Source organism: Mytilus edulis, chromosome 11 (assembly GCF_963676685.1).
Source record: "Mytilus edulis chromosome 11, xbMytEdul2.2, whole genome shotgun sequence".
In the NCBI taxonomy this organism is placed as follows: Eukaryota; Metazoa; Mollusca; class Bivalvia; order Mytilida; family Mytilidae; genus Mytilus; species Mytilus edulis.
This window is the reverse complement of record NC_092354.1, coordinates 45,744,213-45,816,301: the sequence shown is the minus strand read 5'-3', so window position 1 is coordinate 45,816,301 and position 72,089 is coordinate 45,744,213. Positions and strand designations below refer to the sequence as shown.

At 31.9% G+C, this 72,089-nt stretch overlaps 1 protein-coding gene and 1 long non-coding RNA gene across 2 annotated transcripts; one reads left to right on the top strand and one right to left on the bottom strand.

The window, feature by feature from the left end:
• Window positions 1-16,152: 16,152 nt before the first annotated feature.
• On the bottom strand, window positions 16,153-18,516 carry LOC139494860 (uncharacterized). The gene is made up of 3 exons (XR_011657184.1): window positions 18,197-18,516; window positions 17,121-17,297; window positions 16,153-16,502 (listed from the first exon to the last, which is right to left on the bottom strand). It is a non-coding gene; the product is annotated as an uncharacterized lncRNA (long non-coding RNA).
• A 12,505-nt stretch (window positions 18,517-31,021) lies between these two features.
• On the top strand, window positions 31,022-53,883 carry LOC139494310 (uncharacterized protein PF3D7_1120000-like). The gene is made up of 2 exons (XM_071282477.1): window positions 31,022-31,348; window positions 52,615-53,883. The coding sequence occupies exons 1-2, from the start codon at window positions 31,022-31,024 to the stop codon at window positions 53,881-53,883; spliced, it is 1,596 nt and encodes a 531-aa protein (XP_071138578.1).
• Window positions 53,884-72,089: the final 18,206 nt, after the last annotated feature.

Sequence of the window (72,089 nt, the reverse complement as noted above, 5' to 3'; positions counted from 1 at the left end):
ATTTTTCATTTCTAAGTAGCAACATTCCAGCAGCACCTGCATACGGGGTATATATCTCCCAATTGATACGATATTCCCGTGCTTGCATTTCCTATCATGATTTTATTGATAGAGAGTTGCTGCTCACAAGGAAACTATTAAACCAAGAGTTCCAAATAGTGTAGTTGAAATCATCCCTTCGTAAATTTTACGGACGTCATCACGATTTGGTTGACCGTTATGGAATAACCGTTTCAAAAATGATATCGGATATGTTCCTTACATCGAAACTACAATCCCCTTCCCTTTCATGAATGTGACCTACCGAATTAGACTATTCACCGGATTTGTAATCACATAAGCTACACGACGGATGCCACATGTGGAACAGGATCTGCTTACCCTTCCGGATCACCTGAGATCACCCCTAGTTTTTTTTGGGTTTCGTGTTGTTTATTCTTTAGTTTTCTATGTTCTGTCATGTGTGCTGTTTTTGTTTGTTTTTTAAATGTTTAGCCATGGTGTTGTCAGTTTGTTTTAGATTTATGAGTTTGACTGTCTCTTTGGTATCTTTCGTCCCTCTTGCTATTATCATGTCAAAGTTACGACTATCTAATAATCAAGTTACGATTGTCATATCAAATAAATTCTTGGAGTTTTCTAATCAGGTTGTTGTTCAATGGCTATTATTTCGGTAACACGACCACAAATGATACTAAGAACACACAAAAACAAGACAATACCGACAAATCAACCTAGAGGCAGAGTATTTATTGTAATCAACGCGTTAAAACAGCGAAATTAAAAGAAGACGATTTCACTTGTTTTTGGCTCCGTCATGTTGGGATCGTCGTAACTGCAGTTACGATGATCAGTTTAACACCAGTGTGAAATGCTACAATTTATCATATGAGTGATGTTTTTGACATAAGCAAACATAAAATGGCACATTACATGAAGAAAGGCGAGTTCAATAAACAGTTGAATCACTCTTCGCGGCATATTTTATGCAATAGACTAGTGTAATGTCAATTTTCGTTAACATTTTTTTCCGATTCACCATTCATGTAAAGTGATTATTAGAGATTTCCGAATGAATATGACGCCAATAACTAGACAAATCTATGCTGAATTTTTGTGAAAATATTTCTAATGTGTGGTCAGTTTTATGTATTGATATTATTATATAAACCTTCCGTAACTTGTCTGAGTTGTACTGCATAAGTTTAAGATTTTTTTCCTCAGTGAATTTAACTGTCAAAGACCTCTTAGACACATGCTTTATTTCTCTAATTAGATATTTCAGAGGTTGTAAAGTGCAAATCGATATTTACATCGTTGTGTCAATGATGTTCCATTGATTTGTGGTTCATATTGTTTTTACGTATTTTCATTGGGTAAAACAAGATGTTTACAATTTTTAGTATATATGCATTTTTTAATTGGTCTCTGCATAACATGTTTTCTGCAATCTTTGAACTTTTGTTATTTAGTGAATTACCGTATTTTCCTGTTTTCTTTTCAGTAAATAGCATTCAACGTATTCAGCGTAACGTAATCGTATTGAGGAACGTAATATGGAACGTATAATGACGCATTGAACTTTATTAGATTATATTGTGATGCTTCACTGTGCTCACTTGATTTGATAAAGATTAATAAACTTTCAATATAGTACGAATTTGCAATTATTTCCACACGTGTCTAGCCAACACAACTACTATACAGGTATAACTTATATGTCGTGTTTATGATGTATGGTATGCGTAATTAATTCCTAATTCTGAAATGTTATTCTGTTGAGTTAACACTTTTGTTTTTAATGTTAAGTGTCATTGTTGGATTGTGTGTGATCATGTGTAGACTAAATAACATTGCTATGTTTGTCGTATTTCAAGAGAGATAATTCAACTTCTTAGTTTATTTAGAAATATATGGCGTGAAGAATGGTAATCACATCTCTTCCTTAACTGCTTTACCGACATTGATGGATATGTACACATATAAAAACACGATAATATGAATGAATGGAAATCTACCTGGTCCAAAATTTTTGAAGGATAAACGTGAACGCTGCAGATGTTAAAAAACTTTGTCACCTAGAAAATACTGATTAATTGCTATTCCGAGTAGAAGATTTCTTATAATAAAAACCATATATTGATAGGCCAGCATTTGTTACAATTGCACAGTAAAACGACCTATTGTAAGGTAAGAAACAACCTAAAGTCGAGTCAAACAACATCACCAGGAGGCACTGACAATGAATTTTCCAAAAGTAATAAATGGGATGCGCTAATTAGAAAGGCAAGAAAATTTCAACATTTCCGGAATCGATTAAAATCTTCTACATTGATGAGGGGGGGAAGATGTATTGCACCTGCGTTTGCTGAGGAAGTGAAGAAAAATATAAAACGGAAATGTGGCGACGCCTGATAAAATGGGACCAGATGCGTTGAAACGTAATTTGACAACAACGTTACAAAGTAAGCACCTGCAGATTTTTTTTTTATGCTGACTAAAAATTATCGCAAATGCACTATTTATATGATGATAGATGCCTATTATTATAAAAGTTGGCACTTAATTTCGAAAACGAGAATTAAGCATTCAAGTATCTGCAAAGGCATTCAAAATTTTAAGCAGACCATGTTTAAGTTTAAAACTCCAAGTTCTAACATCGATTTTTAAATTTTGGGGTAAACAATGCGATTCTTGAAATAACGAAAATTCCAAATTACCTTTTCGTTTTTTTGTTTTTTTTTTGCCTTAAAACAATGGTTTTGATGGGAAAATTATTCTCTGCAAAACATAGACCAATAGGTCAATTATTTACCTCGTAACAGTGTTTCCAATTTCATTTTATATGGCAAAATCAGTGCCTTGTATCGTTTCCTTTGTTGATTAGTAAATATAATAAAGTCGGTAATATTTATTTGTAACCTAATTCCGTATTTAAGCCTTATCCCATAAGTTCCTTCCGTACCGAAATCGAAAGTGGAGTGAGTTTTCATAGTAATGGGTCAACCTAATTTTGCTTAATAATGCCATCGGCAATAATTGACAAACAGGACGAGGAGCTCAATAAATAGCTACAGATTGTCAATGAATAGTATTTTGTACCAATAGCAAAGCCACAAAGGGAAAATCTAGACGATAACGGATCTGTTAAATGTCTATTGATTCTGATTTATGAGAGTATATTGATTTTAATTATCATTTAATCCAATCCATTATTTAACACAAATGAGTGCTGTATCAGACAACCTGTTCTTGTAATCTGTTGCAAGCTCTATCTCAGTCAGAATAGTGTCGAATCCTTAACAGATTCGTAATTTTTAGAAATTTCACCATTCAAAAAGTCATTAAACACTTCATTGTGTATTATTGTTCGGATTGTTTCCTTTTTTCAATTTCTTCCGATTTCGAGTTGAATGTGCAATTGAACCATTTATTAAGTCTTTCCACCTTTCCGTGGAAAGACCTATTGATTTTGTTCTGATTATTATTATTAATATTGTTATTTTTTTTTCTTCCGCCTATTTTTTTCTTGCGTAATTTTGTAGTTTCAAAAGATGTCGCTTAGATATTTGGAATATGATATCGTATAGTTTATACGCTTTTAAACTGACAACCGTGTAACCAGGGGTCGAAATTACCGCTAGTCCGGTAGTCCGGGACTAGTAAAATTTGCGTCGGACCAGTAGAAATTTGTCGTTAAAAATCACTGATTGCATCGCAATCTCCGTTTGTTTACAAAACAATTTACCTGTGAAATCAATTACACGGTACTGGGGGGTATTACAATTGATCAAGTTAATTAATATCTCGGGTGAGCGTCCTTCACAACAATACAAAATGTGGAAATTCCTTTGTTACTGTCTAACTTATGTAAACGAAAGCATCAAAATAAAATTAAACATCTGTCATTTATATTAGTGTTTGTGAAATTAATGTCATTTTTGCAGGACCAGTAGAGTTTTCAGTCCACTGGTCCGGCTGGCTAGTACACAAAAAAGCTTAAATTCGACCCCTGCGTGTAACTAAATACTTTGCGTTGTAAGAGTTATCTCCCCAAACACTGTTTTTCTTGTGGCCACTACTCCTTCGCAACCGTTAAAGATTACGACAAATTGAGTTTACCAAATTGCTCGTTACATCTTAAGGATTTGGAGTTTAGTTTTGACCGAAGCTATCCGGAGACTCCATATGAGAGTTATTCCCCCTTATGTATTTGATATAAGTGATTTGCATTTCTAACTGGTAAACCATAAGTGATAGAGACCTAGGGTCTTTTGGTTTGAGATCCTCGGTCCAAAAAAATTAAAATAAGGTCAAGGTCAAGGTTATATTCTAAATTTTTATTTTGGCTTATTTTTACTAGTTTTCAAAACCTTATAACATATCAACGTCTTATTTTCACTAAATTTTTATTTGCGACATGCCGTTACTTATAAATTTTGGTTGACAGGGTGCGTAAACAATAAATAGGAGTTTTCGCCCATCTTATATTTAGAATTATGGATAAAGTGATATAATTCATTAACCATACATAATAAAGACCTAGGGTCTTTCGATTTGAGATCCTTGGTTTATGACCTTGAAATTGAGATCAAGGTCATAGGTAATTTGCACGTTCTAGATTTTGACCTTTGCTTTAAATTCATATTTATACATCATAAAGCCATAAGAAATGTCATTTAATACTGATTTTTAATATTTTGATAACAAAATAGATATTGACTGGTGGAAAGACCTTCAATTGTTCTCTGAACAATTGGTTTTTAATTTAGATTGTTTTGCTTACTATTCTGTGATTAGAACTCCATTTAATAATGTTAAACATCGCATTATAGTCATTGATCAGCTAGCTTTAAACTTCAGGTCTAATTCCACCCATGTTGTTTCTGTACATATTGTGATTATTGAGGTAACGGTTAGTGTTTCAATATCATAGAACTAAAGAATTTAAGCTACATACATTTCAATAAATCATAACAGATAGAGTATTAGGAAACACAACTAGCATTAAGTTAAGCAGGAATCAATCCATCCAGAGATTTTTTAGACATCAATAAAATCAAACATTTATGAAATTAGGCGTCATCGAGATCAGGTATATTCACACCTGTTTAGATAACTAGGCTTATACCCTGAACGCTGGTCGTTTTATATACAAACCACTGATCAGTCGCTCTCGAATCTAAACAGTTGGAAGTGGTAATTAAATATAAAGTTGAAGAGCATTGAAAAAACTTTGTATCAAACATGACTAAAGAAATCTAATTCTGAGTTTAGAAAAACTCGATTGCTATTAATCTTTTAATATTCATACATATTTAATCGATACAATAAGTGCAGACTCCTCGGCTGGTGATCATCCGGGAGTACAATATCCAAAGAAGACATAAAAACATACGCCTTCTATCTGTTAGCTAAACCAATATTTCGCATACATATATCTTCCTGCGTCGTAAATTACAACTCTCGTCCTGCAATATACTTGAACTTGTGTATGCAAATTTTTCCACAATCTAGCTCTGAATCTTCTGGATAACCCGAGTCTGCATTATTGAGCTGTGTTTTAACATTGAGGACGTTCTTATCGAAAGTTGTATTTGTTACCCATGTTTTATCTTTGAGGGCAATCCACATATGTACACGACCTGAATAATTATAAATTTATATTTTTAAAATTGAAAACCAATTTCTTGAATTTTTTTTTATTGTTCATTGGATGTTGATACTGCTATGTTTGGACTCGAATTTATGTAAAGAGCTACATAATATATCAGCAAATAATTGTTCATAATGTCTAAACTCATCTCATTGTAAAGAACAGAATAACGTTGCGTAAACGCATTTTTTTTATTTGACGTCCACTTCTTTTTTTAAACCATTTGGCATAAATGCTGATCAATATACCATATGCTATAATTAATTTCTGCTTCAGCGTGTTGTGCCAAAGAGACAACAACTCCACCATAGAGCAGACAACAACAGAAGGTCACCAACAGGTCTTCAATGCAACGAGAAATTCCCGCACCCGGAGGCGTTCTTCAGCTGTCCCCTAAACAAATATATACTAGTTCAGTGATAATGAACGCCATACTAAACTCAAAATTGTACACAAGAAACTAAAAGTTAAAATAATACAAGACTAACAAAGGCCAGAGGTTCCTGACTTGGGACAGGCGCACAAATGCGGCGGGGTTAAACATGATTGTGAGATCTCAACCCTCCCCCTATACCTCTTGACAATGCAGAAAAGTAAACGCATAACAATACGCACATTAAAATTCAGAACAAGAGAAGTCCGAGTCTGATGTCAGAAGATGTAACCAAAGAAAATAAACAAAATGACAATAATACATAAATAACATCAGACTTCTTGCAGTCAACTGACATGCCAGCTCCAGACTTCAATTAAACTGATTGAAAAATTATGTCTTCATCATATGAATACCAAGCACAATAAACCCCGTACCATTATACCATGTATGAGAAGAACATAACCCGTGTCATGCCAAGAACTGGTTTATTAATAATAAATGTGTTTAGTTCCAATGCAAAGACCCTATAGGTGAATCAATATTAACGCCAAAATATGCAATCTTTAATGATCGGACAACAGTATCGTAACTATATCCCTTCTTAATAAGTCTATTTACAGGTTTTGTTAGCTTCTGAGGTGAATACTGACATTTTTGGGCTTTATAAAGAATATTTCCATGAAATATTGCATGTGAAATACCTGAACGTATAGGAAGTCTGCATGTTGAGCTATAGTTCCGAATTATGTCCTTATACCGATGATTAAATTTAGTAAATGTTTTGACTAGTTTGTGATATCGAAAACCCCGGTGTTATAATTTTTCAGTAATACATACATTTCTCTAGTTAAAATCTAAAACATTGTTACATACACGAGCAAATCGTACAAGTTGAGATACATAAACACCGTAAGATGGTGACAAGGGACCGTCACCATCTAAAAATGGATAATTAACGATAGGAAATGAGAAATCATCTCTTTTATCATAAATTTTAGTTTTAGTATTAAGCTTTCCGTTAATGATATATATATATATCAAGATCGAGGAAAGGGCAGTGGTCATTAGCTTTATTTAAAGTAAATTAAACAGGATAAATTTCTTTAGTATACATACTGAAGTCGTCATTATTGAGAGCCAAAATATCATCCAAATATCTAAAAGTATTATCAAATTTGTGTATCAGATGTTTCGACGGGTCTTTTCTAATAGTTGTCATAAATTGTAACTCATAGCAATACAAAACAGGTCCGCAATAAGTGGTGCACAGTTAGTCCCCATTGGAATTCCGATAAGCATGTTACTTGTACTATCACGTATACATTGAGTATATTCACATTGGTTCGCATTTCACAGTTTTTGAGTTAGAATTTCGTTAAAAGCAAGACTAAGCCTTGCACTAAGGACGTTGCACATTTAGATGTAGGTTTACACAATATTAGATCAAAACGAAATATAAATGAAGTAATTAGTAAAATTTAATCGCATTACTGATTTAAAGTAACTGTTAAAAACACATGTATACTAATTATGTTTCTTTAAGATCCTGCCTCGAGCTTAAATTAATTTTATGTTTTTAGGATTAACAATATCAATCAATATACAGGAGAATTGATCTGACAAATTAATTACCACGACGACATTTGTTTTAAAAATAAAGCTTAACTTGTTATTGATTTCAATACAGATTTATTTTAAATCTATCAAAAATGAAAAAAAAGTCAGGTTAACCGGTTAGCGTTTTGGTATTCGGTATTTGTTCGTTCGACCGGTTAGCCGGTTAACGGGTTAACCGTTGACAATACTAAAAATAATGTATGTGAAATCATACTTCCTCAAAAAATTTTGATAATTGTGGGAAGAGAAAGAAGTGATGAAATTTAAAAATATTTATTTCCTCGTCTTAACAGTGTTTAAGTCCAAGCAAACAACAAATCACAAATTTTTTTTACAAGTTTGAATCTTTCTGTACTGGTTTACACTTTTTTTTCTACATTTTTCTTATAAAGTTGAGTTAGTTGTTAATATTATTTAAAGATCCTTTCATGTCATATTTAGAATCGATTATAAATTGATAATGGGTGTGTTTGGATATACGCCCGAGGCGGCCTATAGTTACTCATAGATACTTATGGTTTGATATACTGTGTATAAAATATCAAACCATAGGTACCTATGGGTAACCATAGGCCGCCTCACGTGTATATCCAAACACACCCAAAGAATGAAAAAACATAGGTACAAGGCTTAGAATTGTGTCCGACAGGACCAAACGCCTTGTCAGTGATGCTCGTTTCAAAAAACTTTTAAAGGTATAAAGGGTACGATGTTGGAGAGCATGTTATAACCAGCCAAGTAGACAACACTATTGTGTTGACATTAATGATCATTAGTATAGTCATAATCATAAATTAAATGTTAACAAAACTTGGACTTTTTGAAATACTAAGGCTTTTCTATGCCAGGAATAGATAATTTAAACTGTAGTTGGCAAAAAATCAGGAATTTGTGGTCTTCAATGTTCTTCAACTTCATTCTGCGTCAAAACACCATTGATGTTTCAATAATATCAAAGATGTTAAATCAGCTTCAATATTAGAAGAAAAGGAATTTTATTTAGAAATTTGTTTTATGAGAGCTAAAGTCATGCAAATTTGCTCGAATGTTACAATTCTGCATATTGATGATGCTTAAATGAGCATATTGAGCAACTGTTGTATATATAACTGGCTTGACACAGTCATTCAAAGTACTGCACAAGATGTGCACACGATCACTTCTTTAACAATCCTGACACATTGCAAAATTAAATTTTTGCAACTCCTATTACATGTAACCATAAAAAAACGATTTATATTAAGCGAGAACTCATATGACATTTATCCTGGTATCTATAATGAGTTTATTTATATGCTAAAACTACATGTATAAAAGATCGAATTATATTGAGCGTTAAGTTTTGTTTTCACAAAAAGTGTTCTTAAATTGTCATGGGGTGGAAGTGCTGTCTTGAATATTACATTTTATTTATTAATGATGAGTTTCATAACTTTAAAATCCCTTGCGATTGTTATTATCTAATCTAAATTACGTAATTTTGTTATTAGTGATACAATTATGTTGTTAATCAATTGAGGTCCAGATTGGGAATTATTTTTTGTCTTTTATAAATGATTTCAATAATCCAGGATGACATTAACGAAGAACAATCATGCGTTATTTTCAAAACATTCACGTAAAAATGCTTGATGAAAATTACCATATTCTCATTAAAGATTTTTCCTTTGGAATCAGGTATGAAAAAAAAACCAACTTCCAAACTTATATTTATATTCCTGTTGTTAAATTGTGTATGACTCACCATATATTGCAAGGGGGTACAATGTTCTCGTAATGGGGATCTCATTGTACATGATTGATTGTTCTGTATTAGGTTAATGGTTTTCGTCAATATAATAAGCTGGCAGTTGTGGTAAACATGGTACTAAGATATGGTTAGATATTGTTTTTTAAGATAACGGCTTGACCTAAATTTCGTGGTTTACTGTCATTGATGTCAAATAAAAGCGATCACGATATAGAATGCAATATTGACATATATATTTTTAAAATTATGCAATATATGCATTGATTTGAACATTTTGTTCTTATCCTAAAAAGAGCATCATGTTCTGTTATATAAAAAAAATAACGTCAGTGTCCTCTGTTGTTGATAGAACAGGGAGTGACCATACAATTATCCAACTTTAAAATAAGAAGATGTGGTATGATTGTTAATGAAACAACTCTCCACAAGAGACCATATGAAATAGAAATTAACATTAGGTCACCGTATGACCTTTCACAGGGCAAAGATCAAACCGCAAAGTCAGCCGTAAAAGGCCCCGAAATGACAAACATAAAAGAATTAAAACGAGAAAACTAACGGCATAATTTACGAAGAAAATGTTTATAAGTAGGACGGTCAGGATATGTTCTTACTTGCTTATATAAAATTTGATAGTGCCTTGGAAAAAATGGTCAATTAACTGGATTTTCGTTAAGTTATATTATTATACTTAGGTTGAGTGGTATAATGAAAATGGTTACTATTGCAAGACAGTCCTTACCAACGGGAGATTTCGTTTTGGGATGCACAGATATGCAGCAATGTTATACCAGACTGGATGCTATTCCATGTATCGGATAATGCAATTCTGCACATTAAAACACTCGCATCAACCCTTAAGGTGTTCATATGTACTATTTTGCTTTGTGAACGTTCTGTCACTGTTAAATCACACTTTATCGGAAGCGTCTTAGAAGTTCAAATACTACCTTGCCCATACTGAAACTGGTAATTCAAACTGCCCACGTAGCAGTAGAGTTCAGACTAAATGAATTTAATATTTTCCTGTCGAAGGTCGATGAATATTTGTGGGCTTCTTCAAATAAAAGTTGAAATGTACGGATTTGCCAAAAGTGCTGACAGCGTTTAACACAATCCAACTATTCAATTCATTAACAGTACCAACCCTGTCCTTTGTCGGTCGACCCTTTTGTTACAGAACTCCAAGAGTTAATTTTGTAATCTTACAATAAACAACATATTTGCCACGTAACGTTTAAACACATCAATTGATCCATCATAAATTGTTTAGATACTATCCCTTTAACAGATTTTTTTTCTAAATGTGCCAAGAGTTTAGTGGAGACGTAAGAACTGATTGTCAAATGCCAAACGTTTTATTTTCTAATTTATAAAGGATACTCACCATCTTTGTAAGGAACAGAAATTGCCAGTTACATTGAACCATCGACATCACGTTTTACTATATTGTCTATAGTCATGCATGTTTCATCTATTTCATTCCATAAAAATGCTTTGCAATGTGAAGAATAAAATGATGAGCATTCGATTGCACATTGTATATGAGATTGTTCACCGACTCCCTTATTCACGAAATTCTGAAGACAATATATGTTTATCTTTGAAAAATGCTGTTCTATGAAGTTTAGACTTCGTTGTATTGTGAAAACGTAAACAGCTAGATAACTAAAAATCAGCATACGTATAAATTTCATTTTCATATTTCCGTTCAGATAATTTGGTTTCGCATTCTCGGTTTTCAAGACAACACAGCGTGAAATTAAGAACTTTAAAAGCCAAAGTATGCATATGCATTTGTTATAATCATTTCAAAGAACTATCCATATTATATTTAGAATTGATTCAAACGTGATCAGCTTTTCAAATTCCAATACAAACAATAAATGTGCATTCAAAAATATTTCAGTAAGTGTGAATTTATCATACATATAATGATTGCTCTGGATCCAAATCATTTATGGGTTACTTTTCGGTCTTTAAAGCTGATATGTTGACCTTCAATTGTTAACATCATAGTTTACACGATATTAAGTTTTAACATAGTGTGTCGTATATTATATTAAGAACGGAAACTATAACATTCGGTCTGTCATCTACTGTTTATTGTATCTTGTTATCGTATTTGAAAAATGTAAACTATTTTCATTTATATACAAGAATTGTAATCAGCAAGTAATCATATAAATGTAATCTTAAAGTAATCTAAAAGTAATCACTATTACATCTGTTCTTTGCAATGTAATCGATTACATTACGATTACATGTAATCAGAAATGGCATAATTACTGATTACATAGGATTACACTGCAAAATGAAATCGATTACAGCTGATTACGATAGCTGATTACGATTACCCCATGCCTGGCCGCCATTCATTTTAATTATTTTAACTATGGAGACAGAATTGTAGTATACCCTGAGAGGTTGTATTATTGAACTGTTTTAAGTGGGCTATAGATAACTGATACTCAACATCTCTCTCTGTTTATCAAGGGACGAATAAGTCAAGACATGGGTAAACAAATATTAAGAAAAAAAAAAAACAAAAGTTAAATAAACAAGCTTCTACAAGCAATATCAAGTGATTTGGATCTACAAATTTATAGAATTTGATGTAGAAGTAATACATTTAAATTATATATTGTTTGAATTATCATGTACGCTAAAATTATCAACTGATACGTCATGTTGTTCGGACATTGTAATTCCTCAATTCTAGATCGGTTTATCTAATTATGGAAAGTAAAATACTGATTTAATATTTCGATTAGGATAAAGAGTTTTCTGTTGTTATGTAATGCTGTTCCTAATTATGCAAAGCTGAAGGCTGTATCTGTTTATTGTTTTAGTTTCTGTTTTTCGTAAAACGCATGCCATGTGTTTCTGAAAAAAAATTAACAGGTACACTTGAGTTCAGATATTGATGACTGGAATATATATAAATTGAAAAAAAGTAGCTCGGTATTTAACGAACAGTTGCAATTATTACATGATAGTACATCGATATGTATAGTTACTCTGTATTGTCTTGATTCGACATGACCAACTGAGTATGTTTACTAATTGAACAAACTCGTGTCATTTCTCTAGTCCTCATTAGTCGCGTAATTAGAAGCGAAGCCTGATATACATATTTTGAAGTCATCCGTTTTAGTTCTTCAAACGTCTATAATTGAAGTAAATAGTAATCAAAAGTACCAGGATTATAATTTAGTACGCCAGACGCGCGTTTCGTCTACATAAGACTCCCCAGTGACGCTCATATCATACAAACTTGAATTGTATTTGTCTTTCATCGATTGTTGATGTTCCTAGCTCACTATTACGTATTATATGCCTGCTAACAACTTACACCAATCCAATTTAAATGCGTATGCTGTGCAATGCATGTCGACCAAGATGATCGATTCATAATTAGTTGATTTGCGTTCAGTGACAATTATATTGAAGCATACTTAGCGCATGCAATCATTTGCAATTAATTTACTAGATAGGTTCTAAAAGGAATTTCACAACTGGAATGACAAAAGAGAAAATTGAATACGGACTGGAAACCTTAAGTATGCTAGATAGAGATGTCTGCCCTGCAACATATCGTTAATTGACTTCGGTATATATGTTTAAAGGGTTCTTAAGTGTAGAGATAGTGTGGCACTGTCCCTATATGAGACATCAGATCAGGAAAATTATTCTGACCAGGAAGTGGCAGTGTTTTTTTACGTTTATCACTTCCTTACGTACACACCAAATTGGCAATTATAAAAGGATTTGCAACCGGTCAGATGAAAACAAATACCATATCTTTATACATAGATCAACCTTGCGGTTTTGACAGGGATGACAAACGAAAATTAAAATTGAAATCATGTAAGACAAAAACACTCACATAATTGTTGCAGAGAATTTCTTAGTTTAAAAAGGGCGAGACACTTAACAAACAAGGAATATCATTTCAACTACTAATTAAAACAAAAGTATTGTAATATTCAAAAGTTAAAATGAAGATGTCTGCAATTATAGGCAACCGTACGACCTCCAGCAATAAGAAAAACCCATATCATCAGGTTGGCCATAAAACATGTAAAAGGCCCAAAGTCAAGCGTATAAATTAAGGTGTGTTCTTGACAGTGTTGTTCAGTTGTTTACTTCTATATATGTTTATAGGAAGAAGCTTGTTTAAGGTGGAACATACACTACAGGGGGATAACTCTGTAAAATCAGCTAAATGTTTTTATTACGTTGTGTTGTTAAGGGAATATTAAAAGCTTCTCAATGATCAAAATCAGTGTTTGTCAAACTGCTATATAACCAGTGTAATTGTTCTGATAAAACGGTTGGTTAAATTTTTTTGAAATTTTTATATTTTTGTCAAAGGGTCAAAGTAAATACTTTGTCAAAATTTTATGCAAATTAAACGAGCCAAACTAATGTTGGGTACCACCTTAATAAGTATGAATTGAAAAGATGAGTTGTATAACTTGTATAATTAGTATTTCATTATTTGTATGATTCAATTAACATTACAGTATAGCATAAAATTCAAAAACAATTTCCAATAGAATGATTAAATAAAATAAAAGACATGTCAACAATTAAAAATTGTGAATACATTATTTTTAAACATGTAAGGGATATTGGAATATATATTTTTAACTGATAGCATATCTAATATTGATCCTTTGGTTACAAAAACACGGAATTGATCCGTACATTAATGTTGAATATAACGGATGTTAGATATTTACAATAAAAGAAAATTACAAATAAAACAGAATAGAGAATGTAACAGATTTTTTTTCTCTTTCAGGTGTATATTCTCGTTGTTATAACAGACACAAAAGAAAAAAAAGGAATAATAGATTATTTCAAAATTTTCTGGGTACATATTAACCCTGAACATTAGCAATATGGATTGGCATGCAAATTAATAGGATTTACAACAAACTTAATTTACTGGAGTGAAAACATAGTTCATGCGATCCATGTATAAACATGCAATCCGTTTACTATTGGTATTGAGTTTTATGATTTAGATCTTCGCGAACGAGGGACATCGACGCAAATAGTTGGTCTGTGTTTGATTTTATTTTCTGGAAAAATGGACAGAAACGATTTTATTATCCAGTGCTAGCAGGTGTAATATTTTGCGGTTCTTTATTTAAATTCGCGGTCAGATTATCTATTTTCACCTAAACCAGGCCAAAACAATCTTTTTCAGCTCATCAACAAATAAAAAAAAAAAAATTCTTTCACAAGTCCTCGTTAAATGAACATTTGGCCGCATAAGTAATTTTAATTTTGAGATACAAATATCCATTTTTATAGGTAACACATACAATTTATATATATATATAGTTAAAAATGAGATGAAAAAGAAACATTCTAATTATATGAAAAAAATAAAAGCAATAATTCAAGGATAGATCTAATATTGTAAAAAAAGAGGGCATGATTATCTAAAATGGTAAATTTTGTGCGAGCGGAGACAAAATCCATTTCTTTTTTTGAAAGATCATAAACAAAACTATAATGTTCAGATTAACTTGTATATTTTCAGAAACTTTTTGATTGATTGTTGTTTGTTCGAATTCCAGTTCCAAAAAAATGGTGCATGTCACAAGAAAGTTATACAAGAAGACCGAATATCTGATTTATGAATCGTCGTTTTATTGTGTAAACAGTTGATTACTATGGAAAAAAACTCAATTGATCAATCAAATAATCTATGCAAATAGTTATCAAAAGTACCAGGATTATAATTTTATACGCAAGACGCGCGTTTCGTCTACATAAGACTCATCAGTGACGCTCAGATCAAAATAGTTAAAAAGCCAAACAAATACAAAGTTGAAGAGCATTGAGGACCCAAAATTTCCAAAAGTTGTGCCAAATACGGCTAAGGTAATCTACTCCTGGGGTAAGAAAATCCTTAGTTTTTCGAAAAATTGAAAAATTTTGTAAACAGAAAATTTATAAAAATGACCATATAATTGATATTCATGTCAACACCGAAGTGCTGACTACTAGGCTGGTGATGCAATTTGCCTAAAAATGTGTACAATATGTATGAGGTGATTTCGATTATGAAATGATTTAAAATGCTAAGTAATTCCTGATAATGCAATTTTTATTTCCATATTTGAGGAGTATACTACCAAAAGATACATTGATTACGTCACGGTAAAATGATAAAATTATGTCGTTAAGCTGAAAGACAAAACATGTTCAGCCAATCAGAATACAAGTTACATCAACAATTTAATTACTAACGAATGTGACTGGATTTTTGACAATTCAACAAATGAATGTTTGTGCAGGAATTTATATATTAATTAAACAAATGTTGTGGTTTTTTCTCAACACTCGGATCTTTATCAGTCTTTTTTGTTGTTTTAATTTTAGTTCATTTAAAGGTTTTGGGGTTTAATTTTTGGCGTCTATGCTCACCTAACTAGTACACATTTTTGTCAAGGTGCCAGCTGAAGCTCTTCTCCGGTTGCGTGATTTTCTAGCTGTGTTAAATACTGATTTGTTACCTTCGGCTTTTTTGCAGGTTTTGGTTGGGTTGTTGTCTCTTATGTTATATGAAATGAAACTTGGACACTATTCCGTATTAAAAAAGTACATCTGAAGAAAAAAGTTTCTAATTATATATCCCTATTTTTTACTGATAATTTCAAACATTTGTGCCAAATATATACAAAGGTCGAAAAACACAGTAGTTTTAATATTCCAACGATTTATAAGCAATCAATGTAAAGAACAAGTACATGTCAATGGTATTTCAAGTCTAAACAAGAGTGCGTAGTACTAGGCTAGTGAAATAATTATCCGAAGTAAACCTTAAAACATTCATGATCATCTGTTATTCAGCTATACCAATATTTCGCACACATACATGTTCTTGAGTCGTTCATTGCAACTCTCGTCTTGCAATACTGTTGTACTTCTAATTGAAAATTTCCCACAGCCTGGCTCACTATCGTTAGAATAACGTCCATCGTAATCATTTAACTGTACTGAAACATTGAATACATTCTCGAAGGTTGCATTTGTAACCCATAATTTATCTTTAAGGCCAATCCACATATTTGTTTGACCTGAAAAATTATAACTTTATAGTGTTAAAACCTTTTTGTTTTCCTTAAAACAAAACATGTACTATGTTATATATATATGTTACGATTAGGAATTATTCGGTTGTATGCAGTGCCTAAATTTATAATGCGTTTTATTTGTAAAACATAGGAAGGATTTGTTTGCATTTAATTTAACTAATGATAAAAAGATCAATTACTTATTAGTCATTTTCTGATACTCGGACTGTTTGTCCAGTAAATAGGGGTTTCCCCTCAAAGCAAATAATCAAACGTTATATGAAAATCATTACAACAACAACTTATGTGGTGACTGAACACTAATAATTCTGCAATGTATGGATCTGCGATAATTTTAGAAAGTCACAAACTAGCTAACCATTACAAGTACTGTCAATGTTTTCCTATCTCATTTCAGGTACAGAAAAAAAGTCGGTGTTTAGATTTATTGAACATTTGATTCCTATAAACGTATATTTTTTTTTCTTTTTATATCAAAGTGCATTTTTCAAATATGTATGCTTAACGTCGTACTTTTTAATTAATAAATGTCCTCTGCTTTTCGGAACTTTATTTTGTTTTATTGAGTTAAATCTATTAGTATTGTGCAGGTGTACTTACAACTTGTAAATTGTATAACAAATTCCCATTTGGACAGAGTTGTTAAGCTTATTAAATCTCCGCCATTTGCTTGACAGTGGCTCCTAGCATCCTTCCATGTTTTCCCGTCGCCGTCCCAAAACATTTTCAGACACGTATTGGAGTGAAGATCGTAGAAATATCCTTTATTGGTGCAACCTGAATGTAAATAAAGAAGCCAACCAAGCATGTTAACCGTAATACTTGATTAATATTACGGATTTAAGGTCTAGTTCGGTTTTGTTGAAGTCAATAGATTTAAAAGCATAAAAAAATGTTTGAAACCCAATACATTAGCCAGTTATAATCAGGGATGCCACGCACTGTGGACAATGGGGAATTTTATTCGAGGTGGAACCAACCGGAAAACGGGAATGAAAATCGAAATACCTGCAATCTTACAGCAAGTTTAATAACCCTACTTGTACTCGTTGACTCGTCTATCGACAGTTAGTATCCATATGTTCAAGTAGGGCAAAAGATACCAAAGGGACAGTCAATTTCATTAATAGAAAATAAACTGACAACGCGATGGCTCAACATATACACAAATTAAGCTCATTTTGTGGGACGATTCAAAGGATCGACTTGTAGGAGATGAATCCTGGTTTTGATAACGCTTGCTGCAAATGATTTCTAAATGTTTATCTCTATCAAGCTCTATTTTAGATATTATGCAAGAACCGTTATCCATGAAACTACTGACAATCCTTGAAAAATCACTGAAAAAACCTGAATTCATGACAGAAAAAACAATAATATTGGGTATCCATCCATGACACAAAAATCGGTAAATGCACAACAAACAAATAAATCCCGCATAGCGAAAAGTAAAATCACAGAAATGCTGAAATTCTAAAAGGAAAGTCCCTAATCAAATGGAAAATCAAACGAAGGATAACAACTGTGATATTCCTGTTTTCTTATGTAGAAAATGGTTGATTTAACCTGGTTTTAAAGCTAGTTTAACCTCTTACTTGTATGACAGTCGATCAGAGGCACGCCAACATTCGATCAAATCTTATGTGTTTGTCGGAAAATTACAAAATAATACTCACCATCTTTGTAAGTATTGTAAATCTCCGATTCTAATGCATTATTATTTATAACTGTTTCTCCTGCAGTCATGCATGTTTTTCCTATTTCATTCCATAAATATGCTTTGCAATTTGTATTGAAAAGGAATACGCAGTTACTTGCACATTGTATATGAGATTGTGCTGCGATTCTTTTATTCACGAAATTTTGTCGACAATAAATGTTTATTTTTGAAAACCAGTGTACTATCGGATTTGCGTTTTGTTGTATTGTGTACACATACAAAAGAGTAAGAAATATCAAAACCAGCATTCGTTTAAACTTCATTTCTCCTCCTTTCTTTAAGATGGTTTGCTGTGCTTTCGTGTGAAGACAGCGTAATTTGGAAAAACCGTATCATGCATGAACTTATTGATATTCCCCTGACAACAAATTATCTATTACATTTAGAATTGATTAGTTGTGATGAAGCATGTTTTAAATCTTCCAAGTTTGAGTTATTCTGCAGTTATCAAATCCAGCTTTCCGTTTACATTTAGCCTCGCCAGGGAATCTTTATGTGTTGATTCACAGTTTTGGTTTTCTTGGGGATTAGGTAAACTATAAAAAATTGAAAAAGAAATATGATAAGTTTGTTTTGTCTTTGGTCTTTGAAAAAAAGGGTGGGAAGTTCCCCTGTCATTTTTATTTGACTACTATAAGGGCTTTACTTTGTAATTTGTTCGTGTTTTGCCATTGCGTAATCGGTTTACTATACATCCTCAATCGAAAGCCGATATTGTATCTATTACCACAAGTTGTTTTCTCCCTCCTGGATTGAGAATTAAATTCTTTAGTGCATGGGTAATTTTGAACTTAAACAGAAAGTTTATTAACTCTTTAAACTATGCATAGTTTTAAACTCCGTATGGTGAACCACAACTGTGTTAATCATTTCGATAGAGTCCCTAAAGTGGCGAAACATGTAAACCATAGCAAATAAAATTGCCGACCATTTGAAGTGTTGTTGTCAATTTGGAGTATTAGTCATAGTTTTGTTTCATTTGTAACTAAGTTGTGTAAGTGCGTATTAAATCAATTCGGTTCCGTTCCGAATACAATGTAAAATATTGATCGCTACATCGTTATATATATCAGCTTGTTTGTATTCTCTATTAACATAATTTCAATTATAATTTGAAAATTTAAACTTCGTTTATGTGTAAAAATATATTATATTTTCTATATAAAAAGAAGAGACAATTTCCGTTCAATTTAGTTTTCAAACGGTCAATACTAGGATATGGCACATCCTACTCAATATGTATTGATGGTGTAAATTGTAGCATTTCGCATGCATCTTTTAAATCTGAAAATGATCATTCAACGAAACAAAATTCTATTACATTAAATGAATAAAGACAACAGTAGTATACCGCTGTTAGAAATTCATAACTCGATTGAGAAAAAAAAAACAAATCCGAATTACACACTAAAACTGAGGGAAACCTATCAAATATAAGAGAACTACGACACAACAGAAACACAACATTAAAATGTTACACACACAGAAACGAACTTTAATATCACAATGGCCATTGTCCTGACTTGGTACAGGGCATTTTATGAAAAAAATGGTGGGTTGGACCTGGTATTTGGCATGCATTTTTACAATCAGACAAATTACATAAGAAGGATTTCAATAATTGGCCGATAATCTCAGGCTAACATATGATTGCGCGTTTCATCTACAAATTACTCATCAATGACGCTCAGATCAAAATAGTTATTAAGCCAAACACCTACTAAGCTGAAGAGCCTTGATGACATAATACTCCCAAAAAACTGTTCCAAATGCGGTTAAGGTTATCTATGCCTGAGATAAGGAAATTTGTAGTATTTCCACTAGCAGTGTCATCGACAAAGTGGTGTAATTGATTATCAAAGGCACCACGATTATATTTTGATACGCCAGACGCGCGTTTCGTCTACATGTAACTTATTAGTGACGCTTAGATCAAAATAGTTATTAAGCCAAACAAGTACAAAGTTGAAGAGCATTGATGAACTTATATTCAAAAAGGTTGAGTCATAAATAGCTATGGTAATCTATGACTTGGATACGAAAATCCTTAATATTTCGAAAAATTCATACTTTTGTAAATTGATATTTTTTTTCAAATACGGTTAATGATCATTCAATTGTATATGAATATTATTTTAACTAAATTAAAGTATATAGTATTAATGTAGTATAAAGGAAGATAACCTTAGTTAGAAATCAGATATAAATAACATGCGACTTACTTGTAATCAACTCATTCGTCTTTTCGGTGGTAATAATACGTTTCAAACAGGCTTTCCTGTTATTAGACATGTTCACCATAAGCCGATAACGGAACAGAAACGTTCATACTAGGGCATTTTTATCGATTAAAACAAGACCGGTTCGAACTAGATCGATGTAATGGCCAATGTGAACGCTGTGAACCAATCTTCAATTGGTCTAAACTAAAACATCAAAAGAGGTAGTTTAGATTGAATCGATCTAAAGTAGACCGATCTTTCTTTAAATGTGAAAGCAAAGATAGGTTAAAACTGGAACGATTGAACGAAAATAACGTATTCGCATGTATAGCGCCAAAACTATCTCAGAGGTTTGTTTAAACCATATTTCTTTTTTTGAAAACAAACTGAAAACATGCTGTTTTCGCCGTTACATAGATTTGCAAAATGTGTGTCTTCGTTTCTGTTGTTGATTTTTTCTCTTTTGAGGAACCGCAGTATTTCGTCTTGTTGTAACTTTGTTGCTACGGTTATTTTTTTTCAAAATTAAAGAAAACTGCAATAACAACGGTATCAAAATTTGTAATTCAAGAGAAACAATAACTTTACGTTCTTTCAAGTATGTGTATCGATCGGTGTTTTATACATGAATTTGATAAATCAGTTCTATTTATACACAATGTTCACAGTTTTACGGGTAAAAAGGTCAGATCGATTGCGTTTTTAATTGAAGTGTGAACGCAGTGGTTCAGATTAGACCGATAGCGATCCTTATGATTAAGGATAATGTGAACTCTAACTAGTTAAAAAGCTAGTGTGAACGGGGTCTGATACCGAAACCGAAACCCATACCGATACCGAAACCAAAAGTAGTAGCGAGGTAAATGATAAATGTTTATGATGTTAGTTTACTCAATGATTTTACTCAATAATATTGTTTAAGCTATTAATACACTAGATGGAGTATTACTTTAACTAATTCATTAATTTGAATCTATCAAAAAGATTAAATTACACAATAACTAAATAGACTAATGCAAGTATTATACAATTTAAGATGTTGATACTATTTATCTTTGGTATACATTTATCATAAAGCAGGTTTAGTCGTAGAGTTAGAGCTGCGCATAGTTCTACAATAGGTACAATATCGTTCCGACTATGTCTGTAAAGATAACCTTATAGAATGTTCTAAACAAACTCTTCTTGCACACATCTTTTCATTGACCAAATTGTGTTGATCGCCGATTATTGTATTTTGATAGCGTAGCAGCTTTACAGTATATGGTGTTGTAACATGATGTTCAAATGGATATATGGTATGGCTGAGTATCTACCAATCTGTAGTTTATCGTGTTATTTTTACGACATAGAAAACCAGATGTGATGTATCTTATTTTCCTTCCTGTGTCCATTATGATCTATGTATGAATACAGTTTATACGAAGATGTCAACTGCCTGGTTTTTGGTTTGGGCGATTTATTTTATTGAAGATGACGAGATGACGAAGAAAACAAAAGGAGATGGATGATGAAGATGCAGATGAATAAAAATGCAACCCAACACATCAAGACGGACCTTCAAACGTGCTACCAAAAAAGAAAAGAAAGGGAAATGGAGAGAAAAACTAAGTGTTGAACACACTGTTAAAAGTAGTTTAGCCAGGACAACATAAACATTTTGGGATCCTCCTCTTATAATACAGATTACATGTTACAGTTGTCAAACAATTATACTGAAATGAACATGTTTGTCTTTATAATTAATCGTTTTGGTTTCGTTTAAAAATTAAAGATTATCTTAATAAATATAGTCGGGACGATATTACACATATTCTAGAAATATGTACAGTTCTTTCCCTTCGACATAACTAGCTGCATGATTAATGCACATCATAAATGCGTTTGTAACATGCATTATTTGTATTTAAAACTCGTTGAATTTACCTTTGCGTTTTTAATATATTCGTGTAAATTGTTAAAATTGAAGTGATATTCCATCTAGTGTATTCAAATTTCAAAATTTATAATGGAGTAAAATAGTTGAATTAGTTAAACATTATAAATTTTACCATTTACCTCACTACTATTTTTGGTTCCGGTTTCGGTTTCGGTTTTAGTTTCGGTATCGACTTATGGTGAACATGTCTTATTGTGGCGATTAAAATTCTTAGTTTGCAAAAGAATTTGGCGAAAGATATATATATATATATGTATAACAAGTAATAGTTTTTCGAAAAAAAAAATATCAATCAACACATTTTACCTAACACGTTTATGAACCATTATATCGTAATGGTATGTGTCAAATAAGGTCCTTATCGTAATAATTCTTCAATTAGCCATTGTTGTAAATGCATAACATATTTGTCAAACACTTTCTTCTCTCGTCATGAAATATCATAACCCTGTTCATGTTTTCTTATGTTTTTCGTGTATAAAATGTACTTAACAATGGCGACTGTATAGAATGTGAAAAAAAAATCATGTGTGTGTTTACAAACTTAAGGAGATATGGATATTATAGATAAATGTTACCTGTTTACCTGTGTACCGATACCCAAAATTAGTGAAGAAGCAACATTTGATTGCTTAAGCATATCAATCCAATATTCGATGGGAGTTAGAGACGTTTACTAGCTTTGGATTGTCACAACCAATAAACGAACATTTATTATTAACATCACAGTAATATCTTCTAATCAGGTCGAAAGAATCATTAAGCCCGCACATTTTTCATTGTTCAATTCTTAATAACGTTTCCGCGGAGACAATAACAATTTGATTTTGTCCATCTTGTTTATGTCTCATTTTTCGAGTTTCTCGGACTTTACCTGATAACACAATACTCCGGATTCACCTTGAACTCGTTACAATTTTGATAGAAAATCAATAATCAGCTGATAACATTTTATAGCTAAAGGCAACGAAGAACTTATTAATACAGTTGTTGGTTGTATTGTTTGACAAATGATATGGTTAAATGTTGTCCATCACATCTCACATATAGAATTTATCCACCACTTTGAGACGCACGTGTTTGAAGCAAACTTTACGATGTCCCGGACAGGAAGATGTTTTTATTACTAAAATGTTTAAAAGCAAGAAAAACTTCTGAGTCTAAAACCTTTATCCTAAAACTTTGATATGAATAATTATTTTGAGATGGTACTTTAACAGTCTTTTTAACGAAGCATGTGTCACAAGCCTAGTTTTACGTCTAAATTGTTTTCATTTAGATGGTCGTAGATATGATTCATTTAACATTATAGTATAGCATAACATTCAAAAACAATTCCCAATAAAAAAATAATATGAAAAAAAGACATGTTACCAATTAAAAAGTGTGATTGCATCACCTTTAAACAGGTAAAGGATATTAGAATATATATTGTTATAACAAACACAAAAGAATAAAAGGAATAATAGATTATTTCAAAATTTTCTGCGTACATATTAACTGAAAACAATCGCAATATGGATTGGCATGTAAATTAATAGGATTTACAACGAACCTAATTTACTGGAGTTAAAACATATTTTATATGATCCATATATGTACATGCAATCTGTTTACTACTGGTAATGAGTCTTGAAATTTACATGTAGATCTTCGCGAAAGAGAGACATCGACGCAAATATTTGGTCTAGGTTTGATATTTTGTATGAAAAAAAAATGGACGGAAACAATTTCATCATCAAGTGCTAGCGGGCATAATATTTTGCGGTTCTTTATTTCAAATTCGCAGTCAGATTATCTATTTTCACCTAAAAAAGGTTAGACCAATATTTTTCCTCTCCTCAACAAATACAAAAAAAAAAACATTTTTTCAAGTCCTCGTAAAATAAACATTCGACCGCATAAGTAATTTTAATTTTGAGATACAAATCACCATTTTTATAGGTTACACATAAAACTTATATAGATATAGTTAGAAATGAGGTGTTAAAGAAACATTGGTGACCATCTGATGTTGTCTGTTATATGGTCTGGTTGTTGTCTTTTTGACACATTCTCCATTTCCATTCTTAATTCTATTATAATTGTATGAAAAAATAAAAGCAATAGTAATCAAGGATAGATGTAATATTGTAAAAAAGGGCATGATTATCTAAAATGGTAAATTTCGTGCTAGCGGAGACAAAATCATCCATTTCTTTTTTTTTGAAAGATCATATCAACAAAACTATATTGTTCAGATAAACTTGTATATTTTCAGAAACTTATAAATTAATTGTTGGTTGTTTGAATTCTAGTTCCAAATAATTGTTGCATGTCACAAGAAACTTATATAAGAAGACCTACTATCTAATTAATTAATCGTCGTTTTATTTTGTGTACAGTTGATTACTATGAAAAATAATCAAATAATTAATCAAATAATCTATGCAAATCTAACATAAAAAAGTGTACAATATGTATTGGGTGATTTCGATTCTGAAATGATTTAAACTGCTAAGTAATTTCTCATAATGTATTTTTATTTCCATTTTTTGAAGAGTATGCCATCAAAAGATACGTTGATTTCGTCACGGTCAAATGATAAAACTATGTCATTAAGCTGAAAGACATAACACGTTCAGCCGATTAGAAGACAAGTTACATCAAAAATAAAATTACTAACGAATGTGACTGGATTTTTGACAATTCAACAAATGAATGTTTGTACAGGAATTTACATATTAATTAAACAAATGTTGTGGGTTTTTCTCAACACTTGGATCTTTATCAGTCTTTTTTGTTGTTTTAATTTTAGTTCATTTAAAGGTTTTGGGGTTTATTTTGACGTCTATGCTCACCTAACTAGTACACATTTTTGTTAAGGCGCCAGCTGAAGCTCTTCTCCGGTGGCGTGATTTTCTATCTGTCTTAAATACTCATTTGTTACCTTCGGCTTTTTTGGAGGTTTTGGTTGGGTTGTTGTCTCTTAGGTTATATGAAATGAAACTTGGACAATCTTCCAGATTAAGAAAGTACATCTGAAGAAAAACGTTCCAATTATATATCCCCTATATTTTACTGATAATTTCAAACATTTGTGCCAAATATATACAAGGGTCGAAAAACACAGTAGTTTTAATATTCCAACGATTTATAAGCAATCAATCTAAAGACAAGTACATATCAATGGTATTTCAAGTATAAAAAAGAGTGCTTAGTACTAGGCTAGTGAAATAATTATCCGAAGTAAACCTTAAGACATTCATGATCATCTGTTATTCAGCTATACCAAAATTTCGCACACATATATCTTCTTGAGTCGTTCATTGCAACTCTCGTCTTGCAATATTGGTTTACTTCTTATTGAAAATTTCCCACAGCCTGGCTCACTATCGTTATAATAACGTCCATCGTGATCATTTAACTGTACTGAAACATTGAATACATTCTCGAAGGTTGCATTTGTTACCCATAATTTATCTTTAAGGCCAATCCACATATTTGTTTTACCTGAAAAATTGTCATTTTATAGTGTTAAAACAAGTGTTTTCCTAAAAATAAAACATGTATTATGTTATATATATGTTATTATTAGGAATCCATCGGTTGTATGCAGTGCCAAAATGTATAATGCGTTTTATTTGTAAAACATAGAAATGAATGTTTTGTATTATCTAATGATAAAAAGATCAATTGGTTATTAGTCATTTTCTGATACACGGACTATTTGTCCAGTTATTAGGGTTTTCCCCTCAAAGAAAATATTCAAACGTTTTAAGAAAATCATTACAACAACAACTGATGTGGTGACTGAACACTAATAATTCAGCAATGTATGGATTTGCGATAATGTAAGAAAGCCACATACTAGCTAACCATTACAAATACTGTCAATGTTTTCCTATCTCAGTTCAGGTACAGAAAAAAAGTCGGTATTTAGACAGATTTATTAATTTTTTTATTCCTATAAACGTATATTTTTTTCTTTTGATATCAAAGTGCATTTTTAAAATATGTATGCTAAAGGAGGCTCGCAGGTATAAGATTTTCAGAAAAATACAAACATTTATTTTTCATTACAAATTTTATTAAGTACCTTAAGTAGTTGTTACTTAATCATATGGTACAAAATCATTCCAAAAAATCTATTCGTGTTGGCCCCAGGAGACTTTTAAAATGTAGATATCATTAAAAAAAAAAGCTCCAAATTATCTCCCTCTGGTGCAAAAATGTAATTTTTTGGCATTAAAATTGAAATATCTTTTTTTAACTCATCGGTGACCTATATTTTTTATTGTTCTTTTCGAATAAGCTACACATCAACTAAATAACTGTAAAATTTAGTTTCATTTTTCTATGAAGTATAAGATAAAGTTCATTTATAGAAAAATATAGCGAAATCTTATATTAAATAAAAAATTTGAAAAAGACCCTCGAGCCCCCTTAACGTTGCACGTTTTAATTAATACATGTCGTTTGCTTTTCGGATCTTTTATTGTGTTTGATTGAGTTAAATCTACTAGTATTGTGAAGGCGTACTTACAACTTGTAAATTGTAAAACAAATTCCCATTTGGACGGAGTTGTTAAGCTTATTAAATCTCCGCCATTTGCTTGACAGTGGTTTCTAGCATCCTTCCATGTTTTCCCGTCGCTGTCCAAAAACATTTTCAGACACGTATTGGAGTGAAGGTCGTAGAAATATCCTTTATTGGTGCAACCTGAATGTAAATGAAATTAAGTCAATATATTTAAAAGCATAAAAAAAATGTTTGAAACACAATACATTAACCAGTTATAATCAGGGTTGCCACGCACTGTGGACAATGGGGAATTTTATTCGAGGTGGAACCAATCGGAAAACGGAAATGAATGTCGAAATACACGAAGTGTAATAACCCTATTTGTACTCATTGATTCGTCCATCGACAGTTAGTATCCATATGTTCAAGGAGGGCGGAAGATATCAAAGGGACAGTCAATCTCACAAATAAAACATACACTGACAACACCATGGCTCAACATATACACAAATTAAGCTGATTATGTGGGACGATTCAAAAGATCGACTTGTAGGAGGTGAATCCTAGTTTTGATAACGCTTGTTGCATATTATTTCTAAATGTTTATCTCTATCAAGCTCTATTTTAGATATCATGCAGGAACCGTTATCCAGGAAACAACTGACAATCATTGAAAAATCACTGAAAAAACTGAATTCATAACAGAAAAAAACAATGATATTGGGTATCCATCCATGACACAAAAATCGGTAAATGCACAACAAACAAAACAAAACAGACAAAAATCAAAGAACCATGGTTTAAAGAGAATGGTTATCCTTTATTTGACGAAAAACTACTGCAAAAAGCTGATTGTGACATACCAATCTTTAATAGAATAAAGCAAATTACATCATGTTATTTGCTCCTTGGTCGGGCTCTTTGACAAATTCCCCATTTCCGTTCTCAATTTTCGTCCGCTATATTTGAGCCAAAATATAATAAGGTTTGACAGATTTTTATCCTTGTCTTGGCGATTTTAAAACAAATTTGCATCGGAATGACTACCACCATTATAAAACACAATTGATTAGTTCAGGCCGAAAGCCTATTAATAAGGCATCCAAACGGTAGGTTCCGTGAAACGGCAGAAGGAAAGTGACAAAATTGAATCCCAAATGGGATGCCATTGGAATATAACGGTTTGTTTGATTGAGTCAAACAGTTAACATATAATTAACGTGTTTGCGACCTGCTAAAGAGTTGTTGCAATGCTACTTTACCGGCAGATAGTATTGTCTATCTCTTAACGAATGATCCGTTTTAAAAAGTTACCGTGCTGACCGGAGCTATCTGCGCATTTATAAATCCCGCATAGCGAAAAGTGAAATCACAGAAATGCTGAAATTCTAAAAGGAAAGTCCCTAATCAAATGGAAAATCAAACGAATGGATAACAACTGTGATATTCCTGTCTTCGTACAGACACTTTCCTAGAAGAAAATGCTTGATTTAATCTGGTTTTAGAGCTAGTTAAACCTCTTACTTGTATGACAGTCGATCAAAGGCACGCCAACATTCGATAAAATTTTAAGTGTTTGTCGGACAATTACAAAGAAAGTATTCATATTAAATAATCATAATTATAATGGTTGATTGTTAATTATTTCTCGTCATGGAAATGCTAGAATAAAACTACACCAGAAGTGAGGCAAACAAAAACAATTAATCCTGAACTGTGGGAAATAGTTAAAAAGAGAACTAGCACATATTTCAAGAAAGGTTCGAATGATTTTCCACTTTATGTTTCAAAATTATACTCACCATCTTTGTAAATATTGTAAATCTCCGATTCTAATGCATAATTATTTATAACTGTTTCTCCTGCAGTCATGCATGTTTTTCCTATTTCATTCCATAAATATGCTTTGCAATTTGTATTGAAAAGGAATAAGCAGTTTCTTGCACATTGTATATGAGATTGTGCTGCGATTCTTTTATTCGGGAAATTTTGCCGACAAAATATGTATATTTTTGAAAACCGGTGTACTATCGGATTTGCGTTTTGTTGTATTGTGTACACATACAAAAGAGTCAGAAATATAAAAACCAGCATTCGTTTAAACTTCATTTCTCCTCCTTTTTTTTAAATGGTTTGCTGCTCTCATGTGAAGACAGCGAAATGTTTAATTAATTTAAAAAGCTTTATCATGCATGAACTTATTGATATTCCCTTTACAAAACATTATCTATTACATTTAGCATTGATTAATTATGATGACGCATGTTCTAAATCCAATTACACGTAGTACATATATACTTACAAATATATTTAAAGATGTTCGATTTTTTAATACTATATACAATGTTTTATCGTTGAAAATAAATAAAGAAACCACAAGGAAGTTGACACATCAAACAATTATCCAGAAATGCGGATACGAATGTGAAGCAAATCTTTATTGTCTGATGGATAGTGGTCTCATTGGTATTCAAACTGTATACCGGTAATCCTCTTATTTGCATCGTAGCCCTTTTTTCTGGTGGACAGTGGTCTCAATCCAAAAGAATTTTAAACATGATGATTTAAAATCCTATTCTTCCCCCTTTCCGTGAAGTGGCAGCGTACCTATTAACCCTGCAAAATCGATTGGAAGATTCTCCATCTTCTGAGTTTAAGTTATTCTACAGAGTTATAAAATCCTGTTTTCCGTTTACATTTAGCCTCGCTAGTGAATCTTTATATGTTGATTCACAGTTTTGGTTTGCTTGGGGATAAAAGAACCTATAAAAAAAAATGAAAAAAGAAATATGATAAGTTTGTAAATCTGTCTTTAATAATAATTGGTCTTTGAAAAAGGGGTGAGAAGTTCCCCTGTCATTTTTATTTGACCACTATAAAGGCTTTACTTTGTAATTTGTACGTGTTTTTCCATTGCGTAGTCGGTTTACTATACATTCTAAATCTAAAGCCGATATCGTATCTATTACCACAAGTTGTTTTCTTCCTCCTGGATTGAAAATTAATTTCTTTATTGCACGGGCAATTTTGAACTTAAACAGATTTAAACTCCGTATGATGAACCAACGCCTTTGTGAATCATTTCGATAGAGTCCCTGAAGTGACGAAACATGTAGACCATAGCATATGAAATTGCCGACCATTTGAAGTGTTGTTGTCAATTTGGAGAATTATTCATAGTTTTGTATCATTTGTAATTAAGTTGTGTACGTGCGTATTGCATCAATTCGGTTCCGTTCCGAATACATTGTACAATATTGATCGATACACCGTTATATAAATCAGCTTGTTTGTATACTCTATTAACAGAATTTCACGTATAATTTGAAAATTTAAACTCCGTTTATTTGTAACAAGAGGCTCTTGTTATGATATTGTAATTATTGTATTTATTTATGTTGGCCTAATTTGTGTGGTGTGGCCTGATAGTTGATTACAGAATGATTAGAACTTTCCAGAATGATCCTCATAAAAGATGCGTAATTTAAACTTCTACATTATTCCAGAAACTTCCGTTATAGTTCTCTAGAACTTTCCATTTATAGAATGTTCTAGAGATTTCCGTGGCAACTATATATATATACAGACACTAAAGTTAAACACTCACTCTTACTCTTGGACTTAGACTTAGACATCGATAGACATTAATATTCATACCATTTGGATTGACACTTTTATTCTACAAACAACATCATACTGGATTGTGACCGTAATATTCAGATTGGATTCCGAAAGATATCCGGATACAGATAAAGATAAAAGATTGGACTCATATTTTGACAGTTAAGTTGACAGTAATATTTGTGTAATACTTCTTGTAAACTTTTGTATAATAAATATTGTTAAATTTTCTTATTGATTTGTGTCTTTTGTTGGCTACAATTTAAAGGCGATTTCTTTCCGTAACAGAAATTGGGGGCTCGTCCGGGATACTGAAAATATCTTATTCAACATTTGTTTAGTAATTTTTATTATAACTAGCCAACAAAATTCTACAAAATGGCATTTGATGCCGGTAAATTTTTAAAAACGCCAGACCTGGAGAGTTTTGATAATTTAAAGAAAGAGGAATTAGTGTTGCTTGCTAAACATCTGAAATTAGATTTTAAAGTATCTATGAGAAAACAAATTATAAAAAATTTGGTAATAAACAAATTAGTTGACTCAGAAATTTTAGGTGAAGAGGCTCTTGAGTTTAAGGTCGAAACTGATGACGCTATCAAATTAAAACAGCTTGCATTAGAACATGAACTTAAATTAAAAGAACTGGAAATGAAGGAAAGGTTGGAAATGGAGAAAATAAAAGAAAAAGAAGATGAATTTAAGTTAAAACAGGCAGAACTTGAAATGAGGGAAAGACTAGAGATGGAGAAACTGAAAATTGAAATGGTCAAAGAAGAAAGCAACACTAAAGTCCAGCAGAAATCAGAATATTTTGATGCAGCAAAAAATATACGTTTGGTTCCCAGATTTTGTGAAAAAACAGTTGATAAATATTTTCCACAGTTTGAGAAAATTGCTCGTAATTTGAATTGGCCAAAGACGTATTGGACTACAATGCTACAAAGTGTTTTTGAGGGTAAGGCCGCTGAAATATACTCCGCACTTCCATCAGAAAAAAGTTCCGATTATGACACGGTGAAACAGGAAGTTTTGAAAGCTTATGAGCTAGTACCAGAAGCATATAGACAGAAATTTAGATCTTATAAAAAGTTTGATTCACAAACCTATGTGGAATTTGCTCGGGAAAAAGAAGATATATTTGATAAATGGCTTACTTCAAAGAAAACAGATAACAATTTTGATAACCTAAGACAATTGATGTTATTAGAAGAGTTCAAACAATGTGTTCATTTAGACTTAAAAACACATTTAGACGACAAAACTGTTGGGACAATACATGATGCAGCTGTAATTTCAGATAATTATACCCTTTCACATAAAAGAAGTTTCAAGGGTCAAAATGTTAATACTTCAAGTGGAAATTACAAAAATCAAAGCACTGAGCGTACTGATAGTAAGTCTGTTGCACAGAATAAGAGTCAGTCCAGTTATAATATGTCTAGTCCAAAATTTGATACTTTTGAGAAGAAGTCACTGATTTGTGCTTATTGTAAGAAAAATGGTCACCTGATGGCTGATTGTTTTAGACTCCAGAAGAAGAATGAACGAGATAATAAGCCGAAGTCCAGTGCTTGTACGACACCTTATATAACCAGTACGTTGGAATGTCCTGCGAGTCAGGCTTTTAAGTCCAGTTTTTGTGATTACATGGAGGAATATAAACCCTTTATGTCTGATGGGTTTGTTTCTATTGTTGATGATACCACTCTTCAGCCTATTAAGATTTTACGGGACACTGGAGCTTCTCAGTCTTTATTGTTAGAAGGTGTGTTGCCTTTGTCCGAGAAGACTTCTGTTGGTGCCTCCGTTTTGTTACAAGGTGTAGAGTTGGGTTGTATAGATGTTCCTCTCCATCGTATTTATCTGAAGTCAGATTTGATAACTGGACCAGTTATTGTGGGTGTTCGTCCTAATCTCCCTGTTGAGGGTGTTACATTATTGCTAGGAAATGATTTAGCTAGGAACAAAGTGGTTGCTGAACCAATTGTTACCAGTGAACCAGTGGTGGATGTTAAATTACCTGAAGATGAAGCTGAATTGTATTCAGCTTGTGTTGTAACTAGGGCGATGGCTAGAAAACAACAAGATGAGGATTTGCAAGAAAACCAGTTTGATTACATGGACCTTTCTGACACTTTCCTAGCCGACATTGAAGGTCCTGGTAGCTCAGAAAAGGCCATAATAAGACCACCTAATGTTAACAAGAATGTTATTATGCCATGGCCAGATGTAAACAGCCATTCATTAGACAGAAAGAATTTATTCGAAGAACAAAATAAAGACCCTGAGGTTCTTCAGCTCCGCAAGAGGGCTCAACCACAGGAGGAAGCAGACAAAGTGGCCGAATGCTATTACCATCAGGACGGCATTTTAATGAGGAAGTAGAGTGTATATCCTATTCTTGTTTGTACTGATCATAATCCTCTCACCTTCATACATAAAATGAGAAACAAGAATCAGAGGTTGACTAGGTGGAGTTTATTGTTACAGGAATATGATGTAATTGTAAAACACATTAAGGATAAAGATACTGTAATAGCAGATGCTTTATCTAGAGCTTATTAAAACACTTTGTATATACTATGTATTTTTGTTCATATTATTCATGATAAGTTTTTGTTACACTAAAACTTCTTTTAAGGGGGGAGGTGTTATGATATTGTAATTATTGTATTTATTTATGTTGGCCTGATTTGTGTTGTGTGGCCTGATAGTTGTTTACAGAATAATCTTAGAACTGTGCAGTTTAGAAATCACTGGAACAATTACAGAATGATTGGAACTTTCCAGAATGATCCTAATAAAAGAGTTATATAAACTTCTACATTTTACTAGAAACTTCCGTTGTAACTTTCCAGGATGTTCCATTATAGACTGTTCTAGAATCTTCCATGACAACTATATATATATATACAGACACTAAAGTTAAACACTCACTCTTGGATTTGGACTTAGACATCGATAGACATTAATATTCATAGCCTTTGGATTGACACTTTTATTCTACAAACAACATCATACTGGATTGTGACCGTAATATTCATATTGGATTCAGAAAGATATCCGGATACAGATAAAGATAAAAGATTGGACTCGTATTTTGACAGTTAAGTTGACAGTAATATTTGTGTAATACTTCTTGTAAACTTTTGTATAATAAATATTGTTAAATTTTATTATTGATTTGTGTCTTTTGTTGGCTACAATTTAAAGGTAATTTCTGGCCGTAACACTCTCAAGAGCCTGAATCGCTCACCTTTATTTTTTTGGTTAAATCTCTTATCGATGAATATTTTGGCTTTTCAATTTATTTAAATGTTCTTTGAATCGTCTTATTTTCTTCAAAAGCAAATAAAAAAATCATTTTCTCCTATGTTCTATTTTAGCCAAAGGAGCTATGTTTCTGACATACAAGGAATGAAATATACAATTTATACTAGATACTCTGAAACTCATTTAGCCTAAGTTTGGCTGAAATTGATACAGCAGTTTCAAAGGAGAAGATTTTTTAAAGTAAGTCAACATGATGAACAAATTGTGAAAAAAAGTCTTTAAAGGGCAATAACTCCTTAAGGGGTCAATTGACAATTTTGGTCAAATTGACTTATTTGTAGATCTTTCTTTGCTTAACATTTTTTCTATTAACAGTTTATCTGTATCTATAATAATATTCAAGATAATAACCAAAAACTGCAAAATTTCTTTAAAATCATCAATTCAGGGGCATTATACCTGAAAAACCAGTTACCCAATTCGGCTGAAAATTTCAGGACAGGTAGACCTTGACCTAATAAATACTTTAACTTCTTGTCTTATTTGCTCTAAATGCTGGAGTTTTTGAGATATAAGCCAAAAACTGCATTTTACCCTGTGTTCTATTTTTAGCCATGACGGCCATGTTTTTTGACGAAATAAAAAATAAAGCACAAACATTATTTTATACACCCTACTGATCATTCAGTTGAAGTTTGGTTGAATTTGGCTTAGTAGTTTTAGAGGAGAAGATTTTTTAAAGTTAGCAAATATGATGAACAAATTGTGAAAAATTGTCATTAAAGGACAATAACCCCTTAAGGGGTCAATTGACAATTTTGGTCATATTAACTTATTTGTAGATCTTACTTTGCTGATTATTTTTCCTGTTTACAGTTTATCTTTATCTATAATAATATTCAAGATAATGACCAAAAACTGCAAAATTTCCTTAAAATTACCAATTAAGTGGCAGCAACCGAACAATGGTTTGTTTGATTCATCTGAAAATTTCAGGGCTGATAGATCTTGACCTAATGAACATTTTTACCCCGATGTCAGATTTGCTCTAAATGCTTTCGTTTTTGAGATATAAGCCAAAAACTGCATTTGACCCCTATGTTCTATTTTAAGTAACGGCGGCCATGTTTTTTAACGGATCAAAAATCGAAGCACACACTTTGTGCAGGATAATCTAAGGAACAATCATGCTAAGTTTCATCCAAATCCATTCAGTAGTTTCAGAGGAGAAGATTTTTTAAAGTTAGCAAATGTGATGAACAAATTGTGAAAAATTGTCATTAAAGGACAATAACCCCTTAAGGGGTCCATTGACAATTTTGGTCATATTAACTTATTTGTAGATCTTACTTTGCTGATTATTTTTGCTGTTTACAGTTTATCTTTATATATAATAATATTCAAGATAATGACCAAAAACTGCAAAATTTCCTTAAAATTACCAATTAAGTGGTAGCAACCCAACAATGGTTTGTTTGATTCATCTGAAAATTTCAGGGCTGATAGATCTTGACCTAATGAACATTTTTACCCATTGTCAGATTTGCTCTAAAAGCTTTCGTTTTTGAGATATAAGCCAAAAACTGCATTTGACCCCTATGTTCTATTTTAAGTAACGGCGGCCATGTTTTTTGACGGATCAAAAATCGAAGCACACACTTTGTGCAGGATAATCTAAGGAACAATCATGCTAAGTTTCATTCAAATCCATTCAGTAGTTTCAGAGGAGAAGATGTTTGAAAAATTGTTAACGACGACGGACGCCAAGTGATGAGAAAAGCTCACATGGCCTTTTAGGCCAGGTGAGCTAAAAATATATTTAGTTCTCTACACGGTCATTACAAGGATATGGCACATCCTACTCGATATTTATTGATGGTGTAAGTTGTAGCATTTCGCATGCATCTCTTAAATCACAAAATGATCATTCAACGAAACAAAGTGCTATTACATTAAACAACGGCAACAGTAGTATACCACTGTTAGAAATTCATAAATCGATTGAGAAAAAAACAAATCCAAATTACAAAGTAAAACTGAGGGAAACGTATCAAATATAAGCGAACTACGATACAACAGAAACACAACATTAAAATGTAACACACAAAGAAACGAACTATAGTATAATAATGGTCATTTTCCTGACTTGGTACAGGGCTTTTAAGAAGACAAATGGTGGGTTGGACCTGGTTTTGTGGCATGCATTTTTGCAGTCATACACATTACATAAGAAGGATATCAATAATTGACCGATAATCTCATGCTAAAATATGATGGCACGTTCCGTCTACACATGACTCAGCAATGACGCTCTGATCAAAATAGGCATTAAGCCAAACAACTACAAAGTTGAAGAGTCTAATGAAATAGTTATCAAAGGTACCAGGATTATAATTTAGTACGCCAGACGCGCGTTTCGTCTACATAAGACTCATCAGTGACGCTCAAATCAAAATATTTATAAAGACAAACAAGTACAAAATTGAAGAGCATTGAGGATCCAAAATTCTAAAAAGTTGTGCAAAATACGGCTAAGGCAGTCTATGCCTGGAATAAGAAAATCCTTAGTTTTTCGAAAACATATTATTGATATTCATGTTAACACAAAAGTGTTGACCAATGGGCTGGTGATACCCTCGGGTGCGAAACGTCCATCAGCAGTAATACTCCCAAACAGTTGTGCCAAATGCTGTTAAGGTTATGATTATCAAATGCACCAGAATTATATTTTAAGACGCCAGACGCGCGTTTCGTTTACATGCAACTTATCAGTGACGCTTAAATCAAAATAGTTATTAAACCAAACAAGTACAAAGTTGAAGAGCATTGATGAACTAATATTCAAAAAGGTTGAGTCATATTAAGCTATGGTAATCTATGATTGGGGTACGAAAATCCTTAGTATTTAGAAAAAATCATACTTTTGTATAAACTGAGATTTATTTAAAATACGACTAATAATCACTCAATTGTGTATAGATTTATTTTACACCAAATTAAAGTATATAGTCATAGTTCAGTATAAAGGAAGATAACCTGGATTAGAAATCAGACATAAATAACATGCGACTTACTTGTAATCAACTCATTCGTCTTTTCGGTGGTAATAATACGTTTCAAACAGGCTTTCCTGTTGTCAGACATGTTCACCATAAGCCGATACCGAAACCCACACCGATACCAATACCGAAACCAAAAGTAGTAGTGAGGTAAATGATAAATGTTTATGATGTTTATTTACTCAATCCTTTTACTCAATAATATTGTTTGAGATATTTATACACTAGATGGAGTATTACTTCAACTAATCAATAAATTGGAATCTATCAAAAAACTTAATTAAATTACACCATAGCTAAATAGACTAATGCAAGTTATATTCAATTTAAGATATTGATAATCTTTATCTTTGGTATACATAATCATCATCAGGTTTTGTCGTAGAGATAAAGCTGCGCATAGTTCTACAATAAGTACAATATCGTTCCAACTATGTCTGTAAAGATAACCTTATAGAATGTTCTAAACAACCTCTTCTTGCACATATCTTTTTATTGATAAAATTGTGTTGATCGCGGATTATTGTATTTTGATACCTTAGCTGCCTTACAGTATATGGTGTTGCAACATGATGTTCAAATGGATATTTGGTTAGGGCCGAGTCTCTATCAAACTGTAATTTATCGTGTTATTTTTACGACATAGAAAACCAGATGTGATGAATCTTATTTCCCTTCCAGTATTTATTATGGTTTATGTAGGAAGACCGTCACTGCCTGGTTTTTGGTTTTGGCGATTTATTTTATACGAGATGACATACAAAGAAAAGAAAAGGAGATGAATGATGAAGATGCAGATGAAAGAAATGCAATCCAACACACCTAGACGGACCTTCAAACGTGCTACCAAAAAAGAAAAGAAAGGGAAATGGAGAGAGAAAACATAAAAGTGTTGAGCACACTGTTAAAAGTAGTTTTGCCAAAAGCACATTAGCTTTTTTGGATCCTCCTCTTATAATACAGATTGCATGTTACAGTTGTCAAACAAATATACTGAAATAAAAATGTTTGCCTTTATAATTACTCGTTTTGGTTTGATTTGAAAATTAAAGATTATCTAAATGTATTTAGTCGGTACGATATTACACATATTCTAGAACTATGTACAGTTCTCTCCCTTCGACATAACTAGCTTCATGATTAAAACACATCATAAATACATTTGTAACATGCATTTTTTGTTTTTAATACTCGTAGAATTTACCTTTGCGTTTTTAATATATTCGTGTAAATTGTTGAATTGAAGTGATATTCCATCTAGTGTATTCAAATTTCAAAATATATAATGGAGTAAAATAGTTGAGTTAGTTAAACATTATAAAATTTTACCATTTACCTCACTTCTATTTTTGGTTTCGGGTTTCGGTATCGACTTATGTATTATTGTGGTTATAAAAATTCATAGTTTGCGAAAGAATTTGGTGAAAGATATATATATGTATAACAAGTAATAGCTTTTCGAAAAAAAAAAATATAGCCGTCTCTTAGCTGATGAAAGTGGAAAGTGTGCTCGCTTTGTAGATTAATTAATTCAGTATAGCCTTGTATATCATCAACACATTTTATCAAACACGTTTTGAACCGTTATATCGTTTAATGGTATGTTCCAAATAAGGTCCTTATCGTACAAATCCTTCAATTCATGGTTGTAAATGCATAACATATTTGTCAATCAATTTATTCTCTCGTCATGAAATATCATAACCCTGTTTAAGTTTTCTTTAGTTTTTCGTGTATAAAATGTATGTAACATTGAGCGACTGTATTGAATGTGAAAAAATCATGTGTGTGTTTACAAACTTCAGGAAATTTGGTTATTTATAGATAAAAGTTTCATGTGTACCGGTACGCATGATTAGTGACGAGGCAAAATCTTATTGCTAAAGTACAAATCCGATACTCGACGGGAGTGAGAGACATTTACTAGGTTTGGATGGTTCCAACCAAACAACGAAATTTTATTACTAACTTCACAATTATATCTCGTAATCAGGTAAAAAGAATCATTTAGCCAGCAGATTGTCCATTGTTCAATTCTTAATAACGTTTCTTAATGACTATAACAGTTTGATTTTATCCATCTTGTTTATGTCTCATTTTTCGGGTTTCACGGACTTTACCAGATAAGACAATACTTCGAATTCTCCTTGAACTCGTTACAGTTTTGAGAGAAAATAAATAATCAGCTGATAACATTTTATAGCGTAAGCAACACAGAACTAATAAATACAGTTGTTGATTTTATTGTTTGACAAATGATATGGTGAAATGTTGTCCATCACATGTCACATATATAATTTACATTTTATAACTAAAGTCAACAAAGAACTAATTAATAAACTAACTAGTTAAATGTTGTCCATCACATGTCACATAAAGAATTTGTGGGAGGGTGTATAAAGATGGACAATATTGGACGAAACATATATTGTATGGTACTTGGCGAAAAAATATTGTGTTGTCTATAAGGGTCGCGAAAAAAAATGACCAAATGGTTTCAATCATATTAATTCCCTTTTGATTAACAGAAATATTCTTTTACTTAACGCTGAATTATCACGTCCTTTTAATGGTCATTGGGTAATTATTAGATCCCTGCTTTTTGAAATGATCAAATTCTTGGAACTGCTTGAGTAATGTTCAAATATCATTCATTATTCTTACGTATTTTATGCAACCCTGGTTAAATAAACAATTATTTTATCATTCCAAATGACCTCAATGAAACATCATAATATGTACTTCAGTGTAACCCATATTTGGTCAGTTACATTTTTTACCGTCTTAATGTCTCTTTTTTGAGTATTTAACGTATCAAATGTCAAAGGCCGGTCTTTATAGCTGTTACATCAAGGGTCATGCATTGCCAAATTCAAACCACGGTTCTCTTTAAAGCAGATTGGTCTTTGGCATGGCGTAGTCTTGATGAAAGTACAGGCTTACCCTTTTAAACAATAGCATTTCCTACCATTTAGTCGTTCTCAATTGAAAGTGAATTTTGCAATTTTCCGGCCGGAGTTAGTAAAATTAACGGTACCAATTTTGTTGCACCAGATGCGCATTTCGACAATTAATTGTGTAGTTCTAAACTGTATCCCTATTTTCCTGGGAAATATCTTGTATAACTTATAGCTCTCTGATTCCAATTTGTGTAAAACCAAATTAATTTTCTGTTATTTCAGGAACAAGCACCTGTAGTACATAAACGGCAACTCATCCTTCATAAACACACTGGCTGATAAAAAGTGGGGACTGGCTGATTTGTAATTTAAATATTTGATGATCGATGTGTCTGACTAGACTGCTATGCTGTTAAAGCGTTTTGAATTTGAATGTATATCCATGGCAATGTTGATCAACGTTCAGGACTTGGTATCAATAAACATTCTGAACTTGGTGTTCATGGACACACTCGCTTGCCTGATGATGATGGTGTTCATTAGAAAATGGATTTTTAGGCAGAAATGACTGATGATGCTAAATGATTAGTATAAGGTCGCTGTGATTAGAGGTTGGTTGATGATATTGAAGAAGTTGTGATTGATATTTCGGTTGAGTTCAGTGGAGCCGTTATTTATGAATGCAATACATGTTTTCTCGCTTTTAAGCAACTTGTATGAAACTCTTCATTGAGAAACTTGTTTGTGTTGATATTGATTTAAAATTTGTGTGTGTCGTAACTGTTCTAGGAGCTTCAATATAACTAACATTTTTAGGAGAAATCTCTAACAAGAAATTGGTAATGAAATTTGTCCGGATTTACTTGTTTTCTGTATGCGGCTTTTTTTAACGTATATTTTCATTTGAGCTTACAGAAATTGCATTACCTGTGTTAAAACCGTTAGGACATTTCCAGTATAATGGTCACTTAAACGTTTAGCAATAATGTTTTACTTGTCTATTATAAAATACAAAGTACGCTGAGGATAAGTTACTATTTATCGGTCACTAGCACTTTTATTTATACTGTGATATTACGATTGTATAGCATTGACCATAACTTAGCTTTGTAGAATACATTTAAAATCGTCAGAAAGGAAACCTTCACACACTTTATATAACTTTATTTCGTAATAGTAATTATCAATGTTTAAGGTCATTATGTGATATTTACTTGCTTACATACAAGAAATTTGAAATTGATTGTTGTCTCATTGACATTCACACCTAAACTTGTTTTTATTTGATTATTAAGACTTTGATGAAAAGTGGCGGATCCAAAAATGTTCATAAAAGGGGGACCACAAACTAACTAAGAGGGGCTGCTCCAGTCATGCTTCATTGATTACCTATATAATCGACCTACAAAAAGAGGGCCGGTCCCTGGGACCCCAATCGGCTTCTAATTAATCCTCATTTAGATAAAGGGTTGATAATTTGGACTTCACTTGTATCCGTGAGAGACCTTGCAGAAAACATTGTAGTACAATTTACGACAGAATTCTTATATTTTGGCAACACCAACATCTGGAAAATTATATTAATATAGTACGAGGCTTATACTACTCCATTATTAAAGTAGATGGGAGATCTAAATGGAAAATCGTAGAATTCTTTAATAGTTTGCCAAAGCGTAGTTGTAACATGAATTTCACGAATATATGATCAGAAGTATGGGTGATCAGGGTTTGTTTACGCTCTTGCAAAATTTTCATTGTTTATCTATAGAGTATTCTCGGAAAAGACAATTCGGTGTGATATAAAGTAAATTGAACTATGGCATTTTAAGGTAAAATATATGAAGATAGCTTTGTTAACGACTTTCAAAATATCAACAGAAATTTAGGGTCTCATTTTTCTTGCACATAACAAAAAGATTAATTTATAACACATATAACAAGAAGAGTCCAGTTTAAAGTTGAAAAATAAACTTTAATATATTTTTTTATGTTTAAGGTCATTAAGCTGAATAATTGTTAATCATGGCTCTAAACTGTTCAGCTTTTAGTGTTCCTGATGAAGTATCAAAAAGTATATAACCAAAACAGTTGTGTTTGTCATTTGTTAAATGATATTTTAAAGATTTAAATCAGAAATTACTAGTCAAACGACATGTTTTACTAATGCGATATTACTTATTTTTCCGTTCTTTGTTGGGAGCCCTAAATTCAATTGTTGTCTTTTTTTGCTGTCTGTCATATTTGCTTGTACATCTTATTCCTACGAGAACTGTCATAGCTTGCACATACTAGTAGTGTAATGCAGCATGGTAACGTGGAGTCCTAAACTAGTTGTTTCTGATGAATATTTGTTACATTATGTGTATAATTTAACAACCACATCCAATTGCCACGATTTATAATTCATGTGCAATAATAATAAGTGGTGTAAAATTGAATCAATTTGTATCTACGACATTGCAAAAAAAATGCAGTTTTATATGCAAAAAAATCCCTCGTTGAACTGTTTTGCTGAATTCAAACTAATTTTTTTATTGTTTTTTGTTTACAAAAGCCCCAACAAACACGACAAACACATTGTTAGACTAAAAAAACTATTGTTACATTAAAGAAGACTTTAGCTGGCTATATCATGTACATAATAACGGAAAAGGTATTATACACACAATATAATTATTGTTGCCCCGTTAAGTTATTTAAAATAATTGAACATTCCTGTCAGGCGTTCCTTTAGAGCATGCATATCACCATATCTACACTTTGTGCAAAACAACTGCAAAGCTGTAAAAGTTATTAATTGCTGCTTGTTTCAGAATATATTTTGTGCAAAAAACATAGGCTTAACGTTTGATTTAAAATCGAATTCGAGAAACCAGTTTGATTCATTTTTTACACGCAGTGTCAATGCGAAATACATAGTTTTGAACATCGTCGGTGGTTATTATTTTCTTGAAATTTATGCGCGTTAAAGGCAAATCTAAATGTTTCAAATTTCAGAAAATTTGGACTATTTGAAGCTCTATATATTTTAAAGACAAAATGTATTGGAGACTTTGATTTTGGTAATGGAGGTATTGAAGGAAGATAGTTTAGCACTAATCATCGGATATAACCGCTTTTCAAAAATCAAGCATTACTAGTGAACTAGGGTTGTACTATAATTCGGAAAAAGATCTATTAAATATTGTCAGCATATAACGATCGGAAATTGAAATTTGAGTCATGTTTGAAAAAAAAACAGTCACAATGTACTGGTTATATGTTTATTTCAAAGTTAAAGATTAATGATTAAATCACTACATGAGTATTGAGTAATCGGACGTGACGATATTGATACATCTTGAACAGCAATTTAATCAAGGTATAGCTGCCATTAGACATATGTTCATATATGACTTCATGTGTATACCCAAGTTACTTTTGTGATATATTTGTGTTTTGATATGGCTTTGTACTTCTCATGTATAATTAAACATTTCAGTAGATAGACTAACAGAGCATTCGCATTATTCACGTATTTTAAGGCGTATCTGTATCCGTATCGACGTATCGTATAACACGTATATCAGGAAAGAAAAAAATAATTCTGGTTGGTCCCGATGAAGATATTTAATAATGCATTTAATTTTAATTCAATGCTTATTAAGTTCGGGGCTTAATCATTATTCTATACAAATCTACCCGATACGATTCGTCGACATACCAGCAAATACGTGAACAATGCAAATTCTCTATTTAGTTCAGGGTTAACTGATGAGACGATATTCTTAACATTTACTATTATTTTATCATTCGTTTATTATTTATTAGTATATTGCAAGACATGAAATACACTTATCAATAAACAAAAGAAAATAAATGTAGAATGAAACATGTTCTCTAATTCTATGAAAATTTATCCCTTTCCGAAACCATTGTATAAAAAAAAACTAATCAACGTGTGGTTGCTGGTGATCTCAAACGATCATTGGATGATTTTAAGGGTCATGACCTTTTTAACTAACTGGATGAATCAAAATAACAGGTTTTTGTAAAATTGACAACTTCGTGCAATGGCACTCGAAGGGGATTTTCGGATAACAAAAACACAAAATGTATTTTTAATCATTGAGAAGCAGATTCTTACATAGTTATTCGTGGGTTATCGGATATATTCAATCTCGATAGTTAAATTATAAATTTTAAAGTCCTCGCCCACGGGGCTCGGACTTTAAAATTGATAATTTAACTATCTCGAATGGATACATCTGGATACACTGGTATCAATGTAAGAATCTATATTTAACAATTGAAGAAATGTAATACTATTACTTCAACACAAGAATGCCCCAACGTGCAATCATAATGTCTTATTGCAATTAATAGCGTATTCAATATTGATCTTTGGTTAAAACAACACTGACTTGATCCGTAAGATTTTTAAGATATTGAAAATCTAGGAAATTATTGTCGTCTCACTTCTTTGTAAATTTTCTTTGATAAAAGACTAAAGAATAAAAAGATTGTAATGGATTCATAAAAAACACAAACAATCGCTATATGGATTGACATGCAAATTAAAAGTATTTTCAAAGAACATAACTTCCTTAAAGTACAATAATTTATAACGTATAATGTTAAATCTTTTTATATCTGTACAAGTCATATATGGCATTTGGTATCTATTATAGCGTGCGTCTACATTTCAACATGTCATCCAGTACCGTTTCTGTTAATACATTTTTAATTTATTAAAAAAATAACTAAGCTCCGAGAAAATTTTAAAATGGAACGTTCCTAATCAAATGGCAAAATTAAAAGCTCAAACACATCAAACTAATAGATAACAACTGTCATTTTCCTGACTTAAAACAAGCATGTTCTGATGTAGATCATGCTAGACTGAACTTGTTTTATACCTAGTTTAACCTAGCTCAAACTCTTACTTGTATGACAATCGCCTTGTTGCCCCGTATTATACATTAATCAAACATATAATTATACCACCAATCGACTTTTCTGTATAAAACCTATTCTTTCTCATTGCACTTAAAATAGCAAACTATTTATTTGCTTTCGAATGAAACCTAATTCAAAATTAAGAATCTCAACACACTGTGTATCTTCTCTAGCTTATGGTTACAGTCTACTCCCCTCCTCTCTACCCTTGGCAGATTGAGCCAACATGTGTGATAACAATGTTGCGCCATCTATTGGTTGATAAAAATCACAATGATACATTATTATTGATCAATGGTAGCACTTAAACGCTCTTCAGTGTTGAAGTGAAAACACTTTGTGAAGCAAGAAAATTACACAGAAACATCTTAAAGTTGATTAAAACCGTTTAACATGTTACAATTGTCAATAAATATCTTCGTATGTTTTAGGGTGTAAAGATTGTTTACACAACCTGTCATTTTCAAACATTAACTTATATTTTAGAAATTTTGGATATGATCCGTATCGTGAAGAAGAGATGACGGCTGTAAATTTGAACAGTTTGGTTTATAACTTACGGGAACAGTTTCGATTATTTTTTCTAAATTCTGAATTAACTTTTTTTGACAAAGTGTAAACAAGTTATCAAGTTCGAAAATAATGAGAATATAAAATGTGTGATATTGTTGTATATAAACAGATAAAAAATCATAGGACGCTTATTCTTTTACAAATCGAAAACTTGAATTATTGATAACGGTTTACTAAACATCTAGTGTTAAATATTTAAATGCAGGTTTTAAGAAAGTTAACACTGTATGAACCTGAATTGTTGAAGTTTGCAATTATAGAAAACCATCCTTTATTTGGAGGTACGTGTAGACTGTCACTTGTATAATGTTGTGTCCTGCGTAGTATAATGTGCATTGTATAACGTGTATGCAGTGTAGTTGAATTTTCATATAAAATGTTTTTTTTTTGGTACAGATCAATTGTGAGTACAAACTTCACAGATTGTTTTGAACCTGTTTTAAGATTATGACATATTGTATGATGACAATATTAAAAATTAATTTTTCGTGTGGTACTGAAATAGGGACTTGTTTGTTAGTTTCATCAACTTTAAGGAACGCTTGGTTCAAATGTTCAACATTTCTCAATCTTTTAAAAAAAAAAACATGTACATATATCAAGACTTGTTCACGTCAACGCAAACGTTCGTACTAGTAGGTTTCTACATTATCCAAATTAGACTTTACAAACAAACACATTCTTCATCTTTCAACTACATAAAAATTTCGCACACATACATTTCTTTAAGTCGTAAATTACAACTCTCGTCTTGCAATACAAAACTACTTGTATACGCGTATTTTCCACACAATGGCTCTGTATCGGCAAGAAAACCTGAGTCATACTGATTGAAGTCAACTGTAACATTGAATACGTTCTTGAATATTTCATTGGTAACCCATTTTTCATCCTTCAGACCAATCCACATATTTGTGCGGCCTGAAAAATATGAATTTGATATCATTGTATATTGTTTACAATTGTTTATAGTTATCAAAGGTACCAGGACCATAATCCAGCACGCTAGATGTGCGTTTCGTCTATATAAGACTCATCAGTGACGCTCATATCAACATATTTATAGAGACAAGCAAGTACAAAGTTGAAGAGCACTGAGTATCCTGTCAAAGTAGGCAATACGGTACTTGGTTTTCGTGAATAACAGTTATTTTCTGATTATATGATATATGATGTATCACTTTTGTCTCGCCTTGACGGAGTCAAAAAGCTAGACATAGGTGTGTTGTTTCTGGCGTTGGCGGCGACGGCGATGGCGATGGCGTCAACAATGTATTAGTTTGTGATAAGGTCTAGTTTATGGTGAACCACAAGTGGTCGGTCAATGATATTTAATAGGCTAATGCTAAGTCAATGATATTTGGTATGCAAATGTATTGGCATTTGCAAGTACTGTTTCCATGGAGATTATATAGCCCACCTGCTCTTCGTGGTTCATTGACCTTGAAATTTTTACATAGTTTACAATTTAATGTATGTATTTGGGAATAACTTATAATAAGTCAATGGTATGTGGTATGCAGTAGTATTAGCATTGGCAAATCTCATTTGCATGGAGATTGTTTAGCCATTTAACTCAGTCAAGGTTCGTTTACTTTGAAAATTTGAATAACTTTTATAAGATGTTAAAGTATTGCTTTTTGATTTCAACATTTGCATGATCAAAAATTACAAAAAGGCGAGATATATCTCTGTGATAACAGGTTATTCTTGTTTTCCATGGATATTACCATCACTTGATTCGAATAATATTTCATATGTCTGAAACCTTGTTTTTATTTGTTTAAAGTAAATTGGACCTATGTTTCTATTTATACGTATAATTGTCGGTCAATTATAAAAATCTGTAACGTCAAACATAATTAGAATGGCAGAAGCGCCACAGAATACGAAAGAAAAAATTGAAAGTAGAATTGCACGAGTTCCATTTGAATTCATTTTTGTTCAAAAATAGAAAAAAATGTTGTGCTTTTAGTTACAATTAAACAAGTTAAACTTAATTATTATCATTTCCAATAGCAGATTAAAAATCTGGCAAAATCAATTTTAAAAATACACAGAAAAACTTTCAATTCAATTTCTCTAATACATTATTTAACATTATGAAACAAAAAAAAAATAAGGACTTTCACTCTGTCAATATGTTATATATAAAACTGTTAGATTATATTGACACTCGAACTTCGTCCCCGGTCAATATAATCTGAAAAGGTCAATATGTAATGTATCGACCTTGTCTAAATTTAATAATTGATAAATATAATAACCAACTAATAATAATAAAAAAGTATGCAGAACATAATTTGAATCCCTTCATTTTGTTAAACAGAAGAGGTAAGATGTTGTGTACATGTTTTTACAAATGATTGATAGATCAACCACTTATGTGTCAAAGCACTGCAATTTTATTTTACCTTGTAAGTAAATGAGGTATTCTACTTAAAGCAAATATTTAAAACTTTAAACCAATTCATGTTTTACTAATTTCTGTACCACATTTTGATACTTATATACTAGCATTGAAGATCTTTTTATGTAGTTTTAGAGCATTTCGAAAGCTAAGTACTATATTGTCAAACTGAAATTAACAAGTACATGTATTGTCATAACTAGCCTATGGATCTCATTGCAAAGTTCAGAAACTATGTCGGCATTAAGATAACTATAGCATACTTCATATATTTTTGTTTATATCAACAAGACAAGATATATTGCTTAATTGCTAAACGTCTAGTTTTTTTATACTACTGTTACTACTGTGCATTTTTTTTTAATTTTTCTTATCAGTGTTGCTTAATAAACTTTAGGTATTCCTTATTGAGAGTTGTATGCTTATGCAAAGCCCAGTGAACTTTATATTTTTACTGTATAGATATAACTACTATTGTTATGATATGCTTACAACTTGTAAAGTTTGAGACAAACTCCCATTTTGCCGAAGTTGTTAGGCTAATTAAATCTCCGCCATTATCTATGCAGTGCTTTCTTGCATCCATCCAAGTTTTCCCTGTGTTGTCCGCAAACATTTTCAAACATGTATTTGAGTACATGTCGTAATAATATCCTTTATTCGTGCAACCTGAATTCAATTTAATGGTTTAATGTTTAAATCTAATAAAACGGGTACACTGTTGAAATTAAAGAAAACAAGTGGAATTCATTAAGTGAGAGAATGAAGTTGGTTCATTGAATTATTTTCAACTAATCCTATAAATAAATAATTACAATCTATGTGTGTTTTACAATATTCCGTTGGTTTGATTGGCTGACAACGATCACGCTTCATTGAAAAAGTAACATTAATTTCACCATTAATGATACATTCGAGATGACACGTGCTTCAACATACAAGTATACAAGTTACAAATAAAAACTTCTTTGTGTAATTTTATTTAGGTGTAAAAGTGTTGGATGTGCACACATATTTAGAATAAAACGCTTCCCCGCTTCATACAACATGTGATGCGGTCATCACTTTACACATTTGAGAAAATCACAAAAAGAACATTCATTACTTTTATATAAGTGCACATCTCAAGTTGGTTCGATCTTTGCATTTATATTCATCTTACGTGTTTGTGCTTAAATAACAGTGTGGTGCTTCGAGATGTTTATACATATAAAAATCAAGGTAGTTTAAGGAGATGTAAACACATGCGAATTTTTATGGTGCTATCTGCAAACTGTTTCGGTTTTCAAGAGCAAAATTGACAGTGCTATATCCCGGCAAATGTCTCCTTTTCACTTTTAAAATTACGTTGTATAAAAAGGGGGTAATTTTAAGTATTAAGGGACAGTAACATGATACCATACAATTGTGTTAAAAGTAAATACCTCCATGTTGTATATAATTTCAGTTCCATTGGGCGTTTTTTATATTGTTAAGAAATCTTTGGACAGTACCTAAACATTTCTTATTGATGATAAAAAACCGCAAAAAAATATTGAAAAATATCAGTCTTCATGAAACATTTCATGTGGAATAAAACCTCCCTTATAAATATCAATTTGAAAGTTGACCTATTTATTATATTTCGATAAATTTATTATTATTATATATATCCCATCCACGAAAGGTTATGTATCCCTTCTACAATTGTAACGAGGTGTAATGTTTTCTTGTCTGTGTTGGCTATCTTTATGCTTGTCCGTCTTTTACATGGTTAATGATTTGATCAACGTTATATGACAGGAATTAGGGGTGAGAACTTTTAAAAATTATTATTAGACCAATAAATTACCGATTCACTTAAACAAGGAATAGTATTGCACGATCGGTATCTGAACAAATATTTTTAACAGTTAAGCAACATATAAATAAATCAGATTATCCGATTTAAAAATGAATAATTTATAACAAAGTATAATAGGAACATACCAAGTAAAATTGTTGGAAAATTGTTCACTTACAGTTCAGTGGAAGTATTTCGTTTATAGTCAGGACAAGCATAAACTTGTCATTTATTTGATTATAAATTCCAGCAAAGTATTTTGAATGTGAACAGGGCAGCAACTACTACTTGATAAATGCTGGATTTATTTTAATTATAAAAGGCACATTTACTGGTTTTACTACTATTTAAACAGATGGAAACATTAATCTCAAAACAAATGTTATCGCAGACACTGTCTTCATAGAAGCGTTTTAATTGATTTATTAAATTAGTATTAATTGATTGTTATTTGCTTTACATGTAATGTCAATTAATTCATTTTTAGGACTAGAAACAATCGATAATGAATCAATAAACAGACCCCGTTATTGCAGAAGGGTTCGTATGAGATAACGATTCATAAATATAAAATGTCACATATTGTAAACCAACTTATTTTCGCTGATACTTTATTTCGCGTTTTACCCTTTTTGACCACTTCGCGGCTATTTGTTTTCGCGATTTTCTTATTTACTTGTTAAAATGTTATAAGGAAAGATCCAAGTTTTACATATTCGTGAAAATTAATATTCGCGTTATTTTTCAACTCGCGAAAGTCGCGAAAATAAATCGATCGCCAAAATAGGTTGGTTTATAGTATATGAATGCTATTGTGAATTGTCCCATTCAAAATTAGACGGACACTGAACTTTGACAAATAGTTGACGGCAGTAGGATATATATCACTTTCTTGTAACCCTTTTAACCAAACATAACTATTTTATTATAAGTTTGTTGTCGTCCTGAACATCATTAAATATATGCACTTGACAAACAGCAAACGCCAATCAACCAAACCTAAAATGTGTTAATAGAGCCGTGTATCTTAGCTTATGTTTTGTTGAACAGTTTGTGATACACTTTGAGTTATATATGTAAACATAATAATTCACCCGACAAAATTATTTACCATGAAAGATTTTTTCAGACATTTTTAAATTAAGGTTAGAACTGATTTACAACTGTATGTTATAAAATGAGACTTACCATCTTTGACAGGAATGTAAACATCCAATTTTACTGGCGTTGCAAGATCATGCATTATCAATCTTCCTATAGTCTTGCAGGTTTTACCAATTTCATCCCACACAAATGCCTTGCAATATTGATTGTGGAGAGGTAAGCATTTACTTGCACATTGTAACCGCGACCATTTGCGAACTTCTGTTTTCACAAAATTCTCTTGACAATAGATGTTTATTTTTGAAAAATGATGATCAATCAAGTTTGCATTTTGTAGACTAGTGTACACATGTAAGTACGTAAGAAACGATATAACGAGCACTAGTCTAAACTTCATTTTCTAGTTTTCGATAAGGTGATTTAACGTTTTCGTTTTTGATATCCAAGTTACTGAATAAATAGTTAAGTGTTTTTCTCTTTCTAGAATATATTCACAACTTTATAACATTTGCAGCAATTAAGAGCTTTGCGTGTTGAACTGACACATTTCGATTGAGAATATTGTAATTTAACCTGTAGATGTGTTTTTTTCCTTTTAATTAAAGGCAATTATGTATGTAAAAAAATGCACTGAAATATCTATGTATTTTTTTTTTAATTGCAAGGTATTGATAAATTAATCACGTCAGTTCTTTTCTAATTCCAGTTTGATCTGTCTGATTGTCTTTTAACTTGTGTAAGTTTTTTGCTATTGATCTCTTCTTTATCTTATGATATGATGTGTGTACAACTCAAGAATATTTACATGGACGTTGCCATAAAACACATCACGTTTTAAACACTGACAAGAGATTAAATGTCTTAGTATGTAAATTGTCAAATTGTTAAACAATGTCATAAACACTTCTATTTGTTTTTTTCAGTTCTTTGCCTTAAGAAATGGAAATTTAAATGCAATCTTCCTGTGTTGTTGTTTTGTGGCTTGCTGGCTTCAAGGTGTGTCAGAAAACTAAAATAGTAAGCAGATCAGTAAAAGATACATATACCGGTTGTAAAATAACTTTGGGATTCAAAGGTACCAGAACCATAATCCAGCACGCCAGATGCACGTTTCGTCTATATAAGACTCATCAGTGACGCTCATATCAACATATTTATAGAGACAAACAAGTACAAAGTTGACGAGCACTGAGTATCCTGTCCAAGTAGGGAATACGGTACTTGGTTTTCGTGAATAACAGTTATTTTCTGATTATATGATATATGATGTATCACTTTTGTATCGCCTTGACGGAGTCAAAAAGCTAGACATATGTATGCTGTTTCTGGCGTCGGCGGCGACGGTGATGGCGTCAACAATATATTAGTTTGTTATAAGGTCTAGTTTATGGTGAACCACAAGTGGTTGGTCAATGATATTTGATAGGCTAATGTTAAGTCAATGATATTTGGTATGCAAATGTATTGGCATTTGCAAGTACTGTTTCCATGGTGATTATATAGCCCACCTGCTCTTCGTGGTTGATTGACTTTGAAGTTTTTACATAGTTTACAATTTAATGTATGTATTTGGGAATAACTTATAATAAGTCAATGGTATGTGGTATGCAGTAGTATTAGCATTGGCAAATCTCTTTTATAAGATGTTAAAGTATTGCTATTTTGATTTCAACATTTGCATGATCAAAAATAACAAAAAGGCGAGATATATCTCTGTGATAACAGGTTATTCTTGTTTTCCATGGATATTACCATCACTTGATTCGAATAATATTTCATATGCCTGAAACCTTGTTTTTATTTGTTTAAAGTTAATTGGACCTATGTTTCTATTGATACGTATAATTGTCGGTCAATTATAAAAATCTGTAACGTCAAACATAATTAGAATGACTGTATATCACATATCACGTTTTAAACACTGACAAGAGATTAACTGTCTTAGTATGTAAATTGTCATATTTTTAAACAATGACATAAACACTTCTATTTGTTTTTTTTTTCAGTTCTTTGCCTTAAGAAAGGGAAATTTAAATGTAAATGAAATATCAGATATCATCAACAATAGTAACATTTCTCGTGACGATTTAGCAATAATTAAACGTCACCTCGCAGATATTGAACAAATTGAACTATCGAAACATAAAGAAAAACAAAGGAATAAATTTCAAAGAGATAAAATTCATACTGTCCATTTAAATCAGCATATGAATGATATTAAAACAACAAACCATAAGATCCCTAGAAAAAGAAAATTTAAAAGACGGAAACAAAAAACTGAAAGCATTGTTGTAAATTTGTCATCTAAAGAACTTACACGTGCTGAGGAATCTCTTTTAAGTAAAGGTTTAAACTTCTGTCCTATCCCATCAACTGTAAATAACTTTCAGCTAGACGAAGACGAAGACCAATTCGCTAGACGTTTACGCTTGAAAGATTTTTTCTACAATAAGGGCAAGAAAAACCTTGAAGAAGCCGGATTAACAGATTCAGATACTGACACCAATGAAGAAGTCACGCCCATCCCAAAATTTAGGAAAAAAAGTTCATGGAAACCACCAAAGAGCAAAAATGATAACTTGGAGTTATTCATTAACTACGTGAGGTCTGATATAAAGTCCTGTATAACAAATACAAGAAATTATAATTTATCCAAGTCAGAAAGTATAGCTTTGAAAGCGTTAAAAGATCAAGAGGATATTGTAATAAAACCTGCCGACAAAGGGGGCGCTGTGGTTGTCATGAATAAAACAGATTATATAGCAGAGGGGAATCGACAACTTTCTAACTCCATTTTTTATAAACAATTAACCACAGATCCAACGCTTAATACTATTCGAAGGATCAACACCATCCTTCAAGAGATGTTCGACAATAAGCATATAGACAATGACACCTTTGATTATCTCCGACCTCTTGAGAACGAAGCAAAGGCCGGACGATTCTATATGTTGCCTAAAATACATAAAACAGGCAATCCAGGTCGACCAATTGTGTCAGCGAATAGTCATCCAACTGAAAAGATATCAGAATTTGTAGACCATCATCTAAGACCTCATGTGAAAGAACTACCCTCATTCATTCAAGATACAACTGATTATCTCAAGAAAATTGAAAGCCTCAATCCTTTACCAAGCAATACTATACTTGCATCCATGGACGTGTCTTCTTTATATACCAACATTCCTCAAGACGAAGGAATAGCAGCGTGTGAAGAGGCATGGAACACTCGTAGTGAAAAAATCCTCCTACTGAGTGCCTTGTTACACTTATGAAACTAGTACTGGAGAATAACAACTTCTCTTTCAATGAAAAACACTATCTCCAGATAGATGATACTAGTATGGGCACAAAAATGGCCCCGTCATAAGCCAACATATTTATGGGCCAACTTGAAAAACGCCTCTTGGCTAGTGCTCCATATCAGCCCTTATCATGGTTCCGATTCATTGACGATATTGATTTCAAATGAACAGATTCACAAGAACATCTTAATGAATTTCTAGAACACTGTAACTCTTTCCACCATTCAATAAAATTTACATATGAATCATCTATGGAGAAAATAAACTTCCTCGATACTACAAGTTACACCAAGAACGGAACCATTATAACGGACCTTCATACCAAACAAACGGACAAACATCAATTCCTTTCTCCTAAAAGTTGCCATCCTAAACACTGCTCCCGTGGTATCCCATTCAGCCAGGCATTGCGAATCAAGAGAATATGCTCTACTGAAAATACGAAAAATGCTAGACTTGGACAACTTCGTAAACATCTAGTTTTTCGAGGATACAATAACAACATCATTGATAGCGCTTTTGAAAGAGCAAACAAAACTAGTCGCCAAGAACTTCTTGAGTACAAAGATAAAAATAAAGCAGCTAACAGAACACCCCTTGTACTCACTTACCATCCTGATTTTAAAAATGTGTCATCCATTGTTCAGAAGCATTGGAAAATTATAGAAAATGATTTAAATCTAAAAAAAAGTATTTTCATCACCACCAGTCATGGCCTTCAGAAGACCTAAAAACATCCATGACAAATTAGTGACATCTGTATTAGCAAAGCAGCCTAATCCATCGCCCGGTTGCTACAAACAATGTGGTCGAAGGAATTGTTTGTGTTGTAAAGCTGCCAATACGAGCAGTTCTTTCATCAGCTCCGTTACTAAACAAAATAAGACCATCTACTCTAATTCCAACTGTAAAACGGAGAACTCCATCTATATATTAACATGTGACACTTGTGGCATTCAGTATGTGGGAGAAACAATGGACAAATTTAATATTCGGCTCAATAACCATCGTTCATCGTACAAAACCAACAAAAACTGTCCTCTCACAAGACATCTTCGTTCAACGAAACATCCTTTTGATAATGTTACTTTCCAAATTATAGAAGTCAACACCGAGTGGGTCACCACGGCGAGAAGGAGAAGAGAAAACTTTTGGATCCACCAACTCCATACTTTAGAACCTGATGGTCTTAACGAAAAAGACGAAAAAAGATACAGGAAAGATAAAGAATAATTTAAAACAAAGCATCGTCCTTTTTATCCCGTAATATTGGCCAATGGACGTTGCTAACTTCAACTACCAATTATGTATTTTTAAGGTAGCTTGATCCAAGAGCAACATATACATTGAGCTGCAAAATTTTCTTATTTTCAAAGCAGCTAAATTCAAGTGCTCATAGACATTGAGTTGCAAAATTTTCTTATTTTAAAGGCAGTTAAGTGCAACATAGACGTTGAGCTGCAAAAGTTTCTTATCATCTACATCCGATTTCACCTAAATAGATGCACGCTTGATAAAGCTAGTTGGTCTAGCGAAATATTGCGTTTATTTTCATCATTTTGTAAATATTTTAAACATTCTTATATTTACATACTAAACAAACTACTGAACAAGCCCCCAAATCAATTCTGACAGGTACATAAACATGCAGCGAGAATGGGTAGTTTTTTTTCTGCCAGCATACCATATATTTGCAATATATTTCCAATTGAAACCAATTGTTCTTTAGAAGTTCTGACAACGAACATATTTTGATGTGGAATGTAAGTTAAGGGAAGGAAACCAATGTACAGGCATCGTTTCCTGTTATATATTTATATAGGAGTACTCCCACTTGGGATAGGTTTAATTATTAATAAAAAAAATTATACAAGCTATTTACACAGTGTGGTTGGGTGCTTATACATGTAGGTTTAAAATCAATAAATGCAGGTAAGACAGTGATTTGAAAACAAGTGTTAATATCGTTTTATAATATTTACAAACAAGAATCTGTCCTAAGTACACGGATGCCCCACTCTCACTATCAATTTCCATGTCCAATGGACCGTGAAATTGGATAAAAAATCTAAATTTGCAATAAATTTAGAAAGATCATACCATATGGAACATGTGTACTAAGTTTCAAGTTGTTTGGTCTACAACTTCATCAAAAACTACCTTGACCAAAAACTTTAACCTGAAACATGCACTTTCATTTTCTATGTTCAGTGGACCGTGAAATTGGGGTCAAAAGTTTAATTTGGCTTTAAAATTAGAAAGATCATATCATAAGCAACAAGTGTACTAACTTTCAAGTTAATTGGACTTCAACTTCATCAAAAACTACCTTGACCAAAAACTTTAACCTGAAACTCGCACTTTCATTTCTATGTTTAGTGGACGGTGAAATTGGGGTCAAAAGTCTAATTTGACTTTAAAATTAGAAATATCATATCATAAGCAACAAGTGTACTAAGTTTTAAGTTGATTGGACTTCAGCTTCATCAAAAACTACCTTGACCAAAAACTTTAACCTGAAACTCGCACTTTCATTTCTATGTTCAGTGGACCGTGAAATTGGGGTCAAAAGTCTAATTTGGTTTTAAAATTAGAAAGATCATATCATAACAAACCAGTGTACTAAGTTTCAAGTTGATTGGACTTCAGCTTCATCAAAAACTACCTTGACCAAAAACTTTAACTTAAAGCGGGACGAACGAACGGACGAACGAACGAACGGACGAACGGAGGCACAGACCAGAAACATAATGCTCCATCTACTATCGTAGGTGGGGCATAAAAATGATGAGGGAAATGGACATGATGGACATGATTACATTCCCAGATGCGGGAAGGGGGATATAAAAAAATAGTATTTTCCTGTTTTGAAAAAAAAAAAATAGGTGAGGGCGAGTTTGTCAAACAAGGAATTAAATTGTTGTAGCCTTTATACATGTTACATATTTCATAAAGACTGTAACTAGTATAAAAACAGAATAAACCTTATTTTAATAGTACAGAATATTGAACAGAAAGAACTTCTGTAGCTGTCTCATGATATATGATTATGTACACAAAAAATGTACAATGTACACCCTGCATCTCCTTTTATTCATATACATATTAAAGAACTAAAACATGTACATAAGTACAAAGAAGCATACAAAATAAAATAAGGGTATATATTGTATTTATAAGATTTATTCTCGCGTACAGGACAAATAGCCAAGGTTTTTAAAAACTTCTTTTAGGTCTGTCAGAATTTCTATTTAGTAAGTACTACATTTGCTTGTACACTACAGACGAATAAGTAAACATACTATGAAAAATTTTATTTAGAAAATAAGAATCTGGCCTGCGGCAGCCTTAGAATAAAACATCAATCAGCATACAGTTACTCTTAAGTCTTTCAATACTTTATGTGAATAAAAATTTAGAATTTTTGTTGTTTTAGAACGTCAAACTGCACCTAAATTGCACATAATCACTGTGGACCATCAAAGGACTTGCAATTAAGACAGTTCAGGCAAAGTATACCATGCAAATCATTGGTTCAGCAAATCTTCAGGAATAATCTATAAAACAGATTGGAAAAAGGGGGAGAAGATGCAACTTCAAGGGTAAAAATGGAGATAGACAAGTAGGATTTTAATACAATACAAGTAATGGCTTGTAAAATAATTTGACATATTATTTTTATTTTCAACAAATTATCATTATTTATCTAATTTTACATAGTTTATCAATAAAGAGATCAAAATACAAGAGCGATTGATGACCAGAGAAATGAAGCGAACAGCGTCGTCACTATGGAGACGCAACGTTTCTAATTAATATTCATGAGCATCAAAAAGAGTTATATGTCCCTGAAAAAAATGCTTAACATTCACGCGCTATAATATTCTTGATTATTTTGTTCCTTCTTAATGCTTCTAAATGAGCAAAAAAGTAACCTTTACTACAAAACGTGTATATATAATACGCAAGTAATGACTTGATGAACTTGTTACTATAATTTGTACAACATAGTATCATTTTTTCGAACCTTTTGTCAACATTGGACGATTACGAGGATCCACGTAAACCAAAAACTGAAAAATCCCCATTCTTTTCATGAATAAATCCCCATAACTCGGAAACGTATCATACAAAAAATATAAAAATCCCCCAAGTCAATCAGAATAAACAATTCAATAAAGTTTCGTTCAAATAGGTGATTGCTTTATTTGAGTAATTAACCCTCTTTTTTTAGTACAAAGCAACCCCAAACTCGGAAACTTAAAATCTAAAATATTTTAAAACGAAAGGCATCAGACGTCAATAGATAAAAAAAAAATCACCAAAGTTTTATTTGAATTGGTTCTAGCTTCTTTTTTTAAATATTGTCCGATATTGACGAAGGACGGACAAAAGGACGGGCGGACAACGGTATACCATAATACATCCCGAAAACGATAGTATACAAAGTGATTGAAGGAAATTAGAGTTAATACAGTCTTATTTATTGTATTTCCTTTCTCTCAAAATTTACATCTGAGTAATTATATTGTCCTCAACATACGGATATTTTCCTTAACCAAAGGACACTTTTCATGTTTTGCAGATATTTCATTTGAAAAGCATTTACACCTTTTTTTAAAATACATAATATATGCATGATATTGCTTTTTCAATCCTCACTTGAGCAAAATTCTTTGGATCGTATTGGTGTCTCGGGTGTATACCTGTGTATAAAACAACAAATGCTAATGTTTAAATCAGGTGAAAAAGGAAATATAATAGACAGCTGACTCAGAATATTGATATTAAAAACCAGACCTCGTGCAGAGATACATTGTCAGTTTTACATATCGTTTTGGTCAAATTTATGACGACGACGAATGTAATAGGATAATAATTACCATAATGTCGTTGGGTTACGTTGGGATCTTTAAAGGGAAAGCTAAAATCAGATAAATATCCTGACTCATTTAAATGTCAATGATGAAGGATTGCGATTTTAACATAGCCTCTGTAACAAAAATAAACAAGAAGAAACAGTTGGATTACTAAGGATTACCTATTTAAATATGTTAAAATATTTGATAGCTAAATCTTTTGAATTTTGAATAATAAAAATTAAGTTCATCGAAAAAACCAAGGACGAACTTTTGCAATGTTTTTTTCCCGTTGTCTCATTTGAAAAATAAAATCAAGATAGTAGATGACCTTAAATATAATACAATGTATATACCAGTATAACAAAATGTAATTGACTATCACAGTAGATAAGTTGAGACTTCAACGAAAACATCCGCCAACAACGTAATTGTAAAAATGAGAAGTTGTCTCACTTTAGATAGGAACAATGAAGTCTGACGGTGTCAACATTTTTACATCATAAGTACCCAATTTAACCGTATCGTTAAAGACAATCAAATTACAACCAAGTAAAGATACAACCACTGTTTACAGGAACAGCAATTAAATTTGTAGAATCAGTACACATGACTTGTAAATTAATATATAGTCAAATAGTTTAACTCTGTATAAAGTATGGCGTCTATTAATCAATGTGCAATGCAGTTATACTCAACAATGTCGTATCTTACTTAACCTGAAGCCAAGATGGATTGTCTTCGGTTGCGTACAGTATATCTGCTGGTGCAAATATGTATGATATAATATGGAAGAACATCTTGGACGTATATCAGTGGGTAAAATGTATGCGTCTTATGACAGCTTAGAAATGAAACGTATACCATTTAAAAGAGCTGCCATAGAGAAACATATGTATATGCTCTTTTATCACGAACACTTTTAATGTAAGCCGAATAGTGATACAATAATGTCATTAACCCTGGTTTAAAGTTGATGATACAGTATAAACATAGGAGGTTCATCAGTATCGCTAACGTTGATTCATTTGATTAATCAGATAGAACATGTCAATATCTTCAACATATCTTAATATGAAGTATACGAAAGATGAAAGAACAGAATGCCGCACTAACCTTGTTCGTAATAGATAAACAAGTTCAAGTAAGATTCTCTGATTTTATGTGATCCTATGTGTCTTTTAATCCTAATTGGATTTTCGCATTTACAACGATATTTCTTAAAACCTTGTCCACAAAAAAAAAACAAGGCAGTGGTAAAAACAGGACAAACAAAAACCCACTCAAGTTGACATTAATGTATGTTCAAATTGTATAATGGTGCACGAATATAACATTCGTTTCCTTTTCTTGTTCTTGTAATTCAAGATATAATTTGGTTAAAATGCACTAGAAAATAAAAATTAAGGGGAGCTAACTCCATTATTTGCTATCATTCTAACCAAAAGTTATCTGGAGATTTCTCGAATTACCAGACACGCAGAAACAAAAGATCTGCCATTTCTAACTCAGTATAAGGGTAACTTCAAAATAGGATGGTTAGGTCGGTGGGTTTTTTTCGGCCATGTTTTGAATTTTTTCTATTTTGCCTGATTCTTACAAAGACTGGCACTTAAATGAAACTTAAATGTGAACATCACAACATAATGTATGTGCCAATCCCAGTTTAGGAGTCTGTTATTCTGTTATTCGGTTGTTGACATTTGTTGCTTTATATATACCAGGCCGTCAGTTTTACCGTTTTAATCGTTTTACATTCATCTTTTTTAATATATAAAACCCAGGTTCAATCCACCGTTTTCTACATTTGAAAATGCCTTCACCAAGTCAGGAATATGACAGTTCTTGTCCATTCGTTTTTGATGTGTTTTGTTATTTGATTTTGCCATGTGATTATGGACTTTCCGAATTGATTTTCCTCTGAGTTCAGTATTTTTGTCATTTTACTTTTTTCTTATATTCAGCCAACTCATTCAGATGTACAAATTGTAATAAATAGAAAATAACGGTGCAGAATCTTTATTTCAAATGAAGTCATAAATCCAGATAACGTCAATATTATTCTAATATTATTCATATTTCAACAATCATTAACGACCAGTCACAATCTCTTCGCAGATCAGTCACCCATTAGTCCAGTGACGTCAAACAGTAAATGTGAAGCTTGGAAGTACTGTATATTACTATTGAGTTTTGTTTTTGCTTAGTGCTAAAGGCCGTAAACTGACCATTATTTGTTAACTTTCACGTCATTTAGTCAATTGTGGAAAGTGTTATCTTTGGCAATCATACCACATTTATGTGCTTACCGTTTATTCAGGTAAATAGTTTCAAGACCGAACATAGACGCATTAATGTTGAAGGCCGTACCGTACCGTGATAAGAAGCTTTTTATATATCTTGCTTAGGTATTTTTTTGTATTTTCTGTGCATAATATCAACGTTAGGTGAATGTTGACTTTTTTCTTTAAAATACAAAATTACATATATATAAATACACACTAAATAATCATATGGGAAACAGTTTCCAATATAAATAATTAAATAAAGAAGAAAACATATTAGCGTACCAATGGATAGATAATTTGTACTGTGCCTTCCTTCTTTTTATTTTTTATTTAAATGACAAAAAAAAATGTATTGAGGAGACCACGTGTGGTCATTTACACAATTATTTTTTATATGAAACAATATTATTTATAATCTGTTGATTGCGTTGCAATTATATCATACATATCCACAAAAATGCTCTACAAATAATACGTTTGATAATAGTCTGTTAGAATCGAAACGACAATCACTAGTACTATTCTGTGATTTCTTATTTGCTTCCTGTTGATTTAATATGGTATATAATAAGCGACAACATAAATGACGTGACAACATGAACCATATGACTCCGAACTGCGATGATTTTCACGCTAAAGTGCAATGGTCCATGCTGCAGTGCGATGGTTTACACGCTAAAGTGTGATGGATAACACGCTGAAGTGTGATGGTTTACACGCTGAAGTGCGATGGTTAACACGCTAAAGTGTGATGGTGGCATTGTGACGTTAACTTTGTAGATAGCTACGATGAAGTCCGATGGTCTGTCTGTGGCATTAAGTATAAAAGCAAAATAGACATGAGCTGTTAACATGGTATACATTTGATTTTCAAAAAAGGGGGCGGGGGTTAACATTTTTCTGAGTCAGATTTTTTTTTACGCAAAGCGCTAACTATTTGTTTTAGTTTTCAAAGCTTTTTTTTTTATCAAAATTCAACACAAGCCTGTAGGTCTATATAATACTGGCCACAATCATCATAATGATATGTAAATTATGAAATGTGTCTGAAGAACCCACGTACAAACCAATATAATGGGGTAAAATGTATCTTTTTGCTTATATCTCCGAAACTACATTATTTTGAGCAAATATACAATGAGGTAGACATCATGTAGTCATTATGCATGGCCAAATTGATCAATTGACTCCTTATATAGTTATGTTTTAACATGTTTTGTAATTTTTTGTATTCTTTTACAAAATTCTTCCCGACTAATCTACTAGGCCAAATAGTGTTATTTTAGTTACAATTTTAAGTAGGATATCTTGTTTGTAAATGTCTACGATTACAATGCCATCCAACCAATAGGGTAACCATGGCTAAACACAGAACACAGGGGTTTCCTAGATACAACTCTATAATATGGGGAAATTGTAAAAAAATAATTTTTATTGTTCACACTTTGAACACTAATCTAAAGAATAATAAGGGGTGGCTATTTTTAAAACTACATTAGGATGACATGCTTTTAATATAATTGATAGGCCAAACTAAACCAAAAGTAGTGTCAATCATAATAAGGGTATTTAATACTATTTATTATGATTTTAAACTATTTGTTTCCTTTGATTTCCAAAACAGGTAATACAGGTGAGAGACAGAGGCTTTTGAAAGCCTCTGGTTGTACAGAATGAATTAAGAATGTTTAGATTTAATATCTTTGTAAAACAAATCAATTGGTTTTATTTGGAATGCTGTCTTTCTTTTGAAGAACGATTGTGTAACTTTTTTGCATGGTAAGCATATGACAATGTTATAGAAACCAAAAGCCTTCCCTCTTGAAATATGACAATTCGATAGTTATTGATTGACGATTACTGTTAGCAGTGTTCTAAATAAAAGTATATTATTTCAAAACCTGTCCAAACAATGTATATTACATATATAAGTAATCCGTATATGGTGCGCCCGACTGTTATTATTAAACCTAAGTGTTTAAATGTTAAAGTATCATATTCCTGTATTTACACAAAAAAATGACAGTATATCTTGTACAAATTAACGTGTACAATTTGATAGTTTTAATAAAATGTTGTCATGAACATGCTTTTAAAAAAGTCTATGGTTTTTTTTTCTGATAAAAATGTGTTTAGTTTGCCTCCAAATAACGTTTTACCTAACCGTCAACAACGTCAACGTCAACAGTATACATTCAAAATGGCTTATCTATTTTATTTGTTTTCCTTTATCCGGTTAGATTTAACTGTATTCTTAATGTTTTGTAAACCCCTTTTCTTTAAACCAGCTCACTAAACTAAACATGTATACTCCCACCTACAACATACAAATAGTTAAAAACGCATAGGCTGGACTGGAAAAGGGATCAAAAATAATTAAAGTAGACATACCAAATTAGAAGTCAAAAGCTTCAATGTTGCATAAGGTTTTTATTTCAATGGCCTAAGAATCACTGGACTTTGAAAAAAGGTCAACGTAAATGTTAATGTCTTATGATAGTATATCAGGAGTCTCTATTTTATCATTTTGAATAGAAATTAAAATCCTTCAAAGATGAACACGGTATATCTATTTTATCTGATCGTGTTAATGACACATAGCTGTGATAAACTATGGACATTTGAAAAAAACTTGACCATTGAATAATTGAACACATCTTCTTTCTTTTTTAAATGTATTCTTAAATTAAATGCAGTATTATCTTCTTTAACTTGGAATAAGTATCTTTATAGTAACGGGCTACTCTCTATATATGTAAACTATGAGGCTCAAAAACAACATTGAACACACTAATATTATAATTGCTTGAAGCTAAACAACGGAAAAACTAAAGGCAACAGTAGTATACCGCTGTTCGAAATTCATAAATCGACAGAAAAGATACAAATCCGTGTAACAAACTAAAACTGAGGGAAACGCATCGAATATAAGAAAACTACGACACAACCGAAACACAACATTAAAATGTAACACACTGAAACGAACTATAACATAACAATGGCCATTTCCCTTATTTGTTACAGTTTAACTATTAACTATATCTTTCAACATGAGCATGATGAGAGAGATAAATAAATGATATATGAAAATCATCCCATGACTGAATGATAAAGATAAACACGGATAAACAAAATATACAACTTTCTTGAAAAAATATATCTACTATATGTTATATAAATTATGTCTCGATTTGTCGATTTCTGTTAAGACGTATTTGCTGTATATCTCTTAGACATGTCTACTATATATACAAAAATGCATCCGAAAAAAAAAAACATTATGTGAGCGATCTTCTAATTATCTTGCAATTCTTGATATATATTTTACAGTTAGCTACCAATGATTCCCTGCATTCAGCTGTCGCTGAGAAGAAACTTAAATTATTGAAAATTCTCTTGAAGGTGTGTTCGAGGTTAATAGACGTGCATATGATGGGAAGACTTCCTTGGTGATTGTATGCTTAATTTTTGAGTGGACAGCAATACTGAATACGCAGTTAGTGTCATTACATTACTCCTGAAGCACAATGCTGACCCGAACGTTCAGGGTCGTAAAGGTAGAACCGATATAATATAACAAAAAGATGTGGTATGATTGCCACTGAGACAACTATCCACAAAAGACCAAAATGAAACAGACATTAACAACTATAGGTCACCGTACGGCCTTCAACATAAGCAAACCCCATACCGCATAGTCAGCTATGAAAGGCCCCGATAAGACAATGTAAAACAATTCAAACGAAAAAAACTAACGGCCTTATTTATGTAAATAAATGAAAAACAAATATGTAACACATGAACAAACGACAATCACTGAATTACAGACTCCTGACTCGGGACAGGCACATACATAAATATTGTGGCGGGGTTAAACATGTTAGCGGGAGCCCAACCCTCCCCCTAACCTGAAACAGTGGTATAACAATAAAACATAAGAACGAACTATAAAAATCAGTTGCAAAAGGCTTAACTCGTTAGATGGAGAAAAATACAAGTGGACGTGGCCGTGTACTTATACATCCCGACACAAAAAGACACAATGAACAGACCTGAGAGTTCTCGCAGTTATCTAACAACTGGTTCAAAGCCACTAACAACTAATAAAAAATCATGCATCTAAGACTAAACTATCAATCCGTACACATCAAATATCCAATGGATTTAGTGTAAAGACGTCATAAACAGCCAGAGAAAAACATGACCTTGTGCAATGCCAAGTAACAGGTATCGACAGATTGTAGATCCATGAATATGTATATGTAATTAACATACTAGTAAAAATTAGTTGGCTTTTAATTTACTGATAACAAAATCAATGTTTATACCAATAAAAACAATATTCAATGATCTTATTACAGTGTGGAATAGGTAACCTTTTAGAATAAGTTTATTTAAAGGAGCGACAAGTTTGCATGGATCATTTTTATATTTCCGGGCACGGTTAACAACATTTCCGTAATTTTGAGGATGTGCTATCCCGTTTGAAATAAGTTTTCTACAGGTACAACCAAACTTTAAAACCAAATCTTTATATAAATGGAAAAATTTAGTAAAGGTTTTTAGTAATTTATGGTAACGATATCCCTGGTTTAATAATTTACCAGTAATACATAGGTTGCGTTCGTTAAAATCAAAAACGTCACAACAAACACGGGCATAGTGAACAAGTTGTGAAATATAATCACCGTAAGATGGTGCCAAAGGAACATCACCATCTAAAAATGGAAAATTAACAATAGGGAACAAAAAATCGTATCTTTTGTCGTAAATTTTAGTGTGGAGTTTCCCGTTTAAAACCAAAATATCTAAATCCAGGAAAGGACAGTTATTACCGAATAAATTTTATTTAGTTTAAAGTAAGTTCCTTAGGGTAAATTTCAGTAGTATTTTGAGAAAATGCTTGATTATTTAACGAAATAATATCATCAAGATAACGGTAAGTGTTGTTGAATTTATCAATTAAATGCAATTTCGACAGGTCTTTACTGAGTTTAGTCATAAACTGTTATTCGTAACAGTATAAAAACAAGTCTGCCCATGGGGATACATACAACCTGTCGATAATTTTTGTTGCCGAAACGTACATAAATATTATCAAGGAAAAAATTAACAGCTTCAATCATCTCATAACCGCTCCAGTAAGTATAGTTAGCATATTTTCTCATTAGAGAAGAAGGCTTTAAATGAGTTGCAGCAAATCTATCTACATTCAGCTTTTTAAAATACCATTTAATTAAATAGGAAAACTTGTGTTTAATAAGATAGTATGGAAGTGTAGTGTAAAGAGTAGAAAAATCATGTTTGTTGTGCGGAACCTTCAGCCAAAATCAGTAGTGGATTTATTACTTAAATATGGTGTAGATCCATTAACTTGTGACAATCTTGGTAAAAATGCAATAAGTTTTATACGAAAAGAGTATTGGTCTCAACAAAATGTTGAAACGATAAAAGCCTTTAGACCATTACAAACCGAAGAGATATACACAGCTTAGGCTATCAAAAGATTATCCGCAGATTTAAAACGTCTACAAAATTGGACGTAATAAAGGATAAAACTTCGGACAATGATATACAATAATATTTTTCTGACGATGTATTTTGCCCACACACTGTTCCATTTATAAAGGAAGAGGCAGTTACTGGAGAAAATACAATTTTGCGTCGAGTATCACACTTTCCAAGACAGAAACATGAAGATAGTGTATGTAGTTTGGTAATACAAGAGACAGAGTTTGGTAATGCACGTCAAGAAAGAGTAAATTCAGACCCAACTGCAAAAATGAAAGCTAGTTACGAACGAGTTCGAGCAAATTCTTTACACGGAAAACGTCGTCAAAGGCCATTACAGCGACATTCATTTCAAGAACCTAGTACAAATGAAACTGCCATGTTTAACACAGATGAAGAAGGATCGGCGGCACAAGCAACTCCGATACTTTTTGTTTCAACATATTTCGTCAATGGACATTAACTTTCTTAAAAATAGTACCGCAAGATGTTTTTTTTCCGAAACTTCCTCCCATTGAAAAGATTTCAAATGAAGCAATCAAGAATACATGACAAAACTGGAGTCGACATGATAGAAACCACGGTATTACAATGTTATTATAGTGTCTAGAGATATTTCTCAAAATTCGCCAGTTGTTAATGATTCTTATTGAAATGAAAATGTGATGGCAAATCAATAACAACATTTGGCATTATCCTATCGAATTAATTTACAAAATTGTGTAAACAAAATCCAAAAAAATCCAAAAAAAATATGTTGAATAAATGTATATTACACATTGATATTGCGTTCTATGCGATACACAATTTATTATTTTTTAGCCTTCCGAACCCAATAACAAAATAATGAAGTCCTTGATTAAAAACAAACTTGCTGTGAGGTATAAATTTTGTACATGTTAAAGGCCATCCATAGATTTTGATGATGTGGTGTGAGTGCAATAAGACAACGCTCCATCAAAATAACAATTTATAAAAGTAAACCATTATAGGTCAATGTACGACCTTCAACAATGAGCTTTGGCTCACACCGAACAAAAAGCTATAAATAGCCCCAACATTACTAGTGTTAAACCATTCAAGCAGGAAAACCAACGGTCTAATCTATATAAAAAGTACGAAAGTTGATTACACTTACGTCTCATAAACAAACAAATATCATGTTTTTACATTGCAGAACAATATGTTATCCAAGCACCAGAATACACACAAATTATGAAAATGACATAAAAAGAAAGTTAATAACCTGAAAAAGGTTTGTAAAAATAAAATCTCTTGAAGAATTTATTAATTACATATTTGTTTGCCGATAAAAAGTGCTGGACTCCGAGGAAAATGTAAAAGCAAAAGTCCCTTAGATATGTAGACTGTAAAACATCATTATTTATACTTTTTTGAGTTTTTCCCGCCACGCCATGCACAAATTTGAGCCTTTTGTAGACGAAACGCGCGTCTGGCGTAAATACAAAATTCAATCCTAGTATCTATGATGAGTTTATTTATATATTCCTGTTTTTCATTCAATTCCAAATAAAGAAACTGTCGAATGTCTAGCAATTTAAGTGTCGGTTAGTCTACACAAAGGTATATACAAGAAATAAGAAGCGAGGGGCTTGATACGCTCCTGGTAAAATAGTCCAGTGGATAGTTATGAAAAACTTTCAGAATGTTTTTTTTTTTTTATTAGAGTTGGCATTGCATGGTTTCGTAAATATATACTAGCTAAATTAAACGTTGTCTTATGATGGTATAACTATTTCTGACAAAATAATCCAATTATAAAAAACGTGCTTTTCAAATAGTAACACTAACTTCTATGGGCTGTGCTCCTCTATTTGTCGGCTTGATCATAACTTTTGACAGGATTCTTTTTAGGGTGGATCAATTTATTATTTAGTATTTATTATCCTTTAATTTCACTGTTCCCTTTATAAACCATGATTTTCTACAACTAAAGTTCGATGACTCTAGTGAACAAATCTGTCCTATTGATCTTCAAATAAAATAATTTTTTGATACAGTTAAGTCTGATACACATCTTTACGTTTCAAAATTGACACCTTTTTACAAACGAAATGATTTAAGCTTCCTAGAAATACCTAATTATTTGTTCTATTGTTTATGCGTCTCCAGGATCAAACAAAATTATTTCCCACAAGAAACATTTTTTACAACAGGTAAAGCAGACAACAATTCAAAATATTTCTTTTGTTGAGGATGTTTGCTCTAAACTATTTTATCTCTATAAAACATGTTACAGTGTCTGTCAAAAAAAACCAATACACCTACTCTAATAAAGGGTCAATTGTCTATCCCGCGTATGTTCAATTCTATCTATATTTAATTTGGTTCACTTTTATTCCTTATGCAAGTTATATCTATTTAAATTTATCTTTTTGCTTTTTCCATAACCTTAACAATGGGTAGAATTCTTAACTTCAAACTGTTCTTTGATATGTGATCAATTGAAATTTCGACCATGTTAACCTTTTTGAGCTATAATTGCAGGTTTGTTTATCAAGCCTAATGAGGCACAAAACGTTACTATTTGTTAAATACAAAAGAAAGGTACAAATCATTATTCATATCGTTGCTGGGCTTCTAAAATGTCGTATACATGTATGACTTTTTTTGCTAAAAAAAACGTGTTGACACCAATGGTCTGGGCGGGAGGAAATCTTTGGTGTAACAAAATAGCATACAGCTAGACCAATCAAAATGTGTGAAATAAGACATATTACAAAATTGCCAATGTCAGTTGTTTGTAAAGTTTGCTTCCAAAATTTTGTATGAAAACTTGAAAATTGTTGTAGAATGGCTTTGGGAAAAAGTAATTGTACATTTCTTTGTTTCTGTGAAAATAATTTAAGTTCTTGGATAATCCAGAAATGTCAAAGTTTTTATTTCACTGCTATTTACAAGAATTTCAAGTTCACACACGATATTTGGAAGCATGCATTTAGCGAAAATATTCAAAGCCTGTTTGTGAGATATTTTTTTCTAGAAAAATTTGTAATTTACAACATTAGAAGCCCAGCGACGATATCAGTTAACTATGATTAACGAAAATAATAGTATGTAAAAGAGGGACGAAAGATACCAGAGAGACAGTCAAACTCATAGATTGAAAATAAACTGACAATGCTATGTTTAAAAACAAAAATACAAACAACAAAAATGTGTTTAAAGTACACGGATGCCCCACATACACTATCCTTTTCCATGTTCCAGAGACCGTGAAATTGGGTAATAATCTAATTTGGCATTAAAATTAGAAAGATTGTACTAAAGAGAACATATGTACTAAGTTTCAACTTGATAGGACTTCAATTTCATCAAAAACTACATTGACCAAAAACTTTAACCTGAAACTTCCACAATCATTTTCTATGTTAAGTGGACCGTGAAATAAGGGTCAAAAGTCTCATTTGGCTTTAAAATTAGAAAGATCATATAATAAGCAACAAGTGTACTAAGTTTAAAGTTGATTGGACTTAGCTTCATCAAAAACTACCTTGACCAAAAAAATTTACCTGAAACTCCCACTTTCATTTTCTATGTTCAGTGGACCGTGAAATTGGGGTCAAAAGTCTAATTTGGCTTTAAAATTAGAAAGATTATATCATAAGCAACAAGTGTACAAAGTTTCAAATTGATTGGACTTCAGCTTCATCAAAAACTACCTTGACCAAAAACTCCCACTTTCATTTTCTATGTTCAGTGGACCGTGAAATTTGGGTCAAAAGTCTAATTTGGCTTTAAAATTAGACAGATTATACCATAAGCAACAAGTGTATCAAGTTTCAAGTTGATTGGACTTCAGCTTCATCAAAAACTACCTGCTATATTTTAGTGTATTGTTATTGTCGTTTCTTCGTATTTTTCTTATTTGCTTTGGCATTAACAGTTTGTTTTTGACTGAACAGTTTGAATATCCCTTTGAAAACTTTGACCTTTTTATCATTTAATTTAATTACAGTAACTGTTATTTTACTTTGACAATACAAATACAAGACAGTTATTTGGTAGTGATATTTAACATGAACAAAAAACTAACACTGGGGGGTCTTTATCTACTACGAAATTGCAGCTTTATTTATATTTAAGGTGGTACCTAACACCTAATACTAAAATTAATTTGGCTCGTTTAATTTTCTTAAAAGTATTACTTTGACCCTTTGACAAAAATATAAAAATTTCAAAAAATTTGAACCAACCGTTTAATCAGAAAAATTACACTGGTTATATAGCAGTTTGACAAACACTTATTTTGATCATTGAGAAGCTTAATATTCCCTTATGAACACAACGTCATTAAAACGTTCTGCTGATTTTACAGAGTTATCTCCTGTAGTGTTAGGTACAACCTTAAAGAAAACAAAGCAACACATTTGGTAACCTAAATATGTTTACGTTTTAGAACGTGTGTGTTACATTTTAATGTTGTGTCGTTGTTTTTGCCTAGTTGACTCAACTCTAATGTTTATATTATCACTACTATGTAAATGATAATATTTACCTTTTGTTGTTAAAAGTACATTTGCTGTCAAATTAATGTTCATCGATTTGATTCGAATTCTCATATATGATTGATACCATACCTCATAAATACATAACTTTAGGTTGTATTTTGCAACCATGTACCTGTAATAACTATTAGCAATGTTTGGTCCTCAATGCACTTCAATTTGGTACTATATTTTGACTTTTTCACTTATTTTATCCGACCTTCACTGATGAGTCTTTTGTAGACGAAACGCGCGTCTTGGGTAAATACAAAAAAATCGATCTCAGTGTCTGGGATAGGTTTATTGAGAATTTTATAAAAAAAAACAGTAAGAACGTAGATCATCGAACTCAAATTGTAGACGCGTTTTGATCAGGGACGCTCGAAATAAAACAAAGATTCTTTTTACAATCATTTGGTGTATTTTCATAAAGGAAAAATACCACCTCAGAGATAAATGCCTTGTAGCAGCATTTATCTTCTTTTTTCGAAATTTATATGGGTGTTTTTTACATTCAGGAACTGTTGCTCTCTTTTAACACGGGTCAGCCATTTATCGTCCCTTTCCGACGGAATTTTTTCGTTTCTCAAGTCCGTACTCGCAAATGATGTCACTAACCACTACAATGTGGCTAATTAGAATTAGATACTAAATCGAGTGAAATTTTCTGAACGCAGAGTTAATTGTGTTGTTAAAACGCAATTGTTTGGGGAAAAATATGTCAATACACTGTATGTGACTTGTTTGGCTTTACAATTGTTTTGATCTGAGAGTCATTTATGAGTCTATGTATACGAAACGTGCATCTGGCATATTAAATGATAGTCCTGGTACCTTTGATGACATAATGGTATATGAACATTATGATATAACTAAATTATTCGAAATGTTTCCTTGTTTTCTTTAATTACTTCTTTAAAATTTCATCATGCTTATGCCTTCAAACAAGGTCTTTATCCTGAAAGGAACAGCCATTTAGATATCAACACACATGTATTTATGTTCCATCC

Bases quoted from the DNA above. Each gene is read 5' to 3' on its own strand.
- LOC139494310 (XM_071282477.1), top strand. From the start codon at position 31,022: ATGAGAAAACAAATTATAAAAAATTTGGTAATAAACAAATTAGTTGAC. The intron at 31,349-52,614 runs GCAAAAAATATA...TTTTTTTTTCAG, and splicing joins AATCAGAATATTTTGATGCA to TTCTTTGCCTTAAGAAAGGG.